At 43.8% G+C, this 63,184-nt stretch overlaps 2 protein-coding genes and 1 long non-coding RNA gene across 4 annotated transcripts in view; 1 reads left to right on the forward strand and 2 right to left on the reverse strand.

Annotated features, from left to right (window-relative positions):
- Positions 1 to 19,092, reverse strand: part of LOC310766948 (cytosolic non-specific dipeptidase) — a 19,762-nt gene extending 670 nt beyond the window's left edge. The window contains exons 1-12 of one of the 2 annotated variants that reach the window (XM_083623590.1): positions 18,799 to 19,092; positions 15,448 to 15,540; positions 13,292 to 13,435; positions 11,074 to 11,236; positions 10,040 to 10,128; positions 6,986 to 7,186; positions 5,778 to 5,862; positions 3,352 to 3,512; positions 2,601 to 2,765; positions 948 to 1,089; positions 370 to 517; positions 1 to 162 (exon numbers count right to left, since the gene is read on the reverse strand). The exon at positions 1 to 162 is cut by the window's left edge and continues 670 nt beyond it. In XM_083623590.1, coding sequence (XP_083479716.1) covers positions 93 to 162; positions 370 to 517; positions 948 to 1,089; positions 2,601 to 2,765; positions 3,352 to 3,512; positions 5,778 to 5,862; positions 6,986 to 7,186; positions 10,040 to 10,128; positions 11,074 to 11,236; positions 13,292 to 13,435; positions 15,448 to 15,510 — 1,431 coding nt within the window. In that variant the 5' untranslated portion in view covers positions 15,511 to 15,540; positions 18,799 to 19,092 and the 3' untranslated portion in view covers positions 1 to 92. Of the gene's footprint in view, positions 163 to 369; positions 518 to 947; positions 1,090 to 2,600; positions 2,766 to 3,351; positions 3,513 to 5,777; positions 5,863 to 6,985; positions 7,187 to 10,039; positions 10,129 to 11,073; positions 11,237 to 13,291; positions 13,436 to 15,447; positions 15,541 to 18,466 lie in introns of both variants that reach the window. The other variant, XM_083623589.1, reaches the window with a different exon arrangement.
- A 9,055-nt stretch (positions 19,093 to 28,147) lies between these two features.
- On the forward strand, positions 28,148 to 47,706 carry DIPK1C (divergent protein kinase domain 1C). Its single transcript, XM_083623592.1, has 4 exons — positions 28,148 to 28,903; positions 39,196 to 39,873; positions 44,734 to 44,898; positions 47,059 to 47,706. Exons 1-4 carry the CDS (start codon positions 28,724 to 28,726, stop codon positions 47,299 to 47,301), a joined length of 1,266 nt encoding a protein of 421 aa, XP_083479718.1. The 5' UTR covers positions 28,148 to 28,723; the 3' UTR covers positions 47,302 to 47,706.
- A 3,155-nt stretch (positions 47,707 to 50,861) lies between these two features.
- LOC310766958 lies at positions 50,862 to 53,419 on the reverse strand. Its single transcript, XR_014550549.1, has 2 exons — positions 53,150 to 53,419; positions 50,862 to 51,396 (listed from the first exon to the last, which is right to left on the reverse strand). It is a non-coding gene; the product is annotated as an uncharacterized lncRNA (long non-coding RNA).
- Positions 53,420 to 63,184: the final 9,765 nt, after the last annotated feature.

A 63,184-nucleotide genomic window follows, 5' to 3' on the forward strand; every position in this document is an offset into this window, starting at 1 on the left:
AGAAGAGGAGACGAAAATAGTGCACTTTTTTAAAAGTTGCAAGGAAGTAACTTTCAGGTCCCAAAGCAACTTTGGTTGAAGGAAATATAGATTCAGTCCTTCAGCTGGGAAACTTCATGAAGGTATGCACCCAAGAGCTTGACACCTTGAATATAGTTGTACCTAGGAAGAAGAAATCTAGGATTAATGGATGCAATGAAAATTCACCAACACCACTGCAAAAAATGCAGGGCACAGAAATACAGTATGTATTTGTGTCAACCTAGAGGACCACAGGTACTTACTGTCCTGAGTTACCTCTCTTAGGTCTAGACAGGTGCACCTATAGAAACGTAAGTAGCTGCCTCTCTTATGCACCATATGCCTTACCTGTTGAGTTTCTCATTCTGAGAATGGGCTCCATCGTCTGCAGAGCCAACAGGAAGCAGCATTACATTCTTGCCTGTTGCTTCTTGGAAGGTCAGGGTGACAGGAATGCTTCCTCCTTCTCTGGTCAAATCTGGCTCTACGCCAAAGACTAGCAGGGGAGAGAAAACACAGTGCACAACACTGGCAATTTTTCATCTTTAAGTGAAAACTTAACAAACGGGTAGTCAACAAAATGCCATCCAGATGTTGTTGGACTGCAGGTTGCATCACTTGCAAGCTAGCATGAATGATGGGATCCCAGCTTAACAAATCACCCGTCAGTCAAATTCTCTCTCTTCTGATTAATATCCCTCAAGTGCTTTTCTATGAATGTGTACAAGCACCAAGAGAATAATGCTTGCCCCTGGGACAAAGCAATAATTAATCACAACAGCATTACAGCTAAGCAGGGCATTACAAAATTGATAAAAGGTTGCTTTTCATAACACAAGAAACCCATTTTAATCTCTCTGCTACATTCCAATGGGATAGGTCTCTTTCTTATTGGGGCTATTTTGATTAAGATTTCAATATCTCACCTGTTTTCATAGCTCTTCTTCCAGCCATGTAGTGGGGATGGTTGAAATCTGAAACCCAAGGCTTTCCACCATGGCCCAAGTACACTTTGAATTTGTTGGGGCTGTGCAGTTCAGCAAACTTTTTGGACAAGTAATCTTTGACCTGTAATAAAAAAGAATAAACCTTAAGACTTCTAAGAAGAGTGGAGCAATTGCATTGGTGCTCAGTTCTTTATGCATGAATTCACCTGCAGCCAGGAAAGCAAGTTTTGAAACTACATCTGAAATGCTAAGCATCACCTTTATGCAGTTCGCCCACTTTCAGAGCAGGGACAAAACAGGAATTGCGTAGGCACAAATATTTTATATCCCAATTATGCATCTGTCTCACACTATCCTAGCATAAAATCCACAATATGCCTAGCTACACAGAAAACAAGTGATTCACCTGAATAAATTTGTGGATGGGGCTGATGGATGTGAAGGAAGATTTTTTAAATAAAAAACTCCAAACCTACAAAAACCACTTAACCCATGAGGGAGTGCCTTTCCCTGTCACAGAAAAGGACCTCTGCATCTGTCCAATTATAAATTTAACAGCTGCTCTTGCCGCTAGAATAGTGCTCCAATTAATAACTGTTTGTCTAATGTGCATAATTAGTATTTTCCATATCAAGGAATAAACAGCACAATTAATTTCAACACCATTACTACCAAGATGTTTGAGAGCTGCAGCTTATAAATACTGGAGCTCTGTGAAAATGAGGGCCTTTTTAGCATGAAGACAATACACCGTGTCCATCTAAGGTCCTTTACTGCCAGTCAGAACAGACAGTCCTGGAGAAGATGGACAAATATAAGATTGAGTATAAAGCGAGGAGGGACACTAAACTCAGGGGACCCATGTTTACTTTTTGTCCTATACAGAGGTACATGTTTCTGCTTCCCTCCCCCTCCCCACAGCAGAGATGCATCAAATGTTAATTATATTCAGAGAAGACTCCTTGAAGTAAGTGGGCACGACTAGCTGTCATCCATTCATTTCAAGGGGTCAACTCAAAGTAGAACTTCACTGGATGCAACCTGTTCTTTCTGCTTTCCTTTTTTTTCCAAATTTTTTTTATTGGTTTTCCAAAATTTTCAAACAAACAAACAAACAAACAAACAAACATACATACATCTTAATTGTACTTAATCCAATCATAGTAACATGGTTAAGTGACTTCCTCAAATCCCCCTGGCTGAATTTCAGTGTATATCATTGTAACAGTTTTCCAAAACCAATTTTCTCATAAAATTAACTTAATCACTTAACATCTTTCTTTCTTTTCATTTTAACTTTAAATATGTTATTCTCTAACATTACATATTTAAATCCTAAGCCTATCTGATATTTGCAAATTTTTCCAATTAAGTTATCTTAACATATTTAGCTAAATAGTCTTTGAATTTCATCCTGTTCTTTCTGCTTTCCATCCCATCGTCTTCTATTTAAGACGACTAATTTTACTCAAGAGTAGTCCTACAGAAATTTATGGGCCTAACTGACTATGTGCATTAATTTCAATGGGTCTACTCTTGAGTTAAACCTGGATGAGTACCACCCATAGTGAGATTCATCTCAGGCTGGCCTTAGACCTGGATTATCACACACAAACAAACAAACAAACATACCTGCTCAGTCACAACTTCTGGAGTCATGTCTGGCACCAGCCTGATTGAAAATTTGCCAATCACTTTCCGCGGAATCACAGTTTTAGCTCCCGATCCAGAGAAAGCGCCTTCTATTCCATGCAGAGACAAGGATGGGTATCGCCACCTGTGCATTAATATATCTTTCTAGAAAGGGAATTGAAGAAGAGTGATGATAGGATTCTGGAAGCAGTTGTGAGTATTCAGTCTAGAGCCAGAATTAAGTCGAAAAAACCTATCAACTTACTGGGCCAATTTGAATAGAAGAAGAATGTGTAAACCATTGCGTTTGGAAGCTTACACACTCTTCCACCTTTCTATGCTAATCTAAAATGATAGTCATTATGTACCTTCTATTTTTTACATGGCAACTACTGTCCACTAAATGGCATATATAGAATTATAGAATTGTAGAGTTGGCCTGAGGGAGTGGGCACAGATGGTGATCTGGCCCACCAGGCCAAAAAGTTTCCCCACCACAATTTTAAAGACCTTCAATGAAGGGGACAAATTCCTCCCAGAGGGAGTGAGTTGACAGATGGGGAGAAGGCACCACAGAAAAGGTTGCAGTAGTCCAGTTAGGAGGTCACTATAGCATGGATGGTTGTCTTCAGGCCATCCCTAAAATCTTATATTGCTGGGGCAGGGAAGTGTTATGGGGAAAAATATGTAACAACACTGATTCTTCATTGCTAGAGGAACTGGATCCCAAAGATGAAGAGACCCATCACACCTTTGTTGCATGCAGCAGTCGTGTGGCTCCTACATCTTTTGCATATTCCTCCATATCAAAGTCAATTTGGTCATAAAGTTTACGCTCTTCATCAGTGAGGGGAGCCACTGCATCATTTATGCCAGGGATGAGAATCTTCCCTTTCTTATCCACCAAGCAGCCTGCAACAAAGAAGACATAAAATACCAAAGGCAGCCAGAGAAACCCAAAATCTTCAAATATTGCTTGCGGATATTCATAAACCTCTTGCTTCCATGTCACATAGCTATAAATTGAACTGAAATAGCAGCCTAGAGAGTACATGGAAAGTACTATAGGCACCTGATCACCGAGGGCTGATAGGACTAAGATGGGAAACATGATCCATCCAGATATTGATGGACTACAAATCCCATCATCTCTGTCGGCCATGCTGGCTCAGGCTGACGGAAGCTGAAGTCCCAACACCTTCCAGAGAGCCACAAATTCCTCAATCCCTGTGACAGAGGGAGCACAGCCAGCATCCTGTTTTCCAAGTGGTTTTAACATCCTCAGCAACTTTAAATCAAATAAATAAACTGAGAAGTCTTCAGTGCTGATATTTTTGTTGGCTTTCAGCACCGCCAGCTAAGCTATCTTCCTTACAGCCAATTCACGGAGTGGTTGTTTTGGTCAAGCCCAGACTGAACACCGTGGCGATAGTCATCTGAGCACTCCGCTGTGCTCCCACCTCCGATTTTTAGGACATTTCTGCTGACTCACTTGGCTGATAAATTCAGAGACTGAAGCAGTCATTCATTTTGCATAAAACAATGAAAGGCCTCAAATATTTCCCTTTATTTTAAGGAACCTCATTTTTAAAAGTTCTAATTCACCTTTAAGCTTGAATTAGAGCATAAATATGATAACTGCAATGTGGATTCATCTTTCCTAGTGCAAAAGTCAGAAACACAAACAGAAAACAAGCCCCAAGTCTTCTGCTATAGCTGCTTGCTCATGACTTATGCACAGTCAATTCTTACAGATGTCTTGAGTGATGTTAGCCAGCCACCTATTTCTAGTAATTAATTTCTAGGAGTTTAGATTTTATTACTGCTGGTGATGTCCAAAGGCCCTCCCTACTTGCATAAGATCTCCTGAGTGAAGACTGATTTCAGAGATTGCCCTTGTTCATCCACTGCAAAAGCAGCAAACTCTATTTATTGAACCAAGGAAAATTTATTGAACAACCGTCAGCCAAATCATTATTCCCAGGCCTTCCTTCAAGTAAAGATGAGAGACCAGTTCATGTGGCCAAAGTGATGGATGAGTGGATAGGCACCAAGGCACTGAACTGTTCATGTGACTGCATACCACAACCATTGTTTGATGCACCAGCAACAATCACAAGCTGCAGCGGTGCAGTTGAAGGATGGTTTCAAACAGAAGCAGTTCACAACTATTTTCGCATACAGCCAGAGGCAGCAAAGATTCACTATGAGCCAACACATCCTTCGGTACAGAAGCAAAATGCTTGCCTATTCAATCCAACTGAATCACTCAACCCACTTGGATTAAGAACTCTAGACAGGGAATGTGATCATCTCAGCAGTATGAGATTGTGCTGTAAAATGGGCCGGCTCACATCTGATCTGCTGCCCCAAAGTTCCTTCCAGTCCAACACTCTTACCACTCAGGGAGGGCAGGAGGGGGAGAGAGAATGTATCAGCAACTTCCATTTATTTATTTATTTATCTATCCATTCCATTTACCATGTCACACGATCTTATGAGACTTGAGAGAACAGAAAAAGTCTTAGCCTGGAGCTCAATTGAACAACAAATTGGGCTGTCTCATGGCTGCCCTTCAGATGTCAGATTGGGGGTGGGGGCACAGAGAGAAGGGCCGCAACTTATTGGCAGGAACCTACAGGAGGGGGGAAAGTCTTGCCAAGCCATAACAACAACAACAACTACTACTACTATTACTTCTATACCGCCCTTCACCTAAAGATCACAGGGTGGTTTACAATATAAATTAGGTTATCTGTCCACCCACCTAACCATTTTAACACATACAAACCAGATTTCTTATTAAATGCTGTCTGCCTTGTGCAAGATTTGAGTAGCAACCAGAGTCCACACTCAACTGCATGCTTCAGCATAAACTAAAGCAGTATTCAAAAAGGTGAGAAGAAACTTGTGATTGTACCTTGTAGATAACATTTACACTCAGATTATTTACGTATACCTTTGCCCCACAAACGGATCTTTGCCCTCATTAACACTCTGGCTAGTCCATCAATTGTTAACCTTGCTATTATAATAAACCCTAACTTGGCAGGGGTGGGGGTGTTGCTTTTATTTTTTCCCCAGTGAGAAGGCCTTTGAACTGCAAGCACATTGCTATTTCTTCTGCTAGAAGATTCCCATTTCTAAGAGCAGAACTAGGAGGTATGAGCTACTTACTCATCAAAGCAATGAGGTCCGTCATAGCCTCATGCACTGAGCCACCATAAACTCCAGAGTGAAGGTCTTTGTCACTGCATTCCACCTGTATGTCAGAAACAAACAAACCTCAAACACAATCCATTAACAGTCACATGCAAGTCATTATTTCCATCTTTCAGAATTACCTGGTAGCCACCAGCTTATTGTACCATTGGGTCCAGGTAAGAGTTAGGCTGTTTGGAACTTTTGTTTCAGATAATCTTTTTTTTAAAAAATTTACTCATTTTCAGTATTCTGCTTATGCTTAAATTTGAAATCGACTAAAATATTGCACTGTTGGTTCTATATTTATGCAAAGCTGAAAGAACCATCCGAAGGAACCAAGCTGCTAAAAGCACTTTTGCTGTGACAGGAATGAGCCACATTTCTGCTCAAGGATTTTCTTTTTCATTTCTCTTTTTGCATGCAACAGAAAACGAATTTAGAACAAATATAAATACATTTGTCCTCTTATCTAGTTTATCTTGAGGTACATTAATGATAGGTGGCTGCCATGCCTTTCAAAGTTGGATCTACAGTGATGGTTACCAGGTCCACGTTTTTGCCCAACAAACAGTTTTTGCAAGGCTCTACCTGGTTTGTTCAGCTTGTACAACAGTCTTTGGAAAATGACTGTACATTGCATCCAAAAAGTTCACTGGGGCTTCCCCCCCTCTCTTCCCATGGACAGTGGCGGGGAGGGGGAGCATCAGGAGAACCCCAAGAACAGTACGTGGGGGAGGAGACAGAGGATCAATCCATCTGACAAGCTGAAATGCTTGTACAGATGCTATGTTTGTCAAAGTGTGACACTGAATTCCACCTATAATGTTTGATAGACATTAGAATGCCATTATTACTGTGTTACAGATGCACACTTATAATTGTATATAAATAATATTCATAAGCCAAGTGCTATCGCATTTTCTAAAACTACGCAAGATTTGGTGTTCTGCATACTTCTGTTCAAACAAGTCAACCACACAGATGTCGACTCTTCAACAATTAAAATTAGTATCTTAGTCCAAGAATGCTTTTCTCACGAGTAGATCTGTTGAAATTAATGAGCATAATTAAGTTAGGTCCTGGAATTTCAACTGGTCGGTTCTGAGTAAAACTAAGTTGAATACAACTCATAAAGTATACTTGTCTTCTTTAACAGGAATATTTGTTCTTTTAATCTTTACCTCTATGAAGTAATAGCAGATGCCCCTCAGGCCATAGGTGATACAGGGCTTCTTCTTGCCCAGCCAGTAGTTGTCAGAGATGCAAACATAGTCTACACCTTTGAAGAAGGCATCTTTCTGTGCAAAAATTAAATCATCAAGGCCTTCAGAGCCAGACTCCTCCATACCTTCTAGGCAGAACTTGACATTAACCGGAATTTCCTGTATGGAGAAAATGGAACAGAATGAGCTAAAGAGAGTTGTACACATTGTTTTTCACAAGTTAAGCTTGCAGGAAGTTTTAATCAGTCAAACACCTGGTTGAAGAGAAAACTTTTCACCAGGCAAACCTCCTGGGGGAGAGCATTCCACAAACTTGAGGTATTTCCATTTATTTTCTTCTAGTACCCCAAGATCCAGCAGCTGGAGCAAAGTGCAAAATAGTGGCTCAGAAAGAAGGGCAGATAAGACAGGTCATCCTCAAGTACATCAGAGTCCAGGAATCTGTTTTCAGTACCAGAATTGAGCTTACAGTCTCTTCACACAAAACTCCATTCCTGGTTTCCCTTCCCTCCAAACTTATAGCAGCATAATTTGGGGTGTGTGGGGTAGAGGTTGTTGCTATTGTTTAACAACTGGAAATAAGAAATGCAAATCATGTAGGGGCCAGACACCGCACCTTGGAAACTCTGTGAACTTATTAAGAGTAGCTGGCAGGTTTGATACAGGATGGGTGATAAGGAGGACTTGAACCCTTTAGCCCCTCTGCTATGGTTCTGATCCAGATTGGGGGGGTGCACATTACTATTTCCATCAAGACAAAAGTTTTGTTTGCAACATTTTTTGTTGCTTGATGTACTGATGTGGCTGTCTTATATTAGCCCACATCAAAGCAGCCCTTGACTGATTTGGGTGGTTCCAAACCTGTGGATTAGAATAGGAGTGGAGAACCTTTGCCAGATGCAGCCCTCTGTGCCTCTGTATCTGGTCCTCTGGATACACTTTAGGGCCAGGGGTCAGCAAACTTTTTCCGCAGGGGGCCAGCCCACTGTCCCTCAGACCTTGTGGAGGGCCGGACTCTAAAACAACAAATTCCTATGCACACTGTGAGGGGGGCAAGTAGTCCTCCTCCCCACCCCAGCCCCAGCCCCAGCTGCCTTCTCAGTTTGCCGCCTGCCTCATTCGCCTAAGGGCTGGCGGCAGTGTGCGAAACAAGCTTCCTCCCCATCTAGAGAAAGAAGACGCTGCGCTTACCTTCCCAGGGGCTGCTGCTGCCGCCACCACCACTGCTTCTTCTTGTGAAGCAGGTAGGCAGAGCGAGCTCGTCTGCTCCGCTCTCTGGCCCACAGGAGCACCAGGGCGGCGGTGGCAGCAGGAGGAAGAGGCCGAGCGGTGGCAGCTCTGCCAATCAAACACCGCACCTGATTTACCTCAGCGCTGCGTGGGGACGTCTCTGCCAATCAAACGCCTCTGAGGTAAACCAGGTGCAGCGTTTGATTGGCAAAGACGTCCCCGCGCTGCACTGAGGTAAACCAGGTGCGGCGTTTGATTGGCACAGCTGCCACCGCTCGGCTTCTTCCTCCCGTTGCCATCGCTGGGAGTCTTGGCTTCACGGCGGGTTCTGGCTTCGCGGCACAGGCTGGATTACGACCCAGGTGGGCCTGATCCGGCCCAGAGTCCATAGTTTGCCTACCCCTGCTTTAGGCCATATCTCTTCACTAGCCACCCCCCCTCACCGGCCTTGAGAGTTTTTGCCTGCTTAGAATGTGTCCTTGAATTCTGATAATGCTGCTTGCTTGCCTGATGGAGGATACAGAGGGGTAGGGGCTGTAGAAATTAGGCTATTGTATAAAGATAAAATTGGTTGCTTCACTCACTTTTATCTCTGCTCCACATGGCAGCATGTGCCCAGAAGGTTACGCATTCCTCTGGCTGAAACAGGTTTCCCCCACCCCTGGATTAGAGGACATAATGTCTATACCAGTCCTTGAGCACATCAGCCCGTAAGTTACCACTCTTCTGTTATGAATAGCAAATGCCCCTGGTGGCAAATTACTCAGGACTAGAACAGCCTCACCTTCCTCCAGCCTTAAACAGCTAACAGAATGGGCAGTGCTTGTGTGTTTCAGGGGACATGTGCTGTGGGAGTCACTCCCCGCTGCCAACCCTAACTCGCCCTTCTCACTTATCCAGTACAATAGCATTCACCAACTTGGTGGCTGGCTGGGGCTGATGGCAGTAGCACTCCAAACCCACCCGGAGGGCAGCAGGTTGGCAAAAGTTAGGGTAGCTCAGTTGGTAGAGCACGAGACTCTTAATCTCAGGGTTGTGGGTTTGAGCCCCACATTGGGCAAAAGATTGCTCCATTACAGTGGGTTGGACTAGATAGCCCTCGGGGGCCCTTCCAACCCTACAATTCTATAGAACAGAACATTGAGCAGGAGCTCAGGCTTGGGACCAGAGCAGCTCCTGACTCAACTGGTGCTGAACTTCAGCAATCTAGTGCTATGTGGCAATTGCAGTCATTCCACCTGGCTGCAGCTGAGCAGGGGGGAGAGGCAGCACAACCCCTTCCACCATCTTCACTGAGACCAATTGTTGTTTGGCTCCTCCTCCATGGCCAGTCCACTCAGCCATGATGCAACTAAAAGTCTTGGGTATTCATGTCTGTTTGATTTCCATCTTCCCTTCCAATACTTGTAAACCTGAGGACAAGGTCACTCTCGTTTTTTCATCTTTGTACAGTGCCTAGGAAACTTTCAGAACTAGATAGGTAATGACAATGATGAAGACTAAGAAAGGGGTAAAAGGAGCAAACCTAAAACATACCCTGCCTAGTGTTGCCTTGTTGCAGCCTTGGAGAGCAGAACAAGCTGGGGGGAAGCCAAGCAAATACTTCCAGAGAGTCAAAAAACTTGCCATTCAGCAGATAACAAACCATGGCTCTTGGACTAATTCTGCATCCAGCAGGTTTAATCGTTATCTTTACTGATAACTGCAGTAGTTTAAAACAGTGAAGGTCAAAAATTTAATCTTTTACTAGAGAAGCAAGCTGAAAGAGAATTCAAACCATACCTGTTTAGTTTGTTGATAAGCCTCCAGGGCATTCAGCCAGGCAAGCACTGGGCCTTTATCATCTGTTGACCCTCGGCCATAGAGCTTTCCTAGGCAGAAGGAGTGACAGTACTCTTAATTAAAACCATTCACAGGTCATGCAGTTCCTTCCAAAACAGCATACCATTATAAAGTAATAAAATTATTTATTATTATGAATAATAATAATAAACTCCAGCAAAACAAAAGCAGATTGGAGCAGAAAATTATTTCTAGTACACGAGCCAGGACCAAAATTAGTAGCAAATTGGTACTACTGAGGGCAAGATCTAAACCCTCAGTAGCTGGAAAATATCTGGAGTCCCTAGTTATCATAGTCTTATACATTTTTTTATGATTCTGAAGTTTCAGGTTCCCAGTTCCTTATTCAATAAAGAGCTCTGTGAACAACCTAAGTTTATTTGACCCTACACCAAAAAATGTGAATAGTGACAGTCCAAATCATGCCTTTTCATCACTGGGAAACTCTCCACTTCAAGCTGCATCATCATTCTCTGGGGCAAAATGTTATCTTTTTGCAATGGCAACAGCTGCCACAAATCAACAAGGGAACCCCAAAATAAGAATTGGGCCAGCCCAAGTGACACATTTGCACCACCAGGGAAATGTCCCATACAAGGAAATGGTCACTGAAGGAACCTTGGATGGAGAGCTGCAAGGAAGCTATTGTTACCATAGTGTCAGTTTGTGAAGGCTGGAATTAGCTTAGTCGTTAGCCTTTGAATCCACAACCACAAGCCTACTTATTACTATAAGGAACAAAATGGAATATTTCCTGGCTACTGAGCATTCTCAGTCTTTGCTGGGGTTTTTCTTTGGGTGGGTGGGTGGAGAGCAGGTCCACTGCACCATTATTGTATTTTTCACCATTATCTGCATTTAACTGTGGTTGGAATTCCTGCTACTTTTTTTAGAGTAATGTCTAGCTTGACAGGCATTTTATCTTTGCAGGTAAAAATTCATAGAGAGGCAAGCCAGGTGTTTGCATGCCTTACCGTCTCTTTCCACCAAGGTGAAAGGTTCGCTGTCCCAGCCATCGTCTAGTGCTGCAGGTTGTACATCCAGGTGTCCATAGATGCAAACAGTCTTCTTGCGAGGATCTGAGCCAAGTTTGCCCAGAATGATTGGAGGCAGAGGAATCTCTGAACCGTCAGGCAGCTAGAATTAGAGATGCAAACTGTAAATGGCAAAATGCATCTAAGGGCCTTTATTATTATTACCGTATTTTTCGTTCTATAAGACACACCAGACCATAAGACGCACCTAGTTTTTGGAGGAGGAAAACAAGGAAAAAAAATATTCTGAATCTCAGAACCCAGAACAACAAGAGGGATAGCTGCGCAGCGAAAGCAGCGATCCCTCTTGCTGTTCTGGCTTCTGGGATAGCTGCGCAGCCTGCATTCGCTCCATAAGACGCGCACACATTTACCCTTACTTTTTAGAAGGGAAAAAGTGAGTCTTATAGAGCAAAAAATACGGTATTATTATTATTTGAGGTACCATGAATTCCATTGCAAGATGTATAAGCCAATGTTCTCAAAAGCACATTTCTGTATTATTATTGCAGGTTTCCAAAGAGGGAGGGAGGAACATGTGGTCATGAAGATGCAGCTGGACTATAACCCCCACCATTCATGCCCACACTGCCTGGGGCTGATGGGAGTTGTAGTTCAACAGCATTCAGAGGACCACAGGTTCCCCATCCCTGCTTTTAAGGTATTGTGGGCCATATATGATCTGCTTTTCCTTAGCAGCCCTGACCTGTTTCCCCTTCCCTGCATTTCCCGCTGCTGCTGCTGCTCCCCTTGGCTGCCTAAACTCCTGTGGCAGCTTCCATATTTTCTTAAGATACCAAGGATGCAAGTACGCAGTGTAAAAACACACAGCCAATGCATTTTCATGTGATAACATTGCATTACGCTTCTGAATACAAGGTACATTAGGGTTTTAAGAAGTGCCTTCTCTTCTATAATGCAGCGGAAAATGCAACTCATGTGGTGGTCTGCAATCAGAAAATATGCGCAACTCTGAAATGAATACTATTGAGTGCACTGTTTAAGTTCGCAGGAAATATTTATTAATAATTTTAAGTTTCTGCAAGGAATGCACTGCTACATTGTGCAAGCAGGGAGGAAAGAATGCAAATTCAAAAGGAACTGTTCAATGCATTAAACAAGTTCCTATAACATAGTTAATCATAGCTCATCTGGGAGTTACACAGAGAGCAGAATCTAATTTTTACATATTAAAACCAAATGAGTCATGAAATATGGTGGTTTTCCTTTTCCAGGTTTCCTGCTAGGGCTTGTTTGACTTGATTCACATGACATTGAATGTCATGGTGACATTCTACAGCAGGAGTGGGGAACCTTTCACCCATCAGATGATATTTGATATGTTATTATTTATTAAATTTGTACGTTGTTGCTAAACTATCAGTCCCTGGCAAGCATGGGCAATGGCTGGGGATGATGGGATATTCAGCAACATCTGCAGAGCTAAAGGTTCCCTACATCTGGTCTACAGCAAACTCCTTTTGCTGTAGAAACAAGTGACAGAACAGGGAGCTGCAAGTTTTCCTAAGCAGAAAAAGAACAGGCTGCTGTTGGCAAAACTAAGTTTGGAGACTTAAATATCACATCTAGCTTGTGGCTCTAACACATCTTTGCATTTAACACGGGTATTTAAAAAGTGGAGATAGCATCAGAAGGGATGTGTGATCATTATCAGGGTTGCAGCAGGTAGGGAAGATAACTCTTCCCTCTCTTGATGTGGTCCTCTCAAAACAGCCACTGGATTGAAAAAAATGTTACTTATCCAAGTGGCTCCAATGCAAAACTAGAGTTATTCTTATTACATGGCAATGGTTTTCAACCACTGATACACAGCCTGAGACAAAGGCAGGGCTACCAGAAAACAATGACCAAGCCTGCCCTTGAAGGTAAAAACAAAACAAAATCACCCACAACCCACATAAATAAATAGAACAGGCTGAGCATGATACAGCTTGCTTTGAAGATCTTCAGGCAGTAAACTAAGCAATTGTAGCACAGTTCTGGCAGCTGGGTGCTGCTATTTGCTTCTAAGCCGCCCCGCCCCCCCGGACCAGACAAGTACAGCAATTGTCCACAGGCAATAACAGGACATAGGAAACACCCCTAACCCAGGGTGCTGTATCCAATTGAAAGCACTACCTTGGCTAAATCTACCTACCTTCTGCTTTCCGATATCCTTCAACTCCGTTGTGCCACCCAGCCGCTCAATGTCCTTGGCAGCAACTTCCATCATTCGTCTGATTTCTCCCCTCTTTTCCGGCCATGCCGACACACTCTGGATAGCCACCCATTGGGCCAGACGCTATAGGTAAGTAGTTCAGGAAAGAAGCAGGACCAGAGATGAGAAAGATAATAAAACATCTGAGGCTTTTATTTTGCTTGGCTAGGATTTTAGAGGAGGCAAGCTGCAATGGTGGGTGTTTTGGAAGACGAAACACTAATGCTCCTCTCCATTTTCCAACCGCGTGTGTGTGCGCGCGTGCAAACACACACACACACATGCCCCGTTGCCCCATTACTGGAGAGAACCAGAGACACCCCCACCCAGCCAATTTTGGGAGGTGGGGTGCAACCCAGAGTGGAAAAAGCCAGGTTTTTTTGAACAATGTCATGTGTTAAATAGTGTTTTCACTCTATTCTTACCCAGCGGCTCCCAACCCTTTTACCATTTAGCACACCTTCTGATTTTAAAGTAAAGTTGAAATCTATCACATTTGGTTATGGGCACACTCCAGCACTCCTCTTTGCATTTGCCTAGTTCAAAGCACAATGCGGGAGCGAGTAAAGCCCACTTCAGAGCCACAGCACTGTAGCAGACCACCTGATTTGCACACTAAGGATCATAAGCTCAATCCTCAGTGTCTCCAAATAGAAGTGGTAAAGACCCCTGTTTGAAATCTTGGTAAGCTACTGCAAGTTAGTGTAGACAATATCAGTTAGCCAGATAGACCAAGCGCCTGAGTCAATATAAAGGCAGCTTCCCATGTTTCCTATGACTACACACAGGCTTTTTCGATTCAGTATGGCTGACTGTCATGGTGACAAATGGCCCCATGAAAATGGCCGTTTACAAGGGCTGTTGTAGCTTCTGGCTTCTGTCAACAAACAACTTGTTAGTCAGCACTTAAATTGTGCTCAGAGGCTACACCCAAGGCATGACTAGGTTCAGTTCCTCCAGCCAAGTGATAGTGCTACTCACAATATATGTGCGTGTGTGGACGCAACTGCAAAACGCTGCTACCATTTCCCAGTCTTCCATTCATTTCACAAACCATCCAAGGGCCTCTAAATGAGACAGCAAACCTGTGTCTAAGCTATACCAGTTCAGACTGCTGCTAAGGAATCATATGAATGAATGCTCCTCCACACAAAAGCGTGTGCGCGCTCACACACACACACACACACACACTTGTAGTCTGAACCGATACTGTCCAGATTCAGAAAATGTACACTCTCCTCAATCTAAGTAGTAAAGAATTTTGAAAATCTTCATGGAAATAAGTCATGAATTATATTAGTTTCCTCCAACCTCCTGATCATCGGTATGTGTTGTTCTCCGCAAAGGAAACAGCAACTATAGAGGTTTCATTGCGGCCCATGAGTCTTATGGCTAATGCAGGCTTAATGTTCTTTATTCCTTGGCTAGTACTATCAATGCACTGATGGAAACCTTAACCATTGTTAAGGTGTGGAGACAGAGAGAGAGAAGAATGCGATACTCTTGGGTTTCTTAACTGTGAGACTGGAATAGTATGTCTGCACCAGCTTTGTGGTTTAAGGAAATTATGGAGCAGGAAGCATTTAGAGATGGGTGGCTCTGCAAATGAAAACTCCAAAAGCCACCAAGGATACAGTCCTCCCACTCAGCATGTGGTTTTTAGGACAGCCAAATCAACTTTTCGGCTGTCACCTAAGACTAGCCAGCAACTGCTCTGCAACACTTGCTTCACAAGCCTGTTATTCAGAGAAGGAATTTTGCAGCTCAACATATGCATACAGGTTTAACTTAAGCCTTCTGTGAATAAAAAGCATCTTTCAGTCAAGGGACGACTTTTGATCCAGCAGAAGGAGAATGGGGTAGGTGGTAGTTTTAATGGATTCCTCCCCCAACCCCCATTTCTAGAGGATCTCCCAACTTGTCCCCAGTGGATTCACTGCACTGTTTGTAGCACAGCAGCAAAAGTTTTCTCCTCTGCCAGCAGGATGTCCCCTAAGTGATGCTCCTACTGCTGGCAGCAAAATCAAGATTTAAGGTATAGGCTCTGCAGCCTGAGGAAGCCAAGACTGGATTTAAAATGTCCACAGGCCACTTACCTCAACATACAGGTCCTGGTGTTTATCAACATACTCAAAGAGGGGCTCAAGGACAGATGACATTTTCTGATCTGAATAGTGCGGCTGAAAAATCTAAAAGGCAAATTGAAAAAAGAAGAAAGGGGAGAAAGGACATTTAGACTCCAGAGCTTTCCAAAAGTTTGCAGTATTAGCTGACAAGAGGGTGCCTTTACACATGAATGTCTGCCTCTAAACTGCCTCACTGCAGTTTCAGGGAAGTCATGAGGACTTGATAAATGAGGCAGCTCACCATGAATCATTCTGCAGATCACATGATGGAAGTAAGCAAACTAAGAAAAGCAGTGTCAGCTCTCTACTGAAAACTCTGCAGTTTCAGGGGAGGTCACTCTTGTGACAAGCATCAGTTTAAGATGAGCTGTGTATATCTTGTTCCACTTTGCTTGACAGACTCCACAGTACTTGTGGTGAGCAAATCATCTGCAGGGACTGTCGAGAGGACCATTTACATACAAGAGTGATCTCGTAGCAGAGGCTCAACAGCAAGTTTCAAAATCAAGGTGTGTTCATGAGCACTCAACTAGCTCGTTCTGCAGGAGCCAGGGGGAGAGGTGAGCCAGCAGAGTTAACAGGGACTGCAGGAATTAGGAGAAGCATTGGCTGGATTCATGGTTTTCCCCTCATTGTGATTCTTGCATAGGGCGTGCACACACACAATTCATGATATATTGCCAGGCCAAAAATTATGAAACTGATATGATGATATGGACTTCAAACAGGTTTTGGACAATATATCACCCAGCCCTGCCATTCACAATCAACATTTTGCAATATAAATATAAAAGAAAGTGGTCATGCACATTTTTGTGCCATCTTCAGGAACATGCCACAACTAATGAGCACCAAAGGAAAGTGGCTGAGCACCTGAACTTTTAAATTTGCTTTGTGCCAGCCTTGGAATAATTCTCATGCTTGGCAAACAGGTTTTCGCACAGTTTAATGTTTCAATTGGTCTTCTGTTATCACACAACTGATCCACTCTGGTGTGTCAATTTAACAATGGCAGTTACTGTTTACTTCATTCCTTAGTATTCCCACCCACATACACCAAGTCCTAATAGAACAATTTCAAGAACAATTTCTGCAGCCAGCAGTTTTACAGCAGTGCTGTAGGTAGAATGTCATTTAGCAGAAAATATAGAATCAAATATTCATGCTGTTTACTTTAGTGGGCTTCATCCAGATTTCAGTCAAAGTACACCACCATGGGGAGGCTGTCAAATCACTTTTCCTGTGGGAAGCAATTCCACTCCACTCTCAGCTGCAATATCTGAATGTACTACCCAATGTGGCAGATTTCTAGGCCCTTCTTCCAGGGGCTTCCTGCTCTGATACTGTATCTGGATTTGGAATGGGTTTTCCAAAGAAGTACTTTTTGCACAAGCTTTTGCACAAGCAGGGAGGTAAGTGGTACAGTATCAGGTTCAACATGCTGTCTGAAACTCTGGAGAGCAACTGTCAGTCAGTACAGACAATAGATGAACCATTGGTCTAATTCAATATAAGGCAGATGTTGATGTGATTTATTTTTATTTTTTCACTGAGGGTGTGACAGCTCAGCAAAACTAAATTTTTTAACTCTCTGGTTATTTTTGTTTTTAGGTATTTTTAATTGATTGTTACTTGATAACTACCTTTAAATATTTTTAAAGACATTCAGCACAGAAGTATTTACAAATATCAGAGAGAGAGAGGAAAAAAACCAGAACTCTTTGGCCATATCACTCACACCTACAGTCTAGACTAACATTAATTTAAAACAGTTTTTATGGCTGGTGGGCATGAGGACACACTAAACTAGCATACCAGGTTCTTTAGATCAAATAGAGTCTTCTAGTTTGTGGGATTCTTTTTTGTCACAGATGCCTCAGTTTTGCCAATTTCAGTAAGGTGCAAAGTTGGAGGGGGCAGCATTCTTAGAATTAGGGAAGGAATGTGCCTTTGAGCACATACTCAGCCCAAAAAATTGTTTTCAGTCCCAGAACAGAGGTCAGTCTTGTCACACAAAAATCCAGTAATCCAAATAGTACTGCATCGTGCTATAAAGCTGTTGTGTGCATGTGTGCAAAACAGTCAGTGAAGATACACTGCACAAGAAAGAAGCAAAAGGGAACTGGAACTGAAACTGGCAGAAAGAAGGAAAGGGTACAAGAAGTTGCCACAGTGCCATTGTTACAGCGTGGAAATGCAGAGGCTATGGAAGGCCCATTCCTTAAACAGACAACAGTGGTCAGTAATGACAAGAGATATGTGCTCCTGCATTCAACAAAGCTACTTTTATCTTTCTCCCACAGTTCAGCTCAGCTGCTTACAGTTTTAAGAAGCCTGCCTTGTTCAGGTTGTTGCGCAGGTTCATTCCACTTTAGGGCGCATCCTGCACTGGCCTGTCACTTTCAAGAGGCACTTGCTCTCCTTCCTCAGTGGCACAACCCACAGAAACCTGCAGTTTGGAGGCCCCACATGCCATTTGCCTTAAAGAGCATAAAGACACGGCAGCAGGAGGAGGCAGCAGTGGGGATGAGATCCTTTGAGGTACAATGCAACCAGGGCTGGCCCAGGACATTTTGTCACCTGAGGTCAACCACCACATGAGGACCCCTCGCCTCCCTGCCAGGGAAGGAGGAGTGAGGAAGTATTTAAGTCAGGCACATGGGAGGAGGGGCGGATAAAGATATAGAGCAGCTACTGCTACCCTGTGAATCCTGCCACCTGAGGCAGTCACCTCGCCTCATCTCATGGGTGGGCCAGCCCTGAGCACAACGTGCAGCCCCATTTGCAGGACACCTTCAAGCCCCTGAGAAAGCAAAGGCCCCGCCCTTCGCCCTTTTGACACGCAGCTCCCAAGGAAGCAGGGCGGAGACCCACCAAGGCCGAATTAGGCCCATTCCGCTCCCCAAAGAGGAACGTCCCGTCCCGTCCCGTCCCGCAGCCGCAACACCGCCCTGCTGGAGGCAGCACCGCCTGGATGGAGCCCACTCACCCTGCGGATCGGGGCGGGTCTCCACCTCCTCGCGCGGCAGCCGGGGCGGAGAAGTGCCCTGCAGCCCCTGGACAGGATCAGCGCCGCAGCCATCGCTGCAGGGTGGCCGGGGGGGGGGCGGAGGGAATGGGAGGGGACCAAGGGATGAGGCGACAGGCGCAAATCCCCTGCGGCTCCTCCTCACCATCTGCCCACGATTAGAAGCGGGCAGCGGCGGCGGTGGGGAAGGGAAGCGGATCCCGGCAAAGTTTGCCAACTCGGCACCCCGGATCTGCAGCCCCCTTCCCCTGCCCCCCTTGAACCAGCTGTGCCGGGACGGAGCCGCTACTCACCCCGCGCCGCGTTCCCACGTGCACCTTTCGCAGTTGCCGTCCAGCAGCGATGGAAGAGCGAGCAAAAGGCACAGAGCTCGGATCTTAAAATCCTCTCGGGGGCCCGCCCCTTTGGAACCGCGCGAAGGCCAATCAGCGCCCGTCCGCGCGGCTCGGTTCGGAATCATTGGCCGCGAAGCAGGAAGGAGAGAAGGCCAGAAGGGAAGCGAAGCGGGCGGCGAGGAGCCCCAGAAGCCCGCTGGCCCAGCCTTTAAAGGACTCGCGTCGGTGCTTCCCGGCCGTAAGGTCTTGGGAGTCGTGAGCCTTCCGGTTAGGAGCCGGGGAATATGCCGACCTGTTGCTAGAGCTGCGTCAAGGGGCTGGCGCAGCGGGTCTCAGGCATAGGAGAGACTCAGAAAGGGAAGCCTTGCCCACGGCACACCCGGATTGTGGAACAGATTGCTCAAAATTTAGATATAAGTACCACCGAGATGTACAGCCGGTGGAAATAATAATTTATTCGCAGGGGAAGGGCGAGTTTGCTTAGTCGGTTGGTGAAGGACCGATGGGGTTCGTTTTTGATAATATAGTGTGTGTGTGTGTGTGTGTGTGTGTGTGTGTGTGTTGTGCCAAACCGAAGGCCAGGTGCAAGGATGACCCCTCCGGTCCGCTTGCATGTAAATTATAATTTCACAAGAGGATGTTTCTAGAAGATACGGGGTTAGCTGAAAGGGAGAGGCAAGAGGATGATATCTGCCACCAAACAATTTCTGGGTTACAAGTATAGTAAAGGAGCAAATCAAGGAAGCTGTAAAAGTCAGAAGGCAACTTTGGCAAAATACAGAATTGCAGAATTGTAGAGTTGGAAGGGAACCTGAAGGTCCTCTAGCCCAACCCCCTGCAATGCAGGAATGTCAACTGAAGCATCTATGACAGAAGGCCATCTAACCTCTGCTTAAAAACCTCCAAGAAAGGAAAACCCGGCACCTCTGAGGGAGTCAGCAAATATTAACATACAGTGGTACCTCGGGTTACATATGCTTCAGGTTACAGACTCCGCTAACCCAGAAATAGTACCTCGGGTTAAGAGCTTTGCTTCAGGATGAGAACAGAAATTGTGCGACGGCAGCAGGAGGCCCCATTAGTTAAAGTGGTGCTTCAGGTTAAGAACAGTTTCAGGTTAAGAATGGACCTCCGGAATGAATTAAGTTCTTAACCCGAGGTACCACTGTATAAGAGAAAAAGGCATGCAGCAAATTAACACAGTGAATGTAAATTAAGTACCCTGTTTCTTAAGACAGCTCTGTAATATGTTGTCATATTTAAAACAGAAGAAATCAGAGCTCATATTCAAAAAGCAGCACCCAAAAATCTCAGCTGAAATAACTGAGCAGGTTTTCTGCATACTGTACATTTTGCCTTTGAAAAAAACCCCAAAAATTCTGTGGTGTGTGCTAGCACGAACAGTCCACAAGGTGGCCTCTTGTGCCAGCAGTGAAAACTACGGTAACTAAAAATAACTGAGTTAGTTCTTGGTATGAGCTTTCGTGTGCATGCACACTTCTTCAGACACGAAAGCTCATACCAAGAACTAACTTAGTTGGTCTTTAAGGTGCTACTGGAAGGAAAAAAAAATTTTTGTTTTGACTATGGCAGACCAACACGGCTACCTATCTGTAAAAATAACTGGTTTTTCATCTTGAACTAAAAGAAATGCATATATTTACTTGCAGTAAGTTCCAGGCTTCGTAAGCTATTAGAATGTTTGGATCTGTGCATTTTGTAATGAGATGCTGAACTTTTCAGTATCACTATCAAATCAAACTCTGTTGCATCAGTAGCAGGACCTCACTTATAAATTGGTCTCATTCCACAGGTCTACCTTTCTCAACATAGTTAAATCTTGGGATCCTTAAACAAAGAAGCAGAAATCACTGCCTTGCTCACTTTTTCTGAAAAATTGAGGGCCAAGCAGGTGGGCGCATAAGGACTCAATCCCATGTGAAACAAGCAATGTTGGCAATATGAGAGAAATTGTGTCACACACAGTGTTAGATTTGCAATGCCTATACAGAAATAAGTCCCATTGGCTTCCTTGGAGCTTGCTCCCAAGTGTATGCTTAACTGAGTAAGCCCACTGAGAACAGTGTCTTGTAATTCTGAGTAAACATGCATGGGATTGCACCCTAAGACTGCATTCTATTTCCACTTACCTGGAAGTAAGTGCTCTTGAACTCAGTGAAACTCACATCTGAGCAAACACAACTAGAATTGTATTGTTAGTGCAAGAATAACTTCTAATCTTATGTGTTAATTTTGAAAGTGTGTAGTCCCAGGGTATGAGCTGAAAACACATGAGAATACTGCCTTCCTGAGGATAAGCAGGTCTGGGTGTGCTTAGTGGATGGGAGACCTGTAGCTCTTGGCTGAATTCCATTACTGAAGAAAGATGGGATATAAATGTAAGAAAATCAATTAAGGATGCCACAATAAACACATGCCTAGAAGCATCCCCAGCTCTGAGCAACAATAATATTTTTAAAAGTACAAACTTGTAGAATATTACCTGGCATGCTGATGGTAATAGTGTGTTGTAGTGAATGCAACACACTGCATTGGGTCTAATACTGTATTCTAGATATAAAAAAGCATGAAAGGGGCCTGTGACGACAGACATTGTGAAAGCTTAAATTGTTGGAAGGCCACTCTGTTGCCCAGAGTGATAGTGGCATTCAGCATTCCCTGATCAGCATTCAACACCTAACTCCTTTGTATAGTTCTGTTTCGGCTTGTGCATAATGCTCTGCTCTTACTAGTCAACTGGTTTGCCACTTCTAGATCATATTTTTCCTAGCACGTCATAACTGTACAAGTTTGCAACCTACTCAAAAGCCATACAGGTATGTATTTTGATGATTGCACAATTTACTGTGGCTTTTGGATATTTATTCAGGCATCTATCAGAACACCCATTAGTTGTCTGAACCCAGCAATTGAGAGGGATGTGCCTGGCTTTAAAGTAAGCATTAAAAACAACTGTCAGCATGAGATGATCTTGTTCTTAATGCATTATACACATGGAGCATCTGGGCAAAATACAGAACAAGACATCTTTGCAGTTCCTAAAAGCGTGGTCCCTCCTGCTTCTTGTTCAAGCATCAGATGAAAAATGGCATCTCTTTCAGATTTTTTTACTTGCATCTCTCCCATTGCCCACTCAATGAAACTATCTCTACATTAGGATGCAGTACAGCTTCTCTAACAGCTCACAACAGCTTTAGTACTTATTAGTGGCATTAATGAGCAAGATACATGGTTGGCTCATCAAAAAAGATTTCACTGCCCAACTGATAACGCTCAAACATCTGCCAACTCTTGTGATGTTTCAGCTTGGCTGCCAGATATCAGAAAGAAATATTTATATGCTAAATGTATTTTTAAAAACTGCCTCCCAGTAGGTGGGTTTTTTTAGGAGAGGAAATAAGTTTCATGTCATTTCTATATAAACAAGAGATCCATTTGTTATGAATGCAAATAAGAGAAATACCTCATTTTCAAAGGGCCGCTTTATTGCTTTATGACTGATGAGACTTAAAATATAGGGAGCAATGGACTGGTATGTTCACTAGAATGTCCCTTGCTGCATGAGTTCACCCTGTTTAATTATTCTTCTCTTGAAGAGACAGCTGTTGTTAACCATAGTGATTTAATTTAATGAAAGTGAGAATGCTTATACCAGAGGTTTTCAACCTTTTTGAGTCCACAGTTCCCTTGACCAACAACATTCTTTCTGTGGCTGCTCTATGGGGCAACGTGCTCCGAGCCTCAGAAGCCCAGTTATTTCATGCCTTGTCTGCAGAGGCGGCCACCCCTCACCCCTTTTTGAACACCCTCACTTGCGGAATGTGCCCTCAGCCTCCTCCCCACTCTCCCTGGGAGTCTCTAGGGCAGCTGCCGCCACCACCGCCCCTGGTCACTGAGCTGTACCCCCTGCCCCAAAGAGAGGTGCCTCCTCAGGCCACCCCACAGAGGCCTGGGAAGAGGAGGCCCCCAGTCTTAGCTGCCTGATATAAACTGGTCAAAGGTGAATGTGAGGCCAGCACCTTACCTTAGGAGGCAGCAGCAGGCACCGCTGGACCTACATGGTAGAAAGGCTCCCCTTCAGCACCAGGCACTCAACTCCCAGGCAGACGTTGCACACAGCAAGCACAAGAAAGGCCAGTGTGCTTCCTTCTGCCTGCTCGGCCTCCCACTTGTCCATCCATTCCCAGCACCAAGGACTCCCTCACCCACCTGCTTGCTTACTCTGAGGCCACCTCAGCTCCTGGCAACTAGCACCCCCTTGGCAGCCCAAGAGGACCTGGGGCACTTGTAGCCAGGGCTGATGCGACAAACAGCCACGTAAGCCAGGCATAGGCAAACTCGGCCCTCCGGATGTTTTGAGACTACAATTCCCATCATCCCTGACCACTGGTCCTGTTAGCTAGGGATGGTGGGAGTTGTAGTCCCAAAACATCTGGAGGGCAGGTTTGCCTATGCCTGGTGTAAGCCTTTGAGAGGCAGAGAAGCAAGAGGGTATCAGAAGAGGGAGGGAAGGAAGGAAAGAGGGACAGAGGCCAGTGTTGCCCTCAATGCACGTGACTCTCATTCAAGGCACCCCAGGGTGCCACGGCACACTGGTTGAAAACCACTGTGTTAGGGGATCACATTACTCATGTAGATCTGTCAGATTTCCCTGCAGTTCTTCCTTTGTGTGGTGACACACAGGATGAGGTTTTGCTAAGTACCCCTAGATATGAGTCCCGCTATCAGGATGGCAGAGGGGACAATCTTGCTTTCCCAGGTCATCTGCTTTGCCAGAGAGCTTTCTGCGTTTAAGGTTTTGTGCTAATGCAGTCCATTTTGTAATGTGCACTCAGTTCAAAACACAACATCTGTCACTGTGGAAGAAAGGGCAAAATAGAGAGCCAAACAGTAATATTGAAGAATTCTGGCTCAAGAAATGGAATGAGCCTCAGTGTATGTTTATATTAGCACCCATCCTCTCAACTACCTTAAGCCCCTGGTTTGTTTATATACAACTAACAAAGGCTGACAAGATGTAAAAGAGCCCCTGGATATTACGGCCTCAGCTCTCATTAATTCTGTAAATAGCAGTCTGTGGTGTGCAGGTGACTGGCACAAAGAATTCCATTTGAGCATGGGCCTTGGGGTTACTCAAGACAGTGAGCCAAAGTATGTCTAAGCTATGTTGGGTCAATGTGTCTTATGGATTCAGTTTAGCAGCCTGAATAAATAAGCTCCAAAAGTGTGAGCTTTTGGATATTATGAAGCTGGTCATATGTGAAACCAAAACAAACAATGTTGCTCAGCTCAGCCTAGCCTCAACACTGCAAATGGGTGTGATTGCAGGATGAGCATGGGCAGTGTGGGTTGTGCAGTGGGGTTTTTTTGTAGTCAGCAGGGGTAGAACTATTCCCACCCCACCCCACCCCCCTTCCCAACCATTGATATACAGAATGCTTTCCTTTACTTGTTTGACAGCACCTTCATAGACTACTGTGTTATGTTCTGGCTGGGTATTATGGACTCACACCAGAATGGGTTTCCAAGCAGTGGTCTGTGGAGAAATCTCACTCCTGACCTTCATTCCATCAGTCAACCTTTATTTCAGGCTCAGCCATATTGTCTGGTAGCTTGGAGCCCAATTCATGTGCAAGGAGCTGTGACCACACTCGTTTCCTTTGGTTACCCACTTAATTGCACATCAGCTGATGCCATCAATTCTGTTGTGCTGTTTGTTTAGACTTCGGGTTATTTTATTTAATTGCAATCACATTTTAATCTCGATAAATAAATAAGCACATAACGCACAAGAAAACCCCAGGACAGCATTAAAGTCAGTGTGGTGTAGTGCTAAATAAGTTGGTCTAGGAACAGGGAGACCTGCCTTCAGATTATTACTTAAAGTCTTGCTGAATGTCTTTCCCATCTCAGCCTTCCTCATAGCATGGGGGTGGGGAGGCACGCAGATATGCTTTCTGGAGCTCATTGGAGAAGCGGTTGGGTGAAAATGTAAGAATGCATAAAATACATAGGTGTTATAAATAACAAAATCTGTGATGTTCATGTGACTAGAACAAATAGTTCCCAGTTTATATTCAGTACCAGAACACAGAAAAAAATCCATTTTAGTTCCCACAGCCATTTGTTTTCCTAATCTCAGCGCCTAATTAAGAAGGTGGAGATGTGAAGGCTTGTTGCTGCTGCTCTTGTTGGAAGTGAGGAAAGCTTGGTGATCTACTCCAAATCAGCCAGAGATCTACAAGCAGATCCTGGTATACTACCTGTCCATTCCTGCGTGTAAGCAACGTGTCAGGGGCGAAGCTAGGCTTTATTTCAGCAGGGTCAAAGACCCTGTTTGGCACATGCACACTTGCAGACACACACAGGCTGGGAGTCTCAATGGCTTCACTGGGGCAAAAAACCTGGCTAGCCCCCCACCTACCTGTAGCACCGGCATACCATTTAATATGTAGAAGGTCCTCCACCTTACCAAGTACAGTTGTTTTCCATTGTCTTCCTCTATTTCAAGAATTGTCAATGTGGTGCCTTTCAGATGTTTTGGACTACACCTTCCATCAGCCTCAGGCAGAATGGCTGGTGGTCAGGGTCAATAGGAATTGTAATCCGACAGTGTCTGAAGGGTAGTCTGCCACCTTGACTACCACATGCTCTGTACAGGGTGATATAACTCCATTGCTTGAATCATCTGATCGGGATTGAGGATTCAGCTATGAAGACTGGTGTGGCTTTTTGGTTGATTATTAATCTATATTTCCTTATTTAAAATGTTTACGTATCACTTTCCAATTGGAAAAAAAATACAATTCTTCTAACCTATTGACTTTATGGCTGCAACATCTGAGGTGGCAGTGAAACCAAGTCAGCCAACAGGCTGTTTAATAATGATTTTTTTTAAAGCTACAGGCAATAGACCTATTATTTAAACAAATCAATGAATGAAACCCCAATCTCTTAAACTCCTAGCAGAACTAAAACCGTCCGTTTTATAGCTCTCAGACCTTAGCGGCTCACCAATTTTGCCAATGCAAATTTTTGGATTTAGTATGGACTTTAATATATTATTATCAAGGTGGCTGGATTTAAGGTGTCAAGTAAGTATGCAGGCTGCAGATGGGAACAATGAACGAAAGAGTGTGAAGAGGTTCATAAAAGACCTCTAGACTGAAGGTAGGGGGGTGAGAGTGAAGTGGTTTGTGATAATGTTTCAGCCTCTAGGGCTTCTTGTGAGAGTATAGTAGAGCTTTTGTTTTCGCCTCTCACTTCCATTCCTCCTGCCAGCCTCAAGAAAGCTTTAGATCTTATGCATCTCATGGGTAGCATGTTTAATCTTCTTGCTGCCTTGCTGCCCTCCACCATCTCAGGCCTTTTAAATGCCTATATGAAATCCAGCTCTTGCATCCTTTTGTAAGGGATGTTTCAGGGAGGTCGCAATGCTTTGGTTCTAGTAGTTCCATCCCTGTAGCAAAGGAACTGCAATGTCCCTGCAAGGAACAAAGCAAGATTTGTCTGCATTCACAGACGCCCATCTTTTTTAATGGCGAAAGAGCTCTTCTCTTTAGTGGGTGTCTAAATGTGATGCCACATATGCCTTTCTGCATGTTTTAGTTAGAAAAGCTTGCACAGCCTGGCTGAGACTGATGTAAGTTGTAGTTCCAAACACATGGAGGGCCCCAGACTGGAGAAACCTGATCTTGCTTATCTTCAGTGCAAAATGGAATAAGGTGCTATTTAAAATAGAAAAGGTCCCTGAGCTAGAATAGTATTCAGGTAAGATGCAGGAGAAGCTTCAGACAATCCACCTTCTTTTAGATTCAGCAACTCCTTAATTTGTAATATGAGTATAGCCCACAGTGTGCTACTCTACAGGGATGTTGTCAGGAGCGCTGTGTACATACTGTTGTCAGGAGCGCTGTGTACATACATGTATGGCATGAACTCAGCCATAGCTGAATAGTGCTTGCTGTCACTGGAATGGGGATTAACGCCTAAATAACTTGATAAAGGTGGAAGTCCAGAGCATGGCTGGAAGGCACTGTAATCTACTGATACTAAGGAGGTGTGATTCTGTAGGCTGTCCCTATGTAAGCTCATCCAAGCTCTTGGAAGGGAAAGAAGAATGTAACTCTCTGAATTTTACCCACAGTTACATGAGAGTAAGCCTCTTTGAATATAGGAGGACATACTTCTGAGTAACTGTATGTAAGGCTGTGCTACAATTAATGGAATTTTGTTGATCAGGAGCTGTCTATGTGACCTATTTGACGTGTCACCTCCTTTGCATTCAGAGTGGATGTTGCACTAGTAACAGCAGCATGCAGGCAGTAGTATCCTGGATACTGTGGCCAGAGAATATCTGTAGAATAAGTGATATTGATATTAGTGAGCCAGCGTGGTTGCCGTGTATGCAGCCAATCGCAATATTCTGGGATTATCAGTTTATGCTTCTGTAATTCCAAGGCTGTTGTTGCCCTTTTCATTTCCCAAGCCTATAATTCAAGTGGAAAACTTACATTGGCTCTATAGGATGTACAATGAATTTGAAATTCCTTCGGCAACTACCCCCGCCCCCCCCCCGCACTTTGATAACCTTCTCGAAACCTCTCATTTGTGAAGACAGCCTAATATGCCCTTTGGCTTGTTTGAGCAAGATACAGTACAGCAATGCCAGCATTTCTTCCCCATAAAGGACAAATTATACTGACAAGCTTGCAACCATCTATGGTTTGCAGGTGTTAAGATAGGAAATTAATTAAGATCAGATCATGGAGGAGAAGGGAGAGAGTGACAGGAAGGGAGGAGTCATAGAATTGTAGAGCTGGGAGGGACAACAAGGGTCTTCAAGTCAAGGAAGGAGATAAAAGTGAAGGAGGACCATAGAAAGGCAAGAGGGAGGTAAAGTTATATCCTTGCAGGGGTGCCAACTTGAATTAAATATGGGGCGGAGGTATGCCCCGCCCTGCATAATTGATCACGTGATTCCGCACAAGCACACCTTTAAATAGCAATGCCCATCCATTTCGGAGGGGGGGTCCAAGTCCCCTCAAATATTTTATTGGGGGGGGTCTGAAGGATTGGCTCCTTTGTATCCTTGTCTTTGTAATATGGCTTTTCATTTAATTTACGACGCCCATATCATTTGGATATGTAAGTAAATTAGTATATACTACTAAAATATAGCTTATAACGGAAAGCATATCGGGGCGTCAGAGTCCCCAAGGAATAACTGAATAGGACCGACTTGCATGTGCACCTTCGAAAAGGAGAGCATTCCGGAGTCGCCTCTTTCAAAGTGTCCATCAACCATCTCGATTTTGAGAGGAGCAGCGCTGCGGGAGGAAGCGCGCTCTATCGGCCTCTCCCTCCTCGCGGGCTTCCTCCGCGTCGGCGAAAGTTTGCCGGGCGGGCGGGCGGGCGAGGAGGGGAGCCGTGCAGCTCCTGTCCGAGGGACGCGGCAGACAAAAGGGAGGCGGACCTACGTGGCTTCCCCTCGAAAGGCAGCGCGGCTGCTGCTGCTGCGCCGACGACGACTGGTGGCCGCGGGCGACTGCGAGGCGGCGCGCTGGGAACCAGGCGAGGAGCGCGGCTTCCCCGGAGGTCAGATGCGCGCCGCGGGAGGCGCCCGCCACCAGACGCGCCCGCCGCGCTCCGCCCGTGCGCTTGGCTCTTGGCTGCACGTTGCAAGCCGAGCGGGCGGTCAGGTCGCGCTGAAGACTTCGCAGGAAGCGGGGAGGCAGCCCGGGGAGCGCAAGCGTCACTGATGGATCGCCGGGACTCTCCTGTCTGCTGCACGGGCTAAGGCGGGAATCCCCTGCAGCAGCAGCAGCAGCCCGGACGGGCGGGCGGACGGAGTGTGCAAGGCATGCCCGCCTTGAAGCGCCTGCTGAGAGCCAGGCTGGGCAGGCGCTTCTCCGCCGCCTTCTGCCTCTTCTGGGCGGCGTGCGGGGCGGCAGGGGGCGTCTTCTTCTTCTTAGCGCACGGCGGCGTCCTCCTCTCCGGGCGCTGCACCGACGAGCAGAGCCACAGGATCCTGGCCAGGCTGGTAGGTGGCCGGGGGCGGCTGCGGAGGGGAGAAGGGAAGGGTGGCCCGAGGGCGAAGTCCAGGGGAGCCCCCTTCAGACCGAGCAGGAGAGACCCGTAGCCGGGGCCAGGCTGTTTTGCGCCCTAGGCGAGCCCAACTACTTGTACAGACAAAGCACCCCCCGGGGGGGCCGGAAAGCTAACTACAATTGCCCAATTGTGCAGGGCTTACCTGCTCCCCTCCTCAACATTTTATTCAAGTTGGCACCCTTGGATAGAACAAAAACCGATCTGTATAAAACTGTGCCCCTCTAAAGTGTGCGCCCTGGGCGGCTGCCTCGTTGGCCTCATGACAGCACCCGCCCTACCGGCAGCAATGCCTTATCATCTGAGGCCAGGAAGCCGGCAGACTGGTGAGCGTGGTGGAGAGGAAGGCAAGGAATCCCACCAGAGGCACAGTGGCAGAGGCAGTTCTCCGTTTGCCCCTATCCTTCTCCCTGCTGAATTCTACTGAATTCAGGAGGGAGAGGAAACTGACAGGCAGGATCACTCCCTGGACTGATTGCTAACTAAGAAGGCAGGCAGGTGAGGGCAGACCTGGGTGGCTGGGGCAGGGCCTCCTTGGCCCAGATTGACCAACCTTCATTGACTCCACTGCTGAAAACGACATAAGGCTTGGCCACACTTCTTTTTTTGGTCTGAGATTTGGAACAAACGTCAACCAGCAGAGAACCTGTTTGTTCCAATTCAACGCTGAATGGCAGGTTTTCCGAGAGAAAGCGGCAGGACGTGAAATGCCCTCTTGGACCTGTGCCTCAAAGTCATGGGGCAAGCAGAGGAAATCTCAGACAAAATAGGGGTGGCTGAGCCTGTAGATGCACCAGTGCGGACAGATCCCACCTCTGGATGAGTCCTATTTCAGAGCCAGGCGGGCTAGTAGATATCATGGGAAGGAGGTTGAGTCCTGGTGGGCAGCAGCAGCAAAAGGCCAGGTTGGATCAAAGATGTCAGAATGAAACATTCCCCCATGACATTTTCTGGATGTCCTGACCCATGTGCCTTATAGATTGCTTTGCGGCATTTATTTCCTGTCTTCCAAGATGGCTTGTGTGGTTCTCTGCTCTCTTTTTTATCCTTGCATTAACCCAGCAAGGCAGATTAGACAGTCTCATGCTTAAACATCCTAGTTTAGTAGAAATATGAACCTGCCTGCCTCTCGGGGAAGGGGCCCAGCTCAGTGGCAGAGCAACTGCTTTGTATCCAGAAGGTCCAAGGTTCAATCTCCAGGTGAGACTAAGAATGAGCCCTGAAACCATAGAGAGCAGTTCCAAATAGACAATACGGAACTAAATGGAGCAATGATTCAATCTGGTATAAGGCAGCTTCCTATGTTTATAGTCAAACATTCTATCCGCTACATCATGCCACTTCTCTATTGCTCAGGGAAAAGATGGAGCTCAAGGCGAATTGAACTTAGTAGGACTTCACTTCTGAATAAGTGATCATGGGATAAGCTGTAGGCATTGATTTAACAGAAGACTAAGAGTGAAACAGGAATGTGGATGGATAAAAGACCATGCGGGGGATTAATTAAAAAAAAAAGTGGGTGGAAAGCCTAATATTTTTGCAAGAATTTTGAGCACTGTGGATACTTACTGTGGATACAAGTGCTTAATTTGTAAAATGAGTGGTGCCTGGAGTTTTTCATGATTTTTGCTTGAGAATACCTTGGTTCCAGATGTTAGGAGCTGATTGTTACAACTCAGTGGTGGGGAAGGAGGACATCTTCACATGCTGTCACAAAAACAGAACTCCTGGATTATATGCAATTGGCAGGCATAGCGTGAATGTGAAACAAAAACAAAAATCCTATAGATACACCTATACATCTAAATAAACTTTATTAAATGTTGTAATGCTAACAGTGCAATCCCATGCATTTCTACTAAGAAGTAAGCCAAACTTAGTTCAGTGTGACTTTCTCTGAAGTAGGTGCGCTTCAAACTGCAGTGTTCTACCGATAATTGACATTCAGAAGTGCTTTTTATAAACCTATCCGTTTTGTGTCAAGTACCAAGAATTGAATGTATAAATGCAAGCCTGAAGTGGTGAGACACGAAACGATACAAGGGCAAACATTACTAGAGCATTTTCTAAAATCTGTTCCTTTATCAAGGTGGTCTGCATTAAAGGTGTCTCTCACGATTAAAATGCCACACTCAGTTTTCAAAGGAGCTATGAATTTTGGTAGAGACTGAGACACATGAACTTTCTGTGCAGCCAACCGTTTGGTACACCAACTATGTACCAAATGTTGGAGAAAAGTTGGGGGGGGGGGAATAATCCCCACCTTTCCAATAAAGCTAATGCAACAAAATTTTCTCTTGGATTTTTCTTGGATCCATCCTTGCTTATGGATGTGCATGAGACAGCTGAGTTCAGGAGTGCTTTCTGCCAATGGTATCTGAGCCTCCAATTGTACTTGTTCCTGGAAAAATCAGACCTAACCTCAGACATTCATACCTTATGGTTCAGTTGCATTATTCAATTTGTAGTAAGTCCAATTGCACTCAAGAGGACTTGCTTCTAGATATGTATAGGATCACCTTGTTAGTCATTCCCGCCCCTTTCAGATAGATTGCTGCAATTCACTCTTCATGGGGCTGCCCTTGAAGGAAGCCTGGAATTTGGTTCTGGATGCTGCAAACTGTCTGAGGATGGCAAGATGTTAGGCCATGTTAGGCAAGAGGAACTATAATGAAGCGATTAATAGGATCGTGTTAATTGCACCAACACAATCAACATAATGTGTAGCTTGGCCCAGAATTAAGCACTTATAAATCCCATTGAAATAAATGGGATATAAAAATACTTTGGGTTATATCCAGTGTTAGCCCTGTTTAGAGCAGACCCCTTGAGATTAATGGACACGAGTAACTTAGGTTCATTAATTTTAGTGAGCTGCATTCAACTGAAGTCTTGTGCTCCCAGAAGCCAGCACAAGTCCCACCAGGGCAGCAGGACTCCCCCTTCCCTATGCAACCCTTTACCCATGTTACCCTCCCCAAAATCTCGGGACAACCTCCAGAACAGGACACAGAGCAGGAAAGGGAGATTGCTCCATGTGACATGCAGAAACGCATGTGCCAATGAAACAGTTGCCTTAGTACAGGGCTTCCCAAACTTGATTCTCCAAAACAAAAAAAAATTTTTTTCCTTCCAGTAGCACCTTAAAGACCAACTAAGTTAGTTCTTGGTATGAGCTTTCGTGTGCATGCACACTTCTTCAGATATCTGGGTATCTGAAGTATCTGAAGAAGTGTGCATGCACACGAAAGCTCATACCAAGAACTAACTTAGTTGGTCTTTAAGGTGCTACTGGAAGGAAAAAAAATTTTTTTTTTTTGTTTTGTTTTGACTATGGCAGACCAACACGGCTACCTATCTGTAATTGATTCTCCAAGTTTATTTAGATCTTTTTGGACTACAACTCCCACCATCCCTAGCTAGCAGGACCAGTGGGTTTGTTTGTTTGTTTGTTTTTTTGGAATTGTAGTCCAAAAACAGCTGGAGACTCAAGTTTGAGAAACCCTCCCATAGTGTGACGTTTAATTCCACCCAGTGGGTCTGCTTAGTTGGATACAATCCTTTGGTTTGGCTGGGTTACGTTTTCATAATTTGTAGTGCCAGTAGCATAGTATTCTTTGCGGCAATTGTTTTAGGGAATAGCTTGTTCCACATTCACTGCTTAATTTTAAAAAAATTGGGGAAAACATGTACGTCAGTAAGATGCTGTCACCATGTTATGCCACAAGGTGCCATGCCATTCCCTTACCTCCACTGTGCCATACCATAGTTAATAGATTATATAGCCAATTCTGGCTTGGTGGCCCGTAGATGATAAAGGATCATGCTTTTGAGTAAAGACTAATGGGAGCCAATGAATCCTTGATGTCATGAATTGGAGATTTGTGAAAGTATTGGCATGAAAAGCACTAGGAGACGAGCAGCCCATGCTGATGGAGTTTTGCCTGTGCTTTTGAGGGGGGGGGGGCGTGAGGGAAACAAGCCAGGCTGCTGATTAAGGGAATCGTCTGCTGCTTGCAAAGCATTTGCCACTGTGACTGCATCTTACACCTTTGAGGCAGCAGTTACTGTCAATTAAAGAAGACAGAGCATTCAGCTGCCAGGTCTAGCTGATAAACGCAGTAAAAGCAGACAGGGAAAAAAGGCAATTTGTATTTTGTAGTGAGTTTTCAAGGCAACTGTGTAGGTGGGCGTGAGGCTGCTCAGCTCAAACATCTGCAGTCCATATCCATTAACTTCCGCTGATAAAATAAGAGGATTTATTATTTTAAGATAGCTGGAGGAAGGTTTGCTCTGTTTTGTCTGTGCGACAGCACATATCTAGAAAGTAGGAAAGTTATTCCAACGTTTTCCTTGCTTTCAGCTGCATAGTGCATTCTTCTGAGCATATAATATAATAAACAGCACAAGGGGCAAAATAATTCCTTGCTGGACATCTGCTGCCGCCTATAAAATGCCCTCTCTGCCCGGTCTACACCCAGATTAAACCAGAGCACCTGTGTGTCGAAGTGAAGTGTTGTGTTTGAGCTGTGACTTACAAACATTTTCGGACCAAAATATTGTGTAAGGGATTGTCTCTCAGCTTTACAAGATGAGCATAGAGGGTTAAATAACAGACCAAATTCCTTTATTTGCAAAGGGCTTTTGTCAAATGGGAAAGGAAGCCTAATGGAAATTAAATAATCTATTACGGTAGCAAGCTATTGATGACTATAAATTTTCCTGTGTTGTGTATAATAAACGAAGACAAATTATGTGCTTCTGCAGCCTTGCCAACTTCTTGGAAAGAGCAAGAGGATGAATTCTTTCTATCCCTTCTCCGTGGCAGGCATCTGCAGTGCTGGATACCTCTGAGATACAGAATATTTTCCATTTCCTCCGGAGCTCTGCTAGAGCTCCAAAACAATTTGGAGGTATCTGACATAGCTTTGGGAATCACATCTGCATTATTCCCTTTGGCCTGTGTCCTAACCTGGATTCCAGAAGCAGAAAAGTTATTTGCAGCCTCATCCACAAACCAGATAAGCCAGAGTGCTGCACTAGGATTTAAGCCAGTTGAATTCTATTAACTCCAAATAAACTAATTAGGTGGGGTTGGGGGGGTGCCTGTAGCTCTCTAGTTGTCATTGGAGTAAATTCCCTCTCATCCCTGACCATTTGCTGCGCTGGCTGGAGCTGATGGAGTCCAACCACATCTGGAAGGTCACAGAGTCCCTATCCCTGAACTAATTTGTCTTACATTCTAACAGACCAGTTTAATTGGTTCCCAATTAATCCACGGGAAACTAACCTTGTGTGTTTACAGTCTAGTCCTCAGAGTGGTTGCATGATTTCTTTAAGAGAGCTTTGTCGTTTACTCCTGACTCTTTGCGATCGCTGGGAAGCTTTCGGATCTGTTGTTTATTGAGCATTTATGCTGTTACGTCCACATCAAACTTATGCGGCGGTTATATGACTGACACTAGATGTTTATTGAGATTCATCCTGATATGTTTGCATGGAGGCCACACAGCTAGTGAGAGTTATTCCACCCTTTGCAGTGCAATTTCCCATCACTTTTATTATAGGGTGTTTTGCAGTTAGAAAAGTGACAAGATGATTGCACTAGAAAGGGAGGGAAAATTTGTGCAAATAAGCAGGCTCCCTGGAAGCTCCCTCTTTCACAAGTAGGGGTGGGGAACCTGTGGCCCTCCAGATGTTGTAGGACTCTAACTCTCATCAGCCGCAGCCAGCATGGCCAATGGTTAGGGATGATGGGAGTTGTAGTCCAGCAACACCACAGGGGGGAGATGTCAAGGGAGCACCAACTCTTACAAATATATAAAAGGGAAATGGATTGCTTTAGCGATTGGCTATAAAACGGATATTCTCAAATTTACTTCCATCTGTCATGTCGTACTGCTTGCATTAGTGAATGGCTTCAGGCAAAATCAGTGCTACTATTTAAATGCAGTTTTTTGAGTCTCTGCACACAGAAGTCTTTGCAGGCGTAAGTAACATAGCTTTTACAATGGTGTGTGCTGCGGTACTCACATCCATTTGGTTGAGCTACAGGCTTTCGTGACCTTAGGAGAACTTGGCTCTGGAGATGAGTAAAGTATGCAAATTTCTCTCTGAAAAAGGCTGGGACGCATAGTGATTTGATGCGCCCCAGCTATGATGGATGGATATAACATTTCAAATGATTGTCGGTGGTGGGGATGGGGGAGAGGTGGAGATGAAGAATGAAAATAATACCTGAGCTCACAGGTGTTTGATAAAACCAACACGCCAGGCGTTCAAGACAAGCTGCTTTGGGTTGTATCCCATGAGGACTTTGTGCTGCTTGAATGCACTTCCAAAGTTGGACACTCATTTTGTTGCCAATTCAGCCCTGATGGCTGAAGAAGCCTCCACAAAACAGCATGGGATGCAGGGCTACAGTAGGAGGTATGGTGGAATTGGTGGACATCAGGGCTTTGTGGAAGTGCAAAGCAACATTGTGTTCAGCGCTGTTATGGTGGTTTTATTGCCCACTGTTCAGCCTAATGCCCAGGGTGGGCTACAACGATTTGAAACTCAGTTTAATACAGTTTCAAAACACAATTACAGTGGTACCTCGGGTTACAGATGCTTCAGGTTACGCAATTTTGGGTTGTGCACCGCGCCGAACCCGGAAGTACCAGAATGGGTTACTTTCGGGGTTTGGCGCATGCGCAGAAGTGCTAAATTGCGCTTTCCGCATGCGCAGAAGTGCGACCCGTGCGTGCGCAGACGCGGTGCTGTGGGTTGCGAACCCTGCTGTGAGAACATGCCTCCCGCATGGATCACGTTCTCAACCCAGGGTTCTACTGTAAAACACACACATACACAATCTCAAAAAAAAATTAGGCTGGGTCCTGAAAGTATGCATCACAGGCGTCAAAGGTCAGGATTAAGAAGTGCTACAAACCTACTACAGAGCATTATAATGGCTAGTTAAAAGTATATTTGGGCAACCCAAGCAAGGAAAAGGAATATCAGTTAATTTACAAAAGTTGGTATTCAAGTAGCCAATCACATTGTAGCCATTTACTTGCTATTTTGCAACGATGGTAGCAAGGCTGATCCCAAATTTAGAAAACTTGGGGCATTGCCGCCACTGGTGGTGGGTGGTGTTCTCTTCAAGATATAACTGACTGATCTGGTTATCAGGAAGAATATTTCACCCAGGGGAGAAACTTGGCAGAGCACGCGACAAGTTCTACTCTACTATTCGTGGCTCCCAGAAGGACTCAGGAAATGGTATAAAGCAGTGTTTCTCACTGTAGCTCCCTTCCGACCTCATTTCCTTCCTGTGGCCCACCCCCTGCCCTGCTGGTAGAAAGGTAGCTGCTTAAGCGTTTTGTTTGTAAATAGAACGTTTTAGTTATCATTTTTATAATTTATACAAAATACAATTACATTTAAAAAATATACTTTTAAGTATTTCTCGACCAATGGGACCCTCGTGCTTGTTGACCAGAAACAAGCTTTTTTTATATGTGGTTCTATTGTGTGAGGGATAACTAAAGATCACCTCTGTCCATTTTGTTAAGGTGGTTCCGCATGAGGCTGAGTAACTCTTGCATGCAGCTATGTACCTCCTTTCACAGTAGTGCTTGCATGAAGAAACAGCACACCCTCATAACTAACACTGCTGCAGTCACACAAGATGCGGGAAGCTTAGTGTGTGCAGTGGTAGGGTGTGGAAGTGGGAGAGAGAAGGAAGCAGATGCGACATTGCCACAGAGGGCACATGGCACTGCATCCACTGAGAAGCATGGTCGTTTCTCTGTTCACTCTACTTCTCTGTTTTCTTTTCTCGGTCACTTTTCTGTTTTCTTCACTTCTCACTTTCCTTTGTGGCCTCCTAGTCTCATGCCATGCCCCCCCCCCCCATTTATGTGATTTTCACCTGTGGCCCTCTTGGAATATCAGGGGCGGGTGGGCAGGGGACCATATGCCCCCAGTTAGGAAACACCGGTTTAAAGATAGCTGATAGCAGTTGCTCCATAGCACTGTTGGAACTATTTATTGGCTCTCTCACAGGAGCATGCAGAGTTCGCTTCCAAACTTGTATCTGGGAGGCTTTTGTGTGAAGGCAGCATTTCTATGCGCTGTGTGTGGAAGGGGGTGGAGAGGCATAAAAGCTGACACACCATCACCATTGTTGGAGATGAGCTGAGGCAACTTGGCATCTGATAAATATAAAAACACGGGGCAGTATTCAGCTCCTGTATCCCTTCAGCACAAGGATTTCCACTTGCACAATGGGATTCCCTCTCCCTTCCCCTGCAAGTGCCCTGCACCCTCTGCTCCAGAGCATTGGGGGGAACCCCAGAACAGATTTAGGGGTTGCACAGGGGGAGAGCATTCCATTGCACAAGCAGAATCCTTGCACCGGCAGAATGTTTTGTGAACCCTGTGCTGGATTCTACCCTTATATTCTGTACGTAATCTGTGCCATTTGGAACTGCTCCAGATTTTGCTCTCTCCATCCCTCGCATGCAGAGTCCATAGCCAATAGAATGTAAGCTGGCAGAGACCTGGGAATGGGATGAACTGGCTGGAGAAATATGAGAGAGCCTCGCGGGGCTTGCATTTTCTGGGGTCCAACATTTCTCTCATGTGAAAATATATTGTGGGAAATTCCTGGCCTAAAGAATGGGGTGTGTGGAGGGGAAATTAACGCAGAAGTTGGTATCAAGCCACTAACTGGCTGTCTGATTTTCTTCGTCTTCCACCCTAGCCCACGTCGGTCATCTCCTCCTCCAGAGAGTTGCCTGGAATAGACTTTGCAGCTGCACTTCTGGAAGGTCTGAATGGACACAGTTATGCAGATTGCTTACACTCCTAGAAACAGAGGGATGGAAACAATTATGGCTGGAGGAAGGGACTGGCAGGGGAAATCCTGTTTATTTATTTATTTATTTTGGTGCATTTGAGATGACCACATAACTATAGCGTCCTGATTTCTTTTTTGTCTCTTTGGTCATGAACTGCAGAATTTGCAAACCACACAAATATGTCCCATCATACCTTTTGTCAGTGGACACCAAGTGACTTACCAGCAGGTCTTGATTAAGAGACTGCCCAGCTTTGTTGTACAACAAGCATGTGGTTTTTGTTTCGTTTTACAAGACCCTGCATATTTTCAGCTTGGCAGATAACAATTGCTTTAATGCCGTCACATCTTAGGATGTACAGAGGCAGACTGTAGCCCTGAATTCTGTGTGGTCACAACTCCCCATGCATTTCAGTTTGTCCCACAAAATGTTTTTATAGCAAGTTTCTCCACCACCATAAGAAAACCAGTATCATAATGCCTTACAGCTGTTTATCTTTATCACTGCTTTTAATCTTTGTGTAAAATTATAGGCTTTTTGGCAGCCAGTTTTATGTGTGGCAAAAAAAGTTGGATGTGTGTGTGTTTAGAAGCAACAGGCTTCATATTACTCTCTATGATTATTTGAACCCTCAACCACCATGTGGGTGTACAGCAAAGGCGCCAGGCCCAAACCAACGAGGCACATTTTTATGTGTCTTTACACATGTGGCAGAGAGAAGGAAAAAAATGTTTCCAAAAGTACAGACCAAACTCACCCTTGGCATAGCATCCAAAGGAACCTGAACTTAGGGTGTCTCCTGACAGTATTTTGTGGGAGGGATTCAAGTGCATACTAGAACTTTAGAAATGGACTTTCTGCATGTAGGAAAGTGACAGGGAAATGCATTGGAAAAAGTTGGGTTGAATGAATGGCTAACGGGCAGATGTCAGCCCATAGAATAATCAGAATGAATGCTCAGTGAAATTCGGATATAAATTAACTTGTGTAAGCAAATCGGGATGAAAGCTCAATAAATAGGCCATCTAGAGGGAACCCTTAGAGCAAAAGTACAGAGCTTAAACAACATGAGATACAATCTACTGCCCTTGGTGGGCTGTCTGTTTATGAGCTTGCTACCCTCAAAACAACAGCTAGCAAGAGTTTCCTGGGAGTTTATGACCTGTCAGGTCTGCAGGAAAGATGGAACAGCAAACATGGGCAAACATCTCCCTCAAACTTTCCTGACACCTTTGCTGTGTGTTACTTTTGTCTGTGTCATGGAGAACTTGAGTATGTAAAGCTCCTGCAGGGATTTGTCCTCTTCCCCTACTCTTGATGTGACTGGAAATGGTGGCTTTCTGCTGTCAATTGTTTCTTCTTTCTTTCCACATTTCTCCAGTGCCTTGACTATAGAAAAGGAGCCTTGACAGGAGACCTTTGCGAAGACTTGTGTGTGGCACAGAAGTTGATATACAAGCGCTGCCTTTATTACGACAGAGGTAAGAAGGTCATCCAAGCTGACTGGAGAGGTCGCCCAGTGATCCTGAAATCCAAAAATGAAATCTTCTCTAGCTACCACCACCTTGGCTTTCTGGAGGAAATGGAACCGCAGGGTATTCCAGAGGCAGAGCTCCTCCTGATGGTCGCTTTGGAGATCAAGAATGTTCTGGGTCTAGAACTTCCTAATAACACTGTGGTGCCTTTGTGGACGAAGGGGAGGGGCCCACACTGGAAAGCGCAGCTGGCTAGCATGTGGTCCCTACTCCAACAAGAAGAATATATTTACTTCAGTGTGCTGCAAGACTTCAGTAAACATGTCCTAAGGGTCATTGGCTCCTGTGGCCACTTCTATGCTGTGGAGTACCTGACCGCTGGGCATACCTGGCAGAAAACTCTCTTTTCTGTGGAAGATGCGGTCGGTGTTTCCTTTTCTGGAATTAAAAGCAAGGCTAAGGCCATCACCGAAATTGCCATCAGCTTCCTGGACATGGTAAAACATTTTGACAATGACTTTTCTCACCGGCTTCATCTGTGTGACATCAAGCCAGAAAACTTCGCCATCCGAAGTGATCTGACGGTAAGTGAGGACCTCAATGTCATAACTGTGGTTTGGGCACATGTAGCATGCAACTCATAACCAAAGGAGGTCTTCTTCTCCATTGATATCCCATATGCAGAGCCCTGTGTTGCACAAGTGTTCCCAAATGTTGACTGGCCTTGGAAATTTGTCTGCTAAGAAACATTCATACCATTCATTTAAAGCACATGGGTTCTTCCCCCCTCCAAAAAAATAATAATAATTATGGGAATTGTAGTTTAAGGGTGCTGGGAGTTGCAGCTCTGGGAGGATAAACTACAGTTCCCAGGATTCTTGAAGGAAAACCATATACTTTAAATGAATGGTGTGGATGTGAGCCAATGACTTACTTGATGAATCTATCACCCATTTTGTTGTCGGAAATCACTTGCCTTCTGCAAGTGGGTCCTGCATTCTTGAAAAACTGCCTCTTTTGCAACAATATGTTCTGAACAACAGAACAAGATGTTTTTTGACCATACGAGCTATGTACCAAAAATCAAATAACATATAGAACAAGTGGGACTTGCAACAAAATGTTGCAGTGTGAAGTATTCCTGTTCAGAGTTCTAGCCTTTCCCGGGATATTCTCTTCCTCCACTCTATTTTTCCCAACAGAGACTTAGTGTCCTATGGTCACTGAGCACACTTGATTTGTTTCCCTCCCTGCTCTTTAGTGTTTCCCCCCATGAAGGTTTGTGTGTGTATGTGTACTTCTGCTAATTTCCAGGTTCCCAAGCTGATATCTCCCTCTAGCTGGTGCTGTTTTAGCTACAAAATGGCTGGAACTTCCATATCTTGGAGAGTCAAGTACTTGCCTTGAGCATCTTCTAGACGTCTGCTGGCTTATAGCTGACATACAACATAGAGGTCGGGGACAGAGGATGCTTTGAGAAATTTTGTTATTGATTTGATCCATTGAGAGCCTTTGGTGAATAGAAATGCAGTTCAGTACTGGGCCTCAGCTGATATTTTTTGTGAAGATGGAGCCTTCTATAGAAGGCTCTTCAAATCATACTCTCAGTTTAACTTGGAGCAAATTAATTTCCTCCTGTAGAGTGAAAGTAGAATATGTTCATTAACACGGCTGCCAGCAGAGCCAGTATTTATTAAGTATGCACACAGAACTTTGCACTAGAACGTGCTGTGCAAAGGTTAAGCGTGTGGTGATTTAAAGGCATAGGTGTGTTTTTACTCTCCAATTTATTTTTGTGTTTGTTCAGGTGAGTAATTAGAAGCTAGGGAATGGGTAGGAAGCAGCAAAAAAAGTGTGAATTATTAAGTGAAAGAGATTTTGTTTTTTAAAAAGCTCTGCTTACCATATGTTAAATCAGATTCAGCACGGTCACTATATAGCACCACTTCATTCATTTGAGGACCTCTTCTACCTGATCAGATTACAACAGCATCCTTCACCCATAGGGAACTGCTAGCTATTCACCAACGCCATGCCTACATGGTGCTGACAGTCCTGCCCCCTGCCTGCACACCCTGTCATGTCCCTCTTCAAGTCAGAACTGTTAGTTCGCTGGCTGTCAGTTAGTGGTGGTAGCCAATGACTGCCTCCTGCTCCATGCTGTGCTGGTTGCGTTGCTGGCATAGTCCTATTGATTGGACCCAGACTGTGATTCATTGCTTTGTAGGTCCGTGTCTGAGTCTGTCCCTGAGTCATAGGGCAAATGTCAGCCTTGGTGCCATCGCATCTCAAGCTTATTCATAGGGAAATGAGTGGTGGTGAAGTTAGGCTTGATAGCGCTGCCATAAAAGTCCTGAGGAATAGTGTGGGAAAGCAACCAGTCTCATGAAAAACGTATAACGTATTCCAGCAAGTACCAATGCCTCGCCATTTGCATTAATCTAATATACATCAGGATTTGCAGTTGGAGGGCAAACATGTAGAGATCGCTCTTGATTTCTGGATACGCCTCCTGGGACTAATACCAAACTACTGATGACTTCCTTGTTGCATCTTTGTTGTGTGTGTCTTTTGTTGACTGGTTTTTGGCACACAAATTGGCCCCGAGGCGGCCCCATGCTTGGCTAGTCTGCCAGCATGAGTCTTATGTGTGTAAACTAATGGAATGGCTGGTATATTCTATTTCTTTTCTTCGGCAGCCTGTATAAAGCTGAGTTTCAGCCAGGCAACCTCACATACAGAAAATAAAAGGCAGGCCACATACATTAAGAAGATCTGGCCCAGTTATGTGCCTAATAACAATCCGCCAAACAAAACCCAGTAGCTGGAATTTTTTTTATCAGTGGACACACTTAAAAAATTAGGAGCTCGATGAAGTTAGAGCAAGCTGCAGAATGCTACATACTAGATATGTTTCTGATATTGCCTGCATGAACTTGCGAAAGGCCCCGGGATGTGTCAGTCTTCTAAAGCTTTCCAATAAGTCTTCCAAAAACGCTTCGAGCTGTATTCTCCTGGAGGTCTGCTCAGAAAATGAGAGGGCCATTTCAAGTTCAGTACTTTCACCCCGTCACTCAGACAACTGTGGGTTTGAAAGCTGCCTTTTCTTCTCTCACTCCCTATTACTTTAAATGTTGTTTTTCAAGTGAAAAGAGTGTCCACTGTAGAAAGTGTTGCACTGACAGCTTGGAGACTAGAATTCACAGTTCACATTATCCACAGAATGAACATGAAGTTGGCAGGCAAATATCATTAGAAGCACTATTATCAACTCCTTTTGCTTTAAGGGTGTAATCCTATACTGAAAACCTGCTGGCTGAGGGGCAACAGGATTTTGTGGAAACCTTGCTGTGCTGGCTGAGCGCCAGGTATGCCCCTGAAACCCTCAGAACAAAGTCATAACAAACATCACCACTACCCCTCCAACCAGCTGAACTGAAGGCTTCCCTGCTTCTCAATCTATTTGCAGTTTATGGTGTATTCTGGACAAATTTTAATCTTTTTCTCCCCTTTTAAAACTAAGAAAGGTGTGTGCAGAACAAAATGTTAATATCAATTTTGTGAAGCATGGCTATCCCTGCCCTTGATACCTGGCATAGTCTCTCCAAAGCAGCGCCCTTATTCCTTCTATTATTTGCAAGCACACACTCACACACACATTGTCAAAAGACTTGGGTTGATGAGGCTCAAAGTTCAGCAGTAGCCCCACCTCACCAAGTTGCAGTTGTCTACATTTCTAAAGCATTAAAACAGGTGAGGAACCCTTGGCCCTCTAGACATTGTTAGTCTACAGCTCCCATCATCCCTGACCATTGGCCAAGCTGGCTGGGGCTGATGGGAGTTCCAAGTCCAAGCACATCTGGAGGACCAGAGTTCTCCTATATCCATGCTTTAAAATTATCCCAGTTCAGAAGAGCAGCACTGATGTGGGTATGTATTTTCTAGGGGATGTTAAATTCAGGTTCCCACTCAGCCATGAAGCTCTCACTGCGTATTCCTGGGCCACTCACAGTTTCTCCTTCCTAATCTCCCTCACAAGGTTGGTAATGAAAAATGGGGTCAAAGGGCATTCTGTTTTGAGCTCCTTGGAGGAAAGGTGGACTATACATAAAATCTCTGCACAAACCTTTGCTGATCTAGAGGGTGGAAATAGCTTACTTATTTGGATTTTAAATGGTTTTCTTGTTGTTGCCCCACAGTGATGGAGAGTATCTGGACTTGGGGAATCCTCAGCAGTTGATGCTACCGACAATGGAGAATGTAGCATCTCAGAAATAGGTTAAATACATGTACTTGAAAAACAGATGTAATGGAGCACTTCCTGAAGCAATTTCATTTTTTCATAGAAGGAATGAAAATATTGTATCTTGATAAGTTGAACATGACCACAACACTAAGTTTACCTGGTGACATGGTGACTCCAGAAGACCAAAAGGATGAGATCTGTGCTATAGATGCACCAGAAAAAGAAAGTTAAAAACCCACCAATAGTTGTCATGGGGATAGTGGAAGTAGATTCACAGACAAACATCCCCAGGCAAACAAACAATAGCTGCAGCCACAGTAAATGAATGAATTTATAACATGAAACTCTGCACTTGTTAGATGTTGACTTTATTTTTATTTTTTCATGATTGCCAAGCTTTATTTTAACTTTTTTGCTCTAATGTGTTAGGAATGTAGCAGGTGTAAAGCATGGAACAGTAGGAGCCAGAGGGGAAGAGAAAGAGAGAAATCACCACAATTGGAAGCAAATACCGTATTATTGTCTCAAGGGGGGTAGCTGTACATCCACTAAGCCCAGCATCTAAGATTACCTAATTGCACACAATGGGTGGGCCATTTGGTCACCTGAACATAGGAAGTTCTTTTATACAAGGTCAGGCTATTTGCCCATTGAGCTAAGCCTCTTATTTTGTCTCCTCTGACTGACAGCAGGACTCCAGGCCTTAGGGAGAGGTCTTTCTGATCCTTTTAAATAGGAATATCAGACTGAACCTGAGACCTTCTGTATGCAAATGATGTGCACTACCGCTGGGCTATGGGAAGGGTCAGCTTCCTATTGGACTGCTGCTGTTATGCCTCTGAGGGTGGGGCTTGCTAGAGCAAATGGAACAGAATTTATGTCATCACAGAAACCACTCCCCTTGTGAAGGAGAATTGACCTACCTTATTCCGAGGCTGCCATTTTCTCAGGGATCTCTGAGAAGAACTTCCCCTCCTTTCATGCCAAAGTTGTCTGTTACTCATGCAATTCTGTTTCAAGCCTTGGTGTTGCAGAGCTAATCAGCGAAAGCTCTTCCACTTGTAATTTCTAATTTTCTCTTGCATTCATCTCAGAATGCTTGAATCAGCAGTCTTTAGGGCTCAGGAACAACGAGAGCAGAAAAGTGGCAATTTGCACGGACTGTTGTCACCCTTGAATGCATTATTCTGGTTTGCAGGTGGTGGCTATTGACGTAGACATGGCTTTCTTTGAACCGAAAATGAGAGACATCCTTGAGCAGAACTGCACGGGCGATGAAGACTGTAATTTTTTTGATTGCTTTTCAAAGTGTGACCTGAGGAGCAGAAAATGTGGAGCAGAGAGAGCCAATAACAACCTCCAAGTGAGTGGCTACGGGCTTATTTGTCTCCCTTACTGGATGCATGTCTTGACTTTAAAATACCCATGAAAGTGCAAGTTTAAAATAAATGATGCTGCGAGCGACTGTCACTTAAGGACTTATTCACACATGCATGCACACCACTCGATGACTGCAGCTCCAAGCAGTAGCTTCCATGGATGAACAAGCTTTCACAGATGTAATCAACAGAGGCAGAGTTTCGCATCTTGCCGCATCATCACCTCAAGTAGAGTGTGTTTCAGTGAAGATGAGTGACATCTAAAGTGGCAGCGTTCCATGGCTGGTACAGGGTTGCTGCCAAAAATGTCACCCCCGTGGCAAATTTTGCTTACTGCTGTAACATCAAGTGATTCCACACTGATGCAGCGTCACTGCTTTGTCCAGATAGCTAACTTCCAACAGTAGCCAAAGGTGTTGCATGGAGGGTAGGAAATCTCACATTGTAATGGCATTGTATCACTTGTCAAGTCCTTCTAAGTCCCTTTCACTCGTCATAGTAAAGCTGGGCGATATCTGGTTTTCAGCATTGTGATATGTCATCTGCTAAGCGTCACAATATAACAATATATCATGATGTCGGAAATAAGGATGTACAATAGTACCTTGGTTCTCAAACTTAATCCATTGCAGGAGTCTATTTAACTCCTGAAACCATTCAAAAACCAAGGGGTGGCTTCTGATTGGCAGCAGGAGCTTCCTGTACTCAAGCGGAAGCTGCGTCGGACATTCAGCTTCTGAAAAACATTCGCAAGCCGAAACTCTTACTTCCGGGATTGCGGCGTTCAGGAACTGATTTGTTCTGGAGCCAACCCATTCAAGTTCCAAGGTACCACTGTAACTATGTAGAGGTGAACAGAAATATGTGCTGGCAACTGCTACTGCTACTACTTAGGGGTCTAAAACTGATGCATTTTTACTTACCTTTAACATATTGTTACAACTGTTATTTTGTAGTACAAAGCAACAGGGACAGCAAGCACGAATCATGGGAGAAGCAATGACCAGTTTCACGGTTTTCCCCACATCACAATATTTTACAAAGCACCCACATTGTGATTCACGATATGTGGCCATGTAAAATATTATGAAACCATGATCACGAGGTGGACTTCAAACCGGTTTTGGACGATGCATCAATACATTGCCCAGCCCTACATCATAGCTCCCGCGTTGCTCTACGCAGAAGGGGGCCCACACTGAGCAGTGGCACCCACATGAACAGCACTACATGGTAGGGATGGACCCTTCACAAGTGCAGCTCTACGTGTGCGAAGGCATAATTGCTACCTAGAACCCTGCATGACTGCGGTTCTGGATTGCATGGAAGCCTTTGCACATATCAACTGTACATTCAGAGGCTCCAGATGTCCACATTGTTTGTGCAGATGGTAGAGGGCTTCCTGGTGTTCCTTTGCAAAGTAATAGGGGAATGATCGGGAATGAAGAGGATTCTAAACAATTATGCCAGTGCTGCTTAGGATGGCATTCCCATTGTAGGTGTACCATGTAGCCCAGCTGTCATCTGTGAGATCAAGTGATGTATGGACTTGTATGTGAACTGGTGACTCCAGCTATGGGTGCTTTTTTGGAGTGGAAGCAAATGGGCTCTTCTACCTATCATTCTGAGTGAATTAGAAGCCTTTGTTGTCACTAGGGATGGACATCCTTTGTCTGTCTTCTTTTATTCTTGTTGGCACTCAATCATAGGTCATAGGAAATAATAGGAAATGAATATTCCTCATGAGACCTTCCCACTCAACATGGAAAGATCAGTGGGTGATGGGGATGGGAACACGGGAGGCAGGGATGGTGTGTGTGTGTGTCCACAACACACCTTGTGTCTTTATGCATTCCTTAAATGCCAGGAGAGAGCATATACACTCTTTTTGCAAGTAAGATGACAGAGTGCACTATAGTTTGCAGTTGGTTTAATCAACCAGAGAGTGCAGGTTTCCTGCTTCCAAAGAGCCAAAAACATTAATTAGAACTTATTACTGAACTTAGATAAATTATATAACTTAACAATAGTCCAGTCACATCAGCAAAATATATTTTGCGTGAAGATCTTAACCTTAAAGTTGGATGGGACTAAAAGATCTTGTGTGTGAATTACTGCTTCTCTCTCTCTCTCCCTTTCCACAGGTCATCTGTGAGAAAATATTCCGTCCCTGGTTTTCTCTCAGCTTCATGGGATCTGCTGTCTCCTTTCCCCTACAGCTGCAGTTACAGAAGGCAGTGCAGGATTGTGCAGAAGCCAGCACCAAGGACACTGGCCATCATCAGAGCCATTCTTCACATTCTCTTTCTGAGTTATACCATTTGCTTCGAGCTAGTCAAAAGGAACTTCAGAAATCCAGTAGCTACCCTCATCTAATTCACCAATGATTACTATTCAGGGAAGAAGGACTTTATGTTTTTTTCTTCTTTCATTCAATAGAATTAATTTCCACTTAATGACTTCTGACTGTGCTTTTCAAAACTGTGATTTGAAGAGGTAGCGTGTTTATTATTAATACTCTTTGAAATGCAAAATCATTTTTATTGGACTCTGTTTTTGCTTCATTCCTGAACCCATGCTGCTTCTCCCCTGCTGTTATTTTGCATTATATTGTTTATCCAAAAAGCAGCAACACCCGTCCAAACTAATGTCTGACCCAAGGGTGGAACAACATTTAAATTTCAGATGTGCTTTGGAGATGGAGGAGAGGGGAGAACAGCTTTGTAAGATTAATTCAAGTTTGAAAATAAAGAGCTGGGGTGGAGTGGTCACCCAATTAATGTTTTATTCAATAGAGATTGTGTAGACTAAGATCTTTGTTAGCAAGAAAGGGAATAGATATTGGAACGAAGGATAGTTTTCTCGCTGCCTGCCACCCATCACTATTTAAGTCAAAATAGACTAACAATGTTAGTAGTCACAATAAAACTGTTTTGCCCATTGATTACAATAAAACAGAATTAAGGCTACAAAGGTTGGGATCACAAGGCAGGGGTAAGCTACCCTGTGCCCTCTGTTGGACTACAACCCCTATCAGCCCCAGCTAGCATGGCCAATGGACAAGGATGATGGGAGTTGTAGTTAGATTAAGCACAAAATTGGCTACCCCTCGTACCTCATCCCAAGTTCAGCCTGGGCCATTACTTCACTATTTCAGTGAAACTGCAGCACTGATTGAACCAAAGGAATTGGCTCTTCCGCAAGGACTGCGACCAGAGTCAAGAAATACGGTACCTTGCACTTGGCTTGTCAGGTCATAACCCAGAGTGGTGGTCTACCTTAAAACCCCTGGAAAGGTGGGACACTCAGCAGCTATGGCTTCTTCCACCTGTTTCTTTTCAGTCTTTTTAAACCCACCTCTATTCCTCCTGCGGTGGATTATAGAGATTAAGTCCTGCTTATTACAGTAGGTGAACAAGAGGTTTGGTAGGGTTGAAAAAGGACAAAGTTGTTGAGCTTTTTTGGAAAAATAGGAAATTTTCCCGGACATTTGACACTGCTGCCGACTGCAGTATTCAGGATATGTCTGGGAAATTCTGGACATATGGCAACCCTAGGTTTGGGCAGAGGAGAAGACATGGCTACAGAAATGCCTCTCTAATTTGGAGTTAAACCATCAAAATGAGTTTCAGCCTCCTGCATCTTAGTTAGAATAGTCTGGGACAGCAGTTCATTAGAAACCACCTGAACATCACAGAATTGCCACCAGTGAACCTCTGTCCAAACAACATCAAAGGGAAGGTTGCATCATTATATTGTTCCCAAATCGCCTCAGACCTCCAGCAGACTGGAGAGGGGTTCAGCAAATGCTTGTGCACAGGGTTTTAAAGAAAAATGAATGAAAGCATGCGTCATGACAGTGTGGGTTGTCTGGTAGAGAGGAAGGATTGAGAACCGTGTCCCACCATGTTTAATTATCAAGGGTAGGCACTGATTGTGTATTGCACTATCATCTTGATGGCATTAATCTGTGACACAAATGAGGGTGAGAGAGGATGTCTTGGACTGTGAAGGAATATGTTGCTGACACAACATAACAATATTAATAAACGTACAGATACTGCCTTCTAGGGAAAGAAACACTAGGTTTTGGACAGGCTACTGGGGAAAAACCCCAATACTTTCATATCCCTATAATATACAGGAGGCTTCCTCAACCTCGGTCCTCCAGATGTTTTGAGACTACAATTCCCATCATACCTGACCACTGGTCCTGCTAGCTAGGGATCATGGGAGTTGTAGGCCAAAAACATCTGGAGGGCCGAGGTTGAGGAAGCCTGATATACAGAGTGCTGTTTTTATGCATGCTACATCTCACATGAAGCATAGATGGAAATGCTATTGTGTCTAATTTAACTGTGGAATTTGGGGAGAAGAATGAAATCTGTGTGCACAGGGGTAATTCTGATTCTAAGGAACACCAGCGGCACCAGCCTAAGCCCATTTAGTCAATGGCAGTCGCTCTGAGTCAAATGGGGCTTACTCAAAAGTAAGTGTGCCTAGCATTGTAGCTTAAAAATACTATACCAAAAAAGAAAAACGACACTTGAGTTTTGGAATAAAACCTTCTGTTTTTCATAAGATCTCCAGTTCTTGAGAAGATTTAATAAATGTAACTACATATGGTGAATTTCTTCAGCGCCTTGAAGCTGTAAGCTGAACAACGTCACCTCATGGGTGTAGATTATGGCTCTGCACCACAAATTCTTCAGGTGTATTATGTCCATTCCATCTTGCCATTTGTTTAGTCCATGAGTGTGGTCCTGTTAAACTATTCCTCACAAACTTTTCATTAGCAAAGCAAATTACTTTTTTTTGTGTGTTACTGCAATACCAAACTGGAATTCACTGATTTTTTAAAAAAGGAATTATGCAAGTTCCAATTGTTGAAAATGTAAGCTTCATAATAGTAGAGCTCTTGGCTCAGAAAGCACTCTGTTGCCTGGTGGAAAATAATAGAGCAACTCCAGGCAGCTGCCTGGAACACTTGGCTGAAGAGAGGGCACTTGTCACACTTTCCACCAGAAGAGGGATTGTTTCTTGAAACTGATTAGTTTCTTTGGCACTGTGCACATTTGTGAGTAAAGATCATCTTTATAGCTGCCAGAACCTCATAGAACCCAGACGCAGGCCCAAACAAGACATGGGATGAATGTTTGTTTTAACCAATATCAGTCTCAGTAACCTTTGAGTTTGAGCAGACGAATAATAGAAGTGGGTGGGGTTGCTTAACCCATCTCCCCTGGCCATTTTCTTACTCAAAAACCACATACCCCAGCTGTTTTTCCATCTGCAGAGGAAAAAATATGCAACAGTGTACTTGATTTTAATATGGGCCTTAGGAGATGAGTTTCAGAGAATCTTAGAGTTGGAAGGGACCCAAGGGTCATCTAGTCCAACCCCCTGCAATGCAGGAATCTCAGCTAAAGCATCCATGACAGATGACCATTTCCACTCTCATAGCACATGAGCCCTTGAACATCTGGGGCTTCAGCCAGCAATTGACCGGAGCTGTGTTTATGGTAGACTCAAGTAGCGGCAGGACTCCAGGGAGAAAAAAAAGTGAGAAGTGTCTAATAAATTTGATTTACTTGGAGAAACAGAAACAACCAGTTCTAAGCTTGGCAGTTGGATTGTGCTGAGTGCTTTTCATTATAAACTGTTGAAGCCTTTGTTTGATCAGATTTACCCACACAACTTTTTGTGGCCCAAGACATTTTGACACCTGAGGCGAACCACAAAATTCTCCCACAAACAGGAGAAGGAGAAAAGATCTACATCAAGAATATGTGTGTCCTCTCCCAAGGGCAATGAAACCTCCCCTGGCTTCTGTAGAAAAGTAAACCTGTATGGACTCTTATTCCAATATGACTTTCCCGCTGATACAATCACAGGTTATTGAGTACATTAAATGTTACATTGAAATAATCTCTAAGGGAGAATTAACTATGTTTACCCAATGGATTTATAGATGACATGAAATTTGAGAAAGGTATTTCCCAGCCAACAGCAATCTCTCCTTTTGCTCGCTCGGGTACATATATCTGGGTTAGACAGCCTGGGCTTGTTGCAAGATTCCATCCATTTTACTGTCTAAGTTGCAATGATGTCAAAGTTCCAGACCGCAATCTTGATTTTCAGGTTCCTATTGACTGTCTATGAAAACAATAATCATCTGAAACTGAACTGATCTTTGATAGCAATGAACTTTGTCACAGCTGGGTAATTGAACTCTTAAAAAAATAAATCACAGTTCTTCAACACACAAATCTGCAGAGTGAGACAGGTAGACAAAACACACAACATTCAAACTGTTCTAGCCTGCCTGTCTATCTAGCTGCCTTGCCCTGGAGAAAAGCTCAGGGGGATGATATTTTTAAACAGGAGCCCAGTTTGAATATGAACACTCTCCAAAGTTGGCTGCAACGCTGTTTATTTCTGTTAGGATCAATCGCTGTCTTCATTACTTTTTTCTCAGGCATCTGGAAAAGATATGGCATATTCTCTGTTTATGACTGCGTTAACTGCAAACATGCCCCAAGAAATCTTGCAAGGGATTGGTCATAAATGGTTTTGTTGCCACTGAATTGCATGTTAATCTCTAAAGTGGGTTGGGGAACCTTTCTCAATCCAAGGGCTTCATTCTCCCTTGGCCGACCCTTGGGGGGGGGGCAGATTCAATTAAGAGTTCCACGAGCAGAAGCCTGTTCAAGGACTTCTGCTAACAAAATGGGCTTTCCTCCCCCCGCTGCCACCTTTTGCGCTTCCCAAATTGGCTGTGGACGGTTTGGGAGAATTCCCAAAAGAGCTTGGGGAGAAGAGAGGGGATCGTTCTGTCTGGCAAGCTGAAATGGTTGTGCTCATGGAACAATTGCCATAGTGCTACATTGAATTCCTTCCTGGGTGTCATATGCCAATGGTGATCAGGGTCAAAAAGAGATGAGTGTGGCCAAAATGGGCACAGCCATGCCCACACAGAGAAACACATCCTATGAGTTTATATGACATCTAAGCCTGACCCACATTTATTTTTTGTCTATCAGTTTTAAATGTTTCCTGGAATAGCATCTCCTGACCCTAAAGGGGGATTTCTTCCCAAATGCAAACAGCAGCTTCAAAGGAGGGTTTTTGGTTAGAAAAGCAACAGAGGAAGAAAGGGTTAAATTATCCCCCTTGCTTTCTGTGATATTGATAATTATCAAACACCCCCACCCCAGCTTCAATTGGCATAAAACAAAACAAAACATGCATGTTAACTGCAAAGGCATGTTTAATGCTGCTTTCTATAGTTTGATCCTCGGAAAGGCCTTTAAAAAACAAACAGGAAAATGCAAGATTTGTTCTGCTAGCCTTGGTGCTACTGGGGCTTCTCAAACCGCTTGCTCAGATGGGGCCCCACGAAACTGATAGATCACATCACATACCAAGTGATTCAAGAGTGCAACCTAAATATAGCAACACATTTTGATGTTCAGACCATTGAGTTTTTATCTCACTCGTTTCATTCCCTCTTAACCCAATGAACTGTGGCTGTTTCCAGCTTCTGGGCTGAATCCCTTGACTGTAAAAAACGTGCACAGCTCCAATATGAACAGAGTGCCAGCTAGCAGCTACTTAATAAAACTGATTCTGTAGAAGGCAACTTTATATGTTCATGACAAGTATCTGCAATACCTGTGTCAGGATCTTTTAACATGTCCTTATACTTAACCTATATCCATCTGGTGTGAGCTGTTTAAAAATGTCTGTGCTGCAAAGGCCAAATCCAGCATGCTAGGATTTGAGCAATGACTAAATACCCTGATCCTAAACATGCTTTTCAGATATGTCTGTTGAAAAAGCCCAAAATGGTACCCTGTTTTTTTTTAGGACTCATCCTAAGCATTTGTATATGCTGTGGCAGAAGAATCAGGCCTCCTACCAGGTTAAAGTTTACTTCATCTTGGTTGTGGATCAAGAAATTCCACAAATGGCCAAGAGTGCTGCTCGACTGATCTCTCATCCACAACTGGTGACCCTGAGAAGAAATGTGTATCCCCATTTGTTACGGCCCAGAGCAACATTGCTATATGCAGGGTGAGGGTGATGATGGTCTTGATTAATAATAAAGTTTTATATAGCGCTTCCAAGTGTTCAAAGCACTTCTAATGTATTCTTGAATTATAATCTTCTGTAACAGTCCCATAAGTCAATATTCTTTGGATTTGCAAATGGGAGGCTGAGAGTGTGGCTTACCATAGACCACATGCTATGTTCATTGCAGAGGTGAGATGTGAACCAGGGACCGCTACACATGTTGATGCAGGTTTGCTTTCCCCAAATCAACACATGGGAGACCTGCTGTCATATCATGGATCTGCCTTCTTTGGCCAGGCACATGAAGGCTGTGATCCTATGCTTACACCTGAGAGTAGGTCCCATTTAACTCTGTAAGGCTTAGTTTTGAGCAGTGCAATTTACATTAATCCTATTTGAAATCAATTGTATTATTATTTGCACAGATGTGTGCTCCTGACGCTGAAATCCAGAACCTTTAAAACAATGAAGCCATTCCTTTCAGCAGGATGTAGATTATACCCTTAGCGAATGCTAATACAAAAATTCATTGTTAGCAGCTTTTAAAAGGCTTTTCACAACAACTTCTCTAAAGAAGATCTGGAAGAGGTAGTAAATTTAAAAATAATACTGCACATGAAATGAGAAGGAGCTGCTGACCTTGAAAAACAGTTTTTCCTCAAGATGAGAAAATAATTGATTTTATTTTTTTTGAAAAATATGTTGTTAATCTTTTTTTATATAGCATTTTGTGGTAGTGAAAGCACTTTTATGGCACTTACAGCATTTATCCACACAAGCAACCATCTGAGCTGGGGTAAACTGAGAGTTTCAGGCCACCCAAGTAAGCTTTATGATTAAGCAGGGATTTAAATGCAATGGAATTTATTTCTGTGGGAAGCCACAAGAATTTCAAGATGATTTCTTTCAATACGTTATTAGGGTTACAAGGACAAACTGGTGCTGTTAATCCTAAGCATCAAAAACGTCTGAATGCCAGGCATTAATGAACGTTAATTTGTGAAGGTAATAACCTGCCCGTGAGAAAAACGTGCAGATTCTTGATGTATTTCATCTATGAATGTACCTAAGCATGCCCATTTAGCACACCAGCACCTCTCTCTGTTATATTTCTGAATGTTGGGTTCAACCCTGACTCTTCAATGATTTGCAAAAGAAATGAGAGCGATTAAAACACCACCCCACCACCCCACAAAAATGCAATGGCATCCTTCCTACTGCACTGGATCCAACTTGTTGGCTTTGATACCTGCTCTACATCCACTAGCCTGACTCCCATTGTCAGTGTTCAAGTGACATTCAGCTGCCAGGTCTGGCCAGCTTCTGTATGTGAAATGGGGAGGGGGAGCACCATCTTGTCTGTCTAAGGCAGGTGGTGCCCTTTTCACCTGTCCAATGATCCTGTGACTTGCTGAGTTAAGAACTGTAGCACTCTAGAACCATTGCTTTGAAGGATTATTCGCAACCACCTAGTCCAATATGCTGGTCCAAGCAGCAAATCTAGAGCAAGAGAGCCCGCAATAGTGCTCTGATCAGCCCTGAGTGCTCACTGGAAGGACAGGTCCTGAAGCTGAGACTCCAATACTTTGGCCACCTCATGAGAAGAGAAGACTCCCTGGAAAAGACCCTGATGTTGGGAAAGATTGAGGGCACAAGGAGAAGGGGACGACAGAGGACGAGATGGTTGGACGGTGTTCTCGAAGCTACAAACATGAGTCTGACTAAATTGCGGGAGGCAGTGGAAGACAGGAGTGCCTGGCATGCTCTGGTCCATGGGGTCATGAAGAGTCGGACACGACTAAACGACTAAACAACAACAACAACAGTCCAATATGCTGGTCCAAGCAGCAAATCCAGAGCAAGAGAGCCCGCAATAGATCTCTGCACAGCCTCTAAGGGTGGCCAAATCTGGCAATGTCCATGCCAGTTTGCAAAAGTCCTTGTGAAAATTCATCTGCGTTGTAGTGTGAATTTCTCCTGATACACACATTTTTGTATGCACTTTCCCCTACTACAATATAGTTCTATGTTATTTTTCCACAAATATATACACTTTGCACTTTTGTATGCATTTTTGTACGTGCAACTTAGGCTAGAGAATGGCATTCCAAAATATGGAGAAGTGTAAATTTTGAAGGATGGCTATGTTTTCCTTCCCATGTTATTATTTTTTCCCAGAAAGTGTGATTTGTGTATGTTCACCTGGCGCCTTCATTGTATATATTTTAGGTGCCCGGTGAAAAAGTTTCTCTTCAACCAGGCCTTTGGCTGATTAATATCCTACTTTTAAATGTGTCTGTGGGAATAAGGGAGGTTATCATTTTTCTGTTTTATTTTACTTATTTACTTGTTTTTATCCTGTATTTTATTCTGTGAACTGCCCTGAGATCTCATGATGAAAGGCATTATTATTAAAAACAAAGAAAGAAACAAACAAACAAAAAACATACTAATAGTAATAATGTGAACCAAATCAAATTTCTTCTCCATCTCTAACATCCTTTGCTTGAAGACCTCCAGCAAACAGGAGACTGCTCTTTCCTTCAATATGTTCCTTCTAATCAAAAGCTACCCTCCTGCATGTACAACACACATCAGTTTGATTACTCCAGCTTGCCTTGTTTTCCCCTGCATCTACAGCTTGTGTGTTTAATGGCAAAAACTTGTTCTTTGAGACTGCTTGTTGTTGCTTTCTATACTCCATAATAATTGGAGGCAAAGAAGTTCCTGAAGAAGAAAAAGTGACACTTGTTCCTCTGGCCATCCCTAAATAGCAACCTCAAAGAAACAAATGGCCAATAAATTGTGGTTGCCAGGATATAGCGAGGCATTTGTTTGAATGGATTTCCCATGCTGAAAAGCAGATTTCCACACCATCCCCAGTGGAACTGATGCCCTCACTGCAGAGGCTGGATCTAGATACGTGGGGGGGGGGACATTTCAGAAAAACGTGTTGTAAACCTCAAAGTGGGAAATCATGTTGGCAAACGAAGGACACCAACAGCGCCATCTGGTGTCACAGTATTATAATGCATTTAAAATGCTTTTTCTTTACTAATGTAGCTCAACACACAGCGAGTAACTAAAAGCAGCCCCTGACCAATGGAGTTGGCTTGTGCCGATGCTCAAAATGTTAATATAAAACAGACATTGATTTTTACAGGGGTGTTTCTCTCCATAAAATTCTTGCCAAAGAGTGTTACATTTTATTAAGAGGCAAGAGTGGGGGGAAGATTCTGCTATTACGTGTTTGCAAAGGCTGCTATTTATTGTGATATCAGCGATTTTCACTGCTGTGTGATTACTGTGCCATAAAGCCCAACGACAACATTTAAACACCAATATGAAAAGAGTGCTGAACTTTTTGAAGCAATAAATCTCAAGGAACCTGCTCTGGTTTCTCTTCATTGTGTTTTCCTTGGCTTCTTTCCATGCCTTTGAATAATCTGCTCTGACAACTCCCATACTGGCTTCCTTTAAAGTTTTCCTCTAATAAGTCTCAAATCCCTCACACAGTCTCTCCGGTACCGTATCTGGTAATAGAATCAATATAGGGTTCCTTGCTGCAAATGTGCCAGCAGAAAAGGGGAGAAATGTGCTTCCGATTATTTCTAGGGTTTCCTGTCTTGTTTTCCAGGTCTGTATTTTGTCAAATTACAGGTAACCTTATCAGTAGCCAGACAAAACTGTCAATTTGGGTTTCTCATTTTTCCCAGTCCTAAATTAAGTTCCCCACATTCCCACATCAGTTTGCAAATTCATTTTAAAAGCTCCTCATGAAAATTCATCATTATTTTCCCTAATATTGTGTGTGTGTGTGTGTGTGTGTGTGTGTGTGTGTGTGTGTGTTTTCCAGTAAAGAGGAGAAAAACTCATATGCTTAACAGCACAGAAATAACCAACACACAAGAGGGGGGGAAATCCCTACAAACTAAGAAATTTTTGCTTGCTATTTTACATTTGTGTGTGTGTTACTTTCACTCATACTTAAATTTGTATGCACTCTTTCTCCTAGCATATACATTTTTACACATGTCTGGGGGTAGGAGAACTGCATTGTAAAAGTCAAAGAAGTTTGACTTTTGAAGCATAGCTGTGTTTTGGTTCACATATACATATTGTTTCAGAAACTAAATTTCTCTTCCATCTTTTCAGGATGCATACCACCAGAAATAAGGGATTTCCCCTGCCCTTCCCTGGCAATTCCTGATACTTATGCTTCTTTTCCTTATGAGAAGGCAGGAAGAGCCTGATGCTATGAGGGGGGAAATTCAGACAAGTGTTCTTGATAGAGGGGGGTGAGGAGAAAACAAATGAATTCACAAAGCTTTTAGTGACTGCTATTGCTTGAACACCATGCTCAAACTTAGAAAGTTTTGAGATAAACTATCCTATCCTATACCACCAGGAATCACCAGCATGGTGTCCATGGAGGCAAGTGTGTCTGCCAGTACCTTCTATGGTATCTGAGAAAGGTAACTATCCACTGTGCAGGAAAGAATATTTCCTCTTCCTGCAAACAATCATGCTCTGCCACACTGAACATGTGCCCTCAAATGTGCTCGCATTTATGCGATGCCAGGATCAGACATCCAGCTTTTCTTCTCTTCTGAACAGATGAGAGGTGCAAGCAACTTTTCTCCATGAGTGAACACAGTGGTGGTGCCTTTTCCTATTGATTCGGGAAGGGGTATGATGTGCTGCATGCTTGCAGCTTTTTGTGGTCCTCTGCTCTTTTAGAAGTGGCTGCCATTTTGTATCACGGCACATGACAGCCATTTTGTGACTGGTCCCACTGGCCCCAAATGGTTGGTGGTCCCTGTTCTATTATGGCTAATGACAGGAGGCGAGAAAAGTCAGCTATTTTAACTATACAGCTACTCCTGCAAGGGAATCCTGTGCTTTCAACTGTAATGTGTATCTTAGTTCCTCAACTGAGGGTGTTGACTCTCTCAGTAAAACCATGTTATTATGTGCAAAGAACCTTGCTGCATATTTTGAATGTTTGATTGCCTATGTCTGTTAATATCTGAGTCCATAAACTTTGGACTTGCTACCTCACAGGAAGGCCTGCTGTCAAAAAATCTGCTGAGGTCGACCTCCAAGGGCCTACTGGCGGTTCCCTCACCACAAGGAGTGAAGTTACAGGGAACCAGGCAGAGGGCCTTCTTGGCAGTGGCGCCCTCCCTGTGAAACTCCCTCCCATCAGATGTCAAGGAGATAAAGAACTACACAACTTTTAGAAGACATCTGAAGGCAGCCCTGTATCGGGAAGTTTATAATGTTTGACGTTTTATTATGTTTTTATATGTGCTGGAAGCTGCCCAGAGTGGCTGGGGAAACCCAGCCAGATGGGCAGGGTATAACAACAAGAACAACAACAAGAACAACAACAACAACAACAACACAATTCCCATACACAGATTACTAAACTCATAATTCCTTTAAGTGGCTGACAACCTTGATAATTTGAGAACTTTGGATTCTAAACTAATACTCAGGAATGATGCAGTTGGCCAGTGCTTATACTGACTTTATTTATTTTTTTAAGCATCAAGTTTCTTTACTGACTTTGCCAGAATACAATACTGTAAAAATCTTAACAAGAAATCAATTCCTCATTTATTTATTTATTTATCTTGCTGTATCATGTTTTTAAACTTTGCATTTCATGATTGAACAGCAACCCTCGGGACTAAAAAAAAGTGTTCTAAAAGAGATATATCTTGGAAGAACTGCTCATTACTGAATTAAAGGGTACTTTGTTGAGTAAATGTGTCTCTTGACAGTCTGGGCCACAAAGGGACTCAGAAAATCAATTTATGGTATCAGATTACCTGCAGCATAATCCTGTCTCTGGGTTTATGGTCACTAGGCAGGATAGGAACACAAATAACTTCTGCTTTGTTAACAGAATGATGCCGCAGTGGCACAGTAAAGATATACTGACTTTCCGTCACAAATGCTAGGAGAAAATCTGGGTGAGGATGTGAGTGTTGCAGGAGTGCAATTGAGCGAAGTGCAGGTTTTGTGCTTGGTTCCCACCCTGACATTGGCAGAATATTAGACCTGCTAAAGAGGTAGCATAGCATAACACTCCACTAAAGTTAATGTAGAAGCCCAGGCTGGAGGGATAACAGTATGGCACATAGTTCTGAGAATTCCCCCCCACCCCCAGCAAGAGTAGTAGTAGTAGTAGTAGTAGTAGTAGTAGTAATAATAATAATAATAATAATAATAATAATAATAATAATAATTTATTTATACCCCGCCCATCTGGCTGGGTTTCCCTAGCCACTTTGGGCGGCTTCCAACAAAATATTAAAAATACATTAAAACATCAGTCATTAAAAACTTCCCTAAACAGGGCTGCCTTCAGATGTCAGATAGTTGTTTATTCCTTTGACATCTGGTGGGAGGGCGTTCCACAGGGCGGGCACCACTACCAAGAAGGCCCTCTGCCTGGTTCCCTGTAACTTTGCTTCTCACACTGAGGGAACCGCCAGAAGGCCCTCGGCGCTGGACCTCAGTGTCCGGGTTGAACAATGGGGGTGGAGATGCTCCTTCAGGTCTACTGGGCCGGAGAACAGGAGAGATGCTAGCATCATTACTTGACATCCTTAGGCATCTGCCAGGACCCAGGACCCTGACGGTGACCACTGGCGTTGATACCCACCCTCTGCAATTTGACAGATGGCTGGCAACAATGAACCATTTAAATCTTCCCACAATGCCTCGGAATAGTATTATCCCTGTGCATTTTAATGGCAGCCCATCCTGGAATACACTGGGGCATTATGGGAAAATTTAAATAGTGGTCTCCGCTTGGGGGGGAAGGGGTTATAGGAGGGATCCACGGAGTGCACTAGGACTCAAGTATAAAGCCTGGCTAGGAGAAGCCACAGCAATGCAGTCTTCCAATGCAATGAACATTTTAAAAGACACAAGGAAAATCTAGCAATTTAAGAAAGAAGTTAAGAACAGATTTTTTTTTTTTTAAGGCAGCCTGCTACCAAAGCCAACTTCATTTTACTTAATCAGTAAAAATCATAGCATTTAGAAAGAGTTTAGCCCCTTTTTATTGTGGGAGCACCTTTAGCTTTTCGAAATGGACTTCTGAGAGATTAAATCATACTTGCATTGCTTTAAGAAGGCTTATCAGTCCCGGGAAATGGAATGAGATTTCCCATTGAGAAATGTTAATGCTTGCTAATGCTAGTAGAGTTCATTGCCATCCAACCTTTAAGCTATAATTTGGTGTCTCGGACCCTTTTTCCTCTTGGCCAAGAGCTTTTTTCTCCAAATACTGACACTGCTTTTGGCTGTTACAACAGAGACCCCAATAACTGAATGAACTAATTACTAACTCCAAACCTCGACTCATTTTTCATCTGAAGAACTGGTTTTTGTGCCACACACACACTACTTGAGCAGTACAGGAAAGCTGAAACACTTATTGTTCATAAATACTATATCTTCTTTTTTTTAAAAAAACCCAAGTATCTTTTTATTGCTCCCCTGTCCTCCAAACATTATTAAAAAATAATATTTTGCAAGATCTTAACGATTTGTACTTGATATACAATTTCCCTCTTGACGCCAGAGCACTTCAGGAACCTATGCGATCATGACATGTGGAAAATTTAAGCGAGGCTCCTAATTACAATTTCCTGGCAAAAACATGCAAAAAATTATGTATGCATGGTCAGACAACCCTACTTTCTTTATAGAGATAACAAAGGACATATCTACTACCTTTACTTCATCCTGAATCAGGCCATCTACCCGTGGATGAACATTTTTTCCAGAGCTTCTGGAAAGAATCTTGCCCAGCCTGCACACTGAGATCCTTTTAATTCAAGGATGGAGAAGGACCACATTCACTCATAGATAACCACGGGGTGGGGGGCTGTATTCCAGAGATGAGTGGCGCCAGAGGTAAAACTGTGTCAGACAATGGAAGTGAGAAGCCTGGATATGTAGTCCTCTCTTCAAGTACCCGCAGTAATGAGGATCAGACCACGTGTGGTGCAGGTGATGGCAAACGTTCCAACATTTCTCCAATGAAAATAGGGACATCCTAGTCATTAACAATAATTATAATAATAATAATACCCCATCCATCTGATCGGGTGGCCCCAGCCACTCTGGGCGGCTTCCAACATATATAGTGATATAAGAAAAAAAACTGCTCCTTTTCCCTTATGGGGTACCCAAGAGCCCATATAGAGTCCTTTTGTAAGTTCTCTATTGGTAGGAGAAAATAACGGAGAACAGCCAGAGAATATTGAGAAGCAAAGCAGCTAGTAAGCCTAATCTTTATTAACTGTTGTAACAGGGTGCTCCCCCACACAAAGGAGAGAGGAGGAGGACCCAGAACAAAGGTGTGCCTGCCCTTATATAGACATTTTAAATTGTCCACCCTGGAGTCCAAGACCATCCCCAGAAATATCATACATACATCACAGAAGGGGTGTAGCCCAAGACCACCCCCCAGATTCATCATACCTACATCACAGAAAAGGCGGTCTACAACAGAAATCTGAGTGCATTGTTTATCTCCTGTCTGGCAAGTTACCTGATTGCATTATCTGGGTTTTGGCCACTCTTTTGTTATTATAACTACTTAATTCCTGAATCTAGGTCACAGGTCACAGGCTCACACCCTGTTCATATCTTGAATGTGCCCTTAAGACAGGATTTGTGAGGACAAGGACAATGGGGAGGTTTCCCACTTTGACCTTGCAGAGAAATATTTGAGGTCAATTTGTTCAGGACCTTTTCTATGGGGTTTCAGACATGTGGTTTATATATACAGTTATGAACATTTTTTTTAATATGACCTTAAAATTCTTATAACAATTGAAACATAACAAAACATTAAACATTAAAAACTTCCCTATACAGGGCTGCCTTCAAATGTCTTCTAAAGGTTGTATAGTTACTTATCTCCTTGGTTCAGGGTTGCATAGCTCCATACCCTCCAACATTTCTCTGATGAAAATAGAGACGTCCTAAGAAAAAGCAGGACATTCCAGGATCAAATCAGAAACCAGGATTGCTTCTGTAGATATGAGACTGTCCACGGAAAATTGGGTGTGTGTGTGTCTGTGGTGGGTCTAGAGCAGTGGTTCCCAATTAGCCAAATATTGCTAGACACCCTACTTTTGACATTTTGATATATCTGTGGTTATTTATGCTATGTGAATGGTTTCACGAACCTCCTGGCGCCAGGGACCACCAGTTGGGAACCATTGGAGTAGAGGAAATCGGTATAAAGAGCCAGGGCCACAGATTCAGAAGCAGATTTAAAATAATTTGCTGTAATTTGCTTTAGACTGTTTTTAATGCTGTATTTTATATTGCTGTAACCCACTCTTGGACCTTCTGGTGAAAGGTGGGTAATAAAAATAATAAAAGGATGACCAGTGGGTGAAAACTGATAAGTGGCACAGAAGGTTCTGTAGCTTCTCTTGTTTCAACACAGGTACTGTATTAGAAAGACAAGCACCACCTCCAGGTTGATAGATGGCAGTCCTAGGTGTGTATAAAAGACCCAGATTTTAAAGAGCCAGGGGCTGGAAAGAAGCAATTTGTATGTTAATAAAAGAATTGCACTTCTTTCTGAGAGTGCAATTGCTCATTGTCATGGCTATCTTGCATGATAAAATTAGCTCTTTAGGTTCTGTGAAAACACAGAATGACCTTCATTTCACTCCCTTTCTTGGAATGCTGGTTGCATTAAATACTCTTGACAGAAGTTTCCTAAAGGATGCAGAGGGAGATAAAACAGGTGATGGTTTGTGAAACCAAAAGGACATAAGAACTGGCCATATTTGTGTTTACATAAGCTGTTGTAGCCTGCCTGTTCCATATCCCAGTTTAGAAACCTGTTAGGTTAAAAGTTCCTGGATTTAATTCCACCAGGAAAGCAGCTTCAGCCATTGATAATCTAAATAACAATGACTCTTAATAAGAATCTCTACGTTGTTGAGATGTCAAGCCAGTTCAAATTACCTAAGAACATCTCTGGCAGCATATCCTCTCAAACTCAGCAAAGGCCCCAAAACAGATGAACAGGAATGGATTCCTAAGACTCAACATGGCTGTGGAAAATTTTAGTATAGCCCTATTGGCCTTTGTTAATGACTTTAAGAGGAGACATGGGAGGAATTCCTGCATTCCCCAAACTAT

Source organism: Podarcis filfolensis (genome assembly GCF_964270895.1).
Source record: "Podarcis filfolensis genome assembly, chromosome: 7".
NCBI classification, from domain to species: domain Eukaryota; kingdom Metazoa; phylum Chordata; class Lepidosauria; order Squamata; family Lacertidae; genus Podarcis; species Podarcis filfolensis.

Excerpts from the sequence above, each read along its gene's own strand:
- DIPK1C (XM_083623592.1), top strand. The coding sequence starts at position 28,724 with ATGCCCGCCTTGAAGCGCCTGCTGAGAGCCAGGCTGGGCAGGCGCTTC. Across the intron at positions 39,874-44,733 it reads CCATCCGAAGTGATCTGACG|GTGGTGGCTATTGACGTAGA; the intron begins GTAAGTGAGGAC and ends TCTGGTTTGCAG. Across the intron at positions 44,899-47,058 it reads GAGCCAATAACAACCTCCAA|GTCATCTGTGAGAAAATATT; the intron begins GTGAGTGGCTAC and ends CCCTTTCCACAG.